At 36.5% G+C, this 72,089-nt stretch overlaps 4 protein-coding genes, 1 non-coding gene and 1 pseudogene across 7 annotated transcripts; 3 read left to right on the plus strand and 3 right to left on the minus strand.

Moving 5' to 3' along the window:
* Nucleotides 1–18,154: 18,154 nt before the first annotated feature.
* LOC116119900 (glycosyl hydrolase 5 family protein-like) lies at nucleotides 18,155–25,393 on the plus strand. The gene is made up of 6 exons (XM_031405839.1): nucleotides 18,155–18,229; nucleotides 18,731–19,010; nucleotides 22,798–23,225; nucleotides 23,641–23,888; nucleotides 24,000–24,520; nucleotides 24,632–25,393. Exons 1-6 carry the CDS (start codon nucleotides 18,155–18,157, stop codon nucleotides 25,138–25,140), a joined length of 2,061 nt encoding a protein of 686 aa, XP_031261699.1. The 3' UTR covers nucleotides 25,141–25,393.
* An 8-nt stretch (nucleotides 25,394–25,401) lies between these two features.
* Nucleotides 25,402–28,645, minus strand: LOC116119904 (proteasome subunit beta type-7-B-like). Of its 3 annotated transcripts, none has more exons than XM_031405843.1 (9): nucleotides 28,559–28,645; nucleotides 27,839–28,004; nucleotides 26,973–27,114; nucleotides 26,726–26,822; nucleotides 26,556–26,625; nucleotides 26,360–26,464; nucleotides 26,116–26,214; nucleotides 25,905–25,992; nucleotides 25,402–25,760 (listed from the first exon to the last, which is right to left on the minus strand). In XM_031405843.1, exons 2-9 carry the CDS (start codon nucleotides 27,974–27,976, stop codon nucleotides 25,684–25,686), a joined length of 816 nt encoding a protein of 271 aa, XP_031261703.1. In that variant the 5' UTR covers nucleotides 27,977–28,004; nucleotides 28,559–28,645; the 3' UTR covers nucleotides 25,402–25,683. The 3 variants fall into 3 exon arrangements, with proteins under 3 accessions (XP_031261703.1, XP_031261704.1, XP_031261705.1); XM_031405844.1 differs by having other exon boundaries at nucleotides 27,839–27,938; nucleotides 28,559–28,640; XM_031405845.1 differs by having other exon boundaries at nucleotides 27,839–27,923; nucleotides 28,559–28,633.
* A 2,348-nt stretch (nucleotides 28,646–30,993) lies between these two features.
* LOC116119901 lies at nucleotides 30,994–32,524 on the minus strand (annotated as a pseudogene).
* Nucleotides 32,525–62,194: 29,670 nt separating this feature from the next.
* Nucleotides 62,195–65,129, plus strand: LOC116119905 (protein SIEVE ELEMENT OCCLUSION C-like). The gene is made up of 7 exons (XM_031405846.1): nucleotides 62,195–62,379; nucleotides 62,497–62,604; nucleotides 62,691–63,136; nucleotides 63,295–63,404; nucleotides 63,501–63,634; nucleotides 63,879–64,367; nucleotides 64,468–65,129. Exons 1-7 carry the CDS (start codon nucleotides 62,203–62,205, stop codon nucleotides 65,071–65,073), a joined length of 2,070 nt encoding a protein of 689 aa, XP_031261706.1. The 5' UTR covers nucleotides 62,195–62,202; the 3' UTR covers nucleotides 65,074–65,129.
* A 1,871-nt stretch (nucleotides 65,130–67,000) lies between these two features.
* On the plus strand, nucleotides 67,001–70,024 carry LOC116119894 (protein SIEVE ELEMENT OCCLUSION B-like). Its single transcript, XM_031405833.1, has 7 exons — nucleotides 67,001–67,269; nucleotides 67,352–67,456; nucleotides 67,616–68,064; nucleotides 68,166–68,275; nucleotides 68,388–68,530; nucleotides 68,623–69,114; nucleotides 69,198–70,024. The coding sequence occupies exons 1-7, from the start codon at nucleotides 67,078–67,080 to the stop codon at nucleotides 69,810–69,812; spliced, it is 2,106 nt and encodes a 701-aa protein (XP_031261693.1). The 5' UTR covers nucleotides 67,001–67,077; the 3' UTR covers nucleotides 69,813–70,024.
* Nucleotides 70,025–70,536: 512 nt separating this feature from the next.
* On the minus strand, nucleotides 70,537–70,681 carry LOC116119921. Its single transcript, XR_004126470.1, has one exon. It is a non-coding gene; the product is annotated as a small nucleolar RNA snoR137 (small nucleolar RNA).
* Between the last annotated feature and the right edge of the window lie 1,408 nt (nucleotides 70,682–72,089).

The following is a 72,089-nucleotide window of genomic DNA, read 5'->3' on the forward strand; positions in this document are numbered from 1 at the left end:
ATCGTATGACTCCGATAGCCCACACTCAAGCAGAGAATAGACTATCGGCTGCAGGTATTCGGGCAGGCTCCCCAACGAGTCCAGCACCGGTGTGCCCTTCGCCTTGTCGGCAGCAATCGTCTCATCCACGGGTTCCTTGCCCGACCTCTTTCTTGAGTCCTGTTGCGACCTTAAGGGTTCTTCCTCAGATTCGGTCTCTGACTCGTCGACCTGAATCTACTTCCTCTTCTTCGACCTTTGGGCCGGAGCCTTCCGCCTCGGGCGAGCAGGTGGTGGCTGAGCGACCTATTCCGTCCTGGTTGTTTCTTGCTCAGGACGGGACTGGGAAGGCGCGGCTGTTCGCACCGGTTGTGCCGTTATAGGGCGAGCAGCTTCGACCGCCCTTTCTCTCCTCGATCGAGGGAAGATGAACGGTGCTCGCCGGGGCTGCTCGGACTCTTTCGGAGGCATGGTCGCTGTATGCAAGTACATTAGTAACTAAACAAAAATTATTCTATGACCTGAGGGGAATCAGTGTAACTTACCTTCTTCTGTAGACTCCAAAGACGCGTTGTTACTGAAAAAACCGTACTTCCACAAGTTCACGGTCGTCATGAGCTTCCTTGCGTCCCGACTTTCCTCAAGAAGGACCTCGAAAGACACGAGCCTATCCGGGTCGGTGAGCAGGTCTTGGATGGTCGTCTTGTTAACTGCAAAAGAATGCAGGTCGTTATAAAAAAGGAAACGAACAGACAATGCACCTAGCAAAGAAGAACCTACTTGGTTTCTGAAAGCGGCAGTAGTCGTCGTAGCAGAAAAAGAAAAACTTCGTCTCGTAGGCCCCCGTGTTGCTGGGATAGCTACGTATCCCTTCGGCGATGGTAGGTCACCGGGACAAGTAATAGGAGTCCTTGTCCTTACTCTTTTTAAGATAATAGGCGACACCGAGCTCCATCATCGTTAGCTCACCCAAGCCACTCTCGCGGCACGCAATGTACATCGCGATGGCGATGACATACGCGTTTGGCGTCAACTGCATTGGTGCAATCCCGAAGTGATCCAGGACCGACCTAATGAAAGGATGGAACTGAATCATCCCTCCACCCTTGAAGATCTCTTCGGAGATCGCAGCGAGGCCATCAGAAGGATGCCGCGACGACTGGGTGTTGTCGAGGAACACCTCTGCGCGGACGTCGAACTATCTTTTTATCCTCTCAAACTCATCTCGGGTGAGAACCGAGAAGACATCAAGGGATGCGTCCGCGGGAACGTCCCGCGAAGACGAAATTCCATTCCAGAGTCTGCAACACCGACAGACAGGTCATTTTAGCCATCGCACGTTGCCCCACATGGCAGCATGGGACAAATTCCTTAAACCCTAACAGTAACTCGAGCCTCCATCCACGGCTCGAATCCGACGCCAGCGTCGCGTCTCTGGTGAAACACCAGGAGACCCAACGCCATTGCCCGCCAAAAAAAAAAAAAAAAAAAAAAAGAAAGAAAGAAAAAGACCTTACCTTCTGGGTCGCGTGACCGAGGACAGATCTTGTTTCGGATATCGGAGAGACGCCAATCGGAAAAGAAGAACATCCAGTTTGTAAAGATTTTTCGCTCGAGGCAGAAGGGATTTTGGTGGCATCATCTGAAAAATTTGGGCTTTTATATGGACTACGAACCGACGGTTACCATCCCTCAGAATCGAAACGACAGCCTTCTCTCTCTCCCCGCATTAAATACGCCCCACGTCGCATTCAATGTTGTGATGAGGGTTGTCGTTTCGAGTGTGCCGTGCAATTAATGCTCTATCAAAACAACGCTGGGTCAACACACAACGCATTTAATGCGCCTGCCAGATGCTTTAACATGTGCAGAGCGCCTAACAGCGCAGAAGCAGGCTCATTGAATATCCAAGGCACGGTAAGAAACGCCTGATGAATCCAGGTCGCTAGGATGATGATTGTCAGGTCGTTTGGGCAAAGATTGTGGGGGGTCGTGTTCGCAAAAGGCCCTGTCCCGACCTTCTTCCATTCAGGTCAAAATTACCAGAACCTCCAATCGCGGCATGACTTAGTTTCCAAGGTTTGATCCCCGAACCTTAAAAACTAGAGGACTTCTGTTATGCTTGGGAAATCAAGGGCTGACGTGGGAAATCACGTGATGAAGTGTGACCTGCTCCCGTCAGAATGCTAAGCGTGCGTCAAGCCTGCCAAACGCTATGGAGCTCCCACGTGTCCATTTCTCTGCTCCAAATCGCGTGAAATCAGCTTGGGAAGTGGGCAATGTGACATAAAGCCGGATTATGTCCTGACATTCACACCAACCCAAGGATTTAATGATGATTACTTGCATTCATCTTGTTACAAAAGGAGGAAGACCCCTTCATTAAGGGAATTCAGCTATTTTCACACTCGGAACTAGCTCTCTCTCTCTCTCTCTCTCTCTTGTAAACTTTGTATTTATTTTTCCTAATCATTTGTAAGTCAGTCCGCTGTGCGACCTGACCCACAATACTAATACAAATCAGTGGACGTAGGATTTGCTACCTTAGCATCCGAACCACTTTAAAAAGCTCTCATTGCATTTATTTCACATTTCTATCCATAATCACGTGTGTCTCTTGACCAATCAATGTTACGCATGTGTCGATTAGTTGGTGTTAAAATCACACATCAACAAGACGATTTTCAATGCTTTTCAGACAAATCAAGTGAAGATTTAAGAAGGATTTGGAATTTTTTCAACCGAAAAAAGGGTGCAAAGAAGAAACCCGAGCAAAACCCTTTGTTTCTCATCTTTAGAGTGTTTTTGAGATTGCAAAATGGGCAAGAAGGTTAGTTTTTTGTTGTTTGATACCACATTGTGCTTGAATTTGTTTAGAAATACTTGTTTCAATGAAAATTTTAGGGTTTAAAGTTTTGGTGCACTGTTAGGGTTTTGGTCTGTTTGGTTGATATTTTGTCTTATTTTTTAAAATTTTGGTTTATTGGTGGTTTGTGATGAGGGTGTGGTTGTGTTTGAAGAGAATTGGAGTGTTTTGTTTGTGTTTGTTGCAAAATTTGTTGAATTGCAGCTGATTCAATTCTTGGCGTATTTTTTCCAATTGATGTAATTTTTCACATAACTACGGAACTTCAAATTAACTTCCCTAGTTGGCATAAGTTTTTATGCCAAGTCAATAGAATTATGCCAAGAACGTTTGCTAGTCGAAATTTCACGCTATTAGCATGGAAAAAATACGCTAACCCAGGAATGTCCTTTACCATTACTAGGTTGGCGTGCTTTTTACGTTACTAGCGGGAATTCTCGACCACATAGCGTGGTTGACATAATTTTTTACGCCAACTGTTTTGTTAGTCTAACTGTTATATTTCAATATTTAATCAATTTTATAATTATTTTTTATAAATGATGCAATTAGGAGATATTTTCTTTATTAATAACCAATCATTTACATTATTTGTTTGTAAAGCGAACTGTTCAGCAAAAAGATGAAAGGAGAGAAGCCAGCAGTACAACCAAGAAAGGTTGGTGAAATGTTCTCAATTTTGAATTATTTCAGAGCACAAGTGACTGTTAGAGGTTACAAAGAGGCAATGGGTGATATCCGAAAGAAATTGAATGAAGAATTGAAGAACATGTTTAGGGTCATTCTTGGATTTAAATGGCTCCAAATTCAATGGAGTTTTGACACATTCAGTGCTATTGCGTTAGATTACAATAGGGGATCCTAATAAAGAGTTCTACTTTTGTCTCAATGAGGTGGACACCAGGTTCAATCAGTACAAGTTTAAATGGGTCACGTGATTGGGATTTAATCACCACACAGACATTGCAAAATATGTTTCATCTACAATGCGGCACAGGATATGTGACACGTATTTTTCTAATAAGAGGTTAGTGTCGTACAACAACCTTATATCGGTTTTTAACAACGTTGCACAGGGCAATAACGATGGTGACGCAGTCAAAATTGCGTTATTATATTGTTTGCATATTAGTTTGTTAGGGGCAAACTTGAGAAAGGTGATTAAGACACATATTCTATAGTTAATCAACTACCTAAACTTTTTTAACAAATACCTATGAGGGATAGGTTGTGGCAACTAGAGGTGGGTAGGAATTGGACCCAACCGAGATCGGGTCTAGACCCGGTTGGGACGGGTCCCATTGGGACTGATCCATTTGGGACCAATCTTTCATGGGTATAAACAATTTCATTTACCCTTTTTTATTTTTTTATTTATTTAGGGACTTAATCAAAATTATTTAGGGGTAATTTGTAAAGTTTTTAATTAATTAGTAAATAAATAATTAAATATAAATGAATGATTAAATGTTAATGAATAATGACTTAATTCTTAATTGGTTAGAAATTTAGGGTGTTTTTAATTTAAACTTTATGGAGATAATAATAGTTTAATTTTAACATAAATATAATATTAACACAATCACACTTCACAAATAAACAATTAAATAAATTTGATTTCATTAAATTATTGATTTACATCATCAACAATATTTACATCCTCCAAATATGTGTTTCTAAAGAGGTTGAGTAGTTCAGGATCTTCAGGGTGCTGCTGATCTCTTCCGTCTGCATGAGTCCAATCTTGTAAACATGTTATGACTTCATCCATCTTATTGGTTAAAGAACATCTTCTCTCTTCAACAATGCGGCCGCTAATTGAGAATGTTGACTCGGATGCAATTGTCGAAACTAGCACAGATAAAATGTCACATGGCATTTGAGCTACTATAGTGAATTGACTTGCATTGTGGTTCCACCATTAAAGCACATTCATCTCACGTTTCTCCTTTGTGGTCATGTAGGACACGTCCATTTGTAGGTGCCGATGTAGCTCATTTGGTCCAAGTTGTCTATACGAGCTGCTACTTTCACCACAACCGTTACCGCGTTCCACAAATCTCCAGATGCTCATTCCTTGCCATCCTTGGTCTTCATCAGGGTTCTGCTGGCACTAGACGCTCCAATGTGCCTAGTCTGATACAAAGAAAAAAGGCTTTCAATTTTCTCTTAAAGTTTATCAAATAAGAATTATAGTCATATTGTAAATTATGGCATATCTCGGCAACCGTACAATTAAATACACTTAATTTAAATTTAAGATCTAATCCATATAAGAATGGAATATCTAACCAATATTTTCGGTATTTTTTTTCTAGTAGAACAACAATATCGCGCAAATCTTCATTATATCTATATGTAGCAAAAGTTGTAGACATTCGAAGTAAAGTATCTAATGCTACATTAGTAGTAGGATAAGAAATACCACTTAATATACTAGTGAAATCATAAAAAAAATTAAGAAATGAAAAAAAGTAGTTCGCAAACTGTCCAATCGGATTCATTGACGACTTCCTTTAGATAGTTCCTCCAGTTGACGAACTCTGTAATTTATCTTGTGGTTGGTATAACTTTTTCCAACATCAGGTACGTGGAGTTCCAACGGACAGGCATGTCCATACATAACTTCTTTGGTTCAATTGGCGGATCCTCTTGGCGACAATATTTACGGATTTCAATCCATCTTGAATTGTTATTGACGATGAATCCGATAGTCACGCGCACCCTTTCAATCCTCAAATGTATAGCTTTTAAACCTGTTTTAACAATCAAATTGATGATGTGGCAAGCACATCTCTGGTGAAAAAATTTGCCTTCACCATACAGATCCAATCTCTTTTCAAATAAAGAAATTGTCGAGGTGTTGTAATTGCATTATCAAGCATTAGTGTCACAACTCTCTCAATATTCTTGCAAAACTTCAACAATTGTTAAAGAAATAGTGTCGACACTATGTTTTCATATAATGCTTTAAAACTTATCAATTTTTGTTGTAAATGCCAACCATGAGCCAAATAATGTATTGTAACACTCAAAAAATCTGTTTTTGATCTAGCAGCCCATATATCTTAAGTAAGTGCAATAGATATATTCCTAAAATTTTGAAATTCTTTTTTAAGTTTATTTTTTATTTTATCATAAAGTTTTTTTATGTCCCTTCTAATTGTATATCTACTAAAAGGGGTAAATGCTGGACAAAAAAACAGTTTTAATCATGTCAACAAAATAAGGATTTTCAGATAAAGAAATGGGAGAATCCGTAGCACATATAAATTTTTCTATTTCCTCTCGTGCAATGAGTGCATTGTATTGCCATGTTAAGAGAGTTGAAGATTATAAATTAAAATTAAGTTAAGTTTGAACTCGCCTACCTGGTGTGGTTGAACTTGAACCGAACTGGCGAGACTGTTGCGTATGTTGGGGTGCTTCTTCTCCAAGTGTCGCTACATCGTCAAAGTCTCGTTCTCAGCGCCGATAATGATTGAACAAAAATTACATTCCCGCACGTCTCTTCCCCCAACCCATTTAGCTTTGGCCGTCTTGATTTGGTGAAGAATTGTGATACCCTGGACACGACCCTCTTTGACGGTCGAGCTGTGGAGTCACAACTCACTTGTGTTTGGCTGGTCCTAGTCTCGACCATTTATGGTTGTGAAATTAGAGTTGCTGCCTCTTGAAAGAGTTAAAATAGATTGAACCCTTACATTTCTTCGGTAGACGGAACGTAAAACTCATTTTGGGATGATACTCTGAATGCATAATTTCGGGAATCCATTATGAATTTATAATCAATTAATAAATAATTAAAATGAAAGAAATTGAATAATAACAAGAATAATAGATGAAATTGAAAAATGGATAAAATTGAATAATATGAATAAATGTAAATATAAATTGATTTGAAGAGAATTTGAGGATTGGAGTAGAGAGATTGAGAGAATAGATTTAAGAGTGAGTTATGAAGAAAATGGAGGTTTGGGGGGGGGGGGGGGGGGGGGGGGGGGGGGGGGGGGGCGCTAATTTTTTTTATAAAATAGCATTTTAGCCCCCATATTTATTGTATATTTAAAAATAGAGGTTTTTTGTAATTTGTCAGGAGTCAATTTAAAAAACCTGAATAAGGGTTTGCGCCCGGGTTTGGGAGGCCTAGGCCTTGGAGAAGGGCCTGAACCAGGGCCTAAGCCCTCCTCCATGGTTCTGGTTCAGTTTTAGGATCGGACCTCATAGGATTGGTCCTTACAAGGACTGGTCCTAAACTCGGGTTTTTGGGTGGGTTTTTCGGGTCCGGTCCCAAATTCCCACCTCTAGTGGCAACTAAGATGAAGAAGTGAAAGGTGCCTCCAATAAATCATATAATCTTATATTTTTTCCATTGTCATTCTTGGTAAATTTGTGTTTCCATCGTCATTACAACATGTATTTAGTTTTCTTATTATGTAGATTCACTACTGTCGTCTTTGGTTTTTGTAGCTATGGATATACGATGTTTTGGATAATCTAAGGAGTTTGGTAGAGCAGAAGGACAGATCAAAGATATGCCAGATGGTTAATTGGAAAACAAAAAACATTTCGACTTCGGAGGAGTTAAACAACATTTTGAACGAAATGGTTGTAAGCAACATAATGACTTTGGTTGTAAATGTTAAACTTTTCGTTAATATTTTAATAAATCACTAAAAACTATTAACATCATGATGTTAATGCATATGGTTCAGACTGTCTCTGAGAGGAAGGAAGATTGGTATGCAAATCTCTTTGGCTTCCTCAAGGCGCCTATTCTTGTACTCGAAGAACCATTGTTTCTAGTGTTTAATGAGGTAGAGTTGAAGGAGGAGGTTACATCAAATGAACCAGAATCTGACTGCCCTGTATCTGGAGTGGCCAATTCAGAAGTTGCAAACGACTTTCTAACTTGTGTACAACAAATGGTCGAAAACCCAAGAGCAACTATTCTGCAACTTGATTTTATACGTACAGGCTCATTTCGATTCCATATTGAGTCAACTTGATGGTAGAGTGAATGATATACAAGATGTCGTCACTGTACTTCAAAAGGAGCAAGATGATGATTATATAAGTTTCAATTACATTTTTATTCTATCCAAAAGTTATCTAACTAATATCTGAGCATGACGATACCTTTTTTGTGTTAGGATGGTGAGATCAACATAGTATAACACAACTCGTCTACATCATACATTGAGGATCACGAGTAGACATAACCACCCACCAAGATCCAAAATATACACCATCGACCATTCAAGTACATATCCAAATGTTGTCTGGGTATGCATCAATTTTAGGTATAATCAAGACTAATGTTTAATGTCGTTTTAGGTTATAGCAGTTGAAACGACCATAAAACTGATAAAGTCACTATAATCCTAGCCTTTCCATGGATATTACATGGTTGTATCATTCGGAAAGGTCTATTAACTAGAAATCCCTTCAATAACCCCATAAAGGCAAAGCCCAGACCTAAAAAAACTTTACCAATGTCGTCCAATATAAACACGACTTGTTCTTCGGATCCAAACATGCATGCAACTTTGTTCACGTGGTATAATTCGGTTGCAGATGAAGACACGAGAGATGTTTTATGTTGTGGGGGCCGTGACGAAAAGCACGTTCCGATCTACGCTTTTAACCCTCGGCCAATGGTTGATAGATGATGTAAGTAATCAACAAGTGTTTTGGTTTGTTCTTAATAAAAATTTGTTGTTTATATAATCATTGATGTGAGTTGTATTGTCACAACATATAGAATCCTATCCAGGATTAGTACAACGTCGCTAGCACATGTTCTAGAGCACTGTCCTGTAGGACTAGACTTCAGTTGACAACAGTTTCATTAGGCTGCTCCCAAGAACCAATAGGGAACGATAAGAGAAAAGGAACGAGTACATATGGTTAGATGTGTATCGACCTTTTTTTGTTGGGATGAAACATGACTAGTATTTCTTGCCATGTAGTGTAGTTGAAAAGGAAAATTTTTATTCAATAATCTATTGCATTGGTTAGTTCATTAATAATCTTTTGTACACTTACGTGGTGTTAAATGTTCATAGGTTTATATTACGGTCAACTGTGAGCCAAACTTGGGCAGGTACCGATCCCAACTGAGTTCGGGTCTGGGCCCTATTAGGACCAGTCACTTATGGGCCTGGGACCGGTCCCAAGCCCATGAGAAATTTCAAGACCGATCCAGGCCCATAAGACCGGTCCTATGGGCTTGGAAAATTTATTTTCACCCTTGAGAGATTAGTAAATTTTTAATTAATTTAAAAAAATAATAAATAAATAAATAAAATTAATGGTTAATTATAATTAATAATTATTTATAAATATGGGTGTTTTAAATTTAAACTTTAAAGAGATAATTTAATTAATTAATTTTAACATAAATGTAATATTCACACAATCACACATTCACACTTCACAAATAAACAATTAAATAAATTTGTTTTTATTAAATTATTCATCGTCAACACTATTTACACCGTTCAAATTTGTGTTCCTAAAGAGTTTGAGTAGTTCGGGATCTTTAGGGTGTTACTGCAGTCTTCTTTCTGCATGAGTCTAATCCTGTAAATACGTTATCACTTCAATCATCTCATTGGTTAAAGAACATCTTCTGTTTTCAACAATCCGACCACTCGTTGAGAATGTTGACTCAGATGCAATTATCGAAACCGGCACAGATAAAATGGCACGTGCCATTTGGGCTATAATGGGGAATCGACTTTGATGTTGTTTCCATCATTGAAGCACATCCATCTCACATTTCTCCTTCTTCGTCATGTAGGACACGTCAATTTGCAAGTAGCGATACAACTCATTTGGTCCATGTATGTATGAGCCGGAGCTACTACTTTCGCCATATTCCATATACGTCCACATGCTCAACCCTTGATAGATATCTTCATCAGGGTCCTGTGGGTCGTCTCTGCTGGACGTTCCAGTTCCACTTCCATTGTACCTACTCAGATATAGAGAAAAAAAGCTTTCCAATTTTTGCTTAAAGTTAATCAAATAATACGTATAAGCATGTCCTAAATGCTGGCATATCTCAGTAACTATACAATCAACTACGTGTAATTCAAACCTAGGATCTACAACAAGGCCTAATCCATATAAGAATGTAATATCTAACCAATATTTCTTGTATTTTTTTCCATCTTTGAAACAATTTCCATTAAGACGTCATTATATCTATATTTAGCCAAAGTTTTAGAAATCTCCTTCTTCGTCATGTAGGACATGTCAATTTGCAGGTAGCGATTCAACTTATTTGGTTCATGCATGTATGAGTTGGAGCTACTACTTCTGCCATGTTCCATATACGTCCACATGCTCAATCCTTGATAGATGTCTTCATCAGAGTCATGTTGGTCGTCTCTGCTAGACGTTCCAGTTCCACTTCCATTGTACCTACTCAGATGTAAAGAAAAAAGGCTTTTCAATTTTTGCTTAAAGTTAATCAAATAATACGTATAATCATTTCCTAAATGCTGGCCTATCTCAGCAACTACACAATCAACTATGTGTAATTCAAACCTAGGATCTACAACAAGACCTAATCCATATGAGAATGTAATATCTAACCAATATTTCTCGTATTTTTTTTTTCCATCTTTGAAACAATTTCCGTTAAGACGTCATTATATCTATATTTAGCCAAAGTTCTAGAAATCTTCTTCTTCGTCATGTAGGACATGCCAATTTGCAGGTAGCGATTCAACTCATTTAGTCAATGTATGTATGAGCTAGAGCTGCTACTTCCGCCATGTTCCATATACGTCCACATGCTCGATTCTTGATGGATGTCTTCATTAGGGTCATGTTGGCCGTCTTTGCTGGACGTTCCAATTCCACTTCCATTGTACCTGCTCAGATATAGAGAAAAAAGGCTTTCCAATTTTTGCTTAAAGTTAATCAAATAATACGTATAAGCATGTCCTAAATGCTGGCATATCTCAGTAACTATACAATCAACTACGTGTAATTCAAACCTAGGATCTACAACAAGGCCTAATCCATATAAGAATGTAATATCTAACCAATATTTCTCGTATTTTTTTTTTTCCATCTTTGAAACAATTTCCGTTAAGACGTCATTATATCTATATTTAGCCAAAATTCTAGAAATCTCCTTCTTCGTCATGTAGGACATGTCAATTTGCAGGTAGCAATTCAACTCATTTGGTCCATGTATGTATGAGCTGGAGCTGTTACTTCCGCCATGTTCCATATACGTCCACATGCTCTATCCTTGATAGGTGTCTTCATTAGAGTCCTGTTGTTCGTCTCTGCTAGACATTCCAGTTCCACTTCCATTGTACCTGCTCAGATATAAAAAATAAAAAATAAAAGGTTTTCCAATTTTGCTTAAAGTTAATCAAATAATACATGTAATCATGTCCTAAATGCTGGCCTATCTCAGTAACTACACAATCAACTACGTGGGATCTACAACAAGGCCTAATCCATATAAGAATGTAATATCTAACCAATATTTCTCGTATTTTTTTTTTCCATCTTTGAAACAATTTCTATTAAGACGTCATTATATCTATATTTAGCCAAAGTTCTAGAAATTTGAAGTAATATATCTAATGCTAAATTAGTAGTAGGTAATAAATACCACTTAATGTATTAGTGGATTCGTAAAAAACTTTAAGAAATGAATAAAAAAGTCCGCAAACCGTCCAATCATCATAACCGACAACTTCCTACGGATGGTTCTTTCGGTTGACAAAATCTGTAATTTGTCTTGCGGTTGGCAAAGTTTTTTTCAACATCAAGTAGGTGGAATTCCAATGGATAGGCATGTCCGTACATAACTTCAAAGGTTGAACCGGTGGGTTCTCTTGCTTACAATATTTGATGTACTCATGCCATTTTTTTGTTGCTACTGTCGATGATGAATCTGATAGTCGCGTGCACCCTCTCAATCTTCGAATTTATAGCTTCTAAACCTGCTTTAACAATCAAATTGATGATGTGGCAAGCACATCTCTAGGGAAAAAAAATTGTCTTCACCACACAAATCCAATCTCTTTTCAAATAAAGAGATAGCTACGGTGTTAGCAGATGCATTATTTAGCGTTAGTGCTACAACTCTATCAGTTAATACATATTCTTGCAAAACTTCAAGAATTGTAAAATAAATAGTGTCAACATTATGTGCAGTATATAATGGTCTAAAACCTATCAATTTTTGTTGTAAACCCCATCCATGATCTAAGTAATGTATTGTGATAGTTAAAAAATCTGTTTTTGATCTACAAACCCATATGTCTAAAGTAAGTGCAATAGATATGTTCCTAAAATTTTGAAATTCGTTTTTAAGTTGAACAGTTATTTGGTTATAAAATTTTAGTATGTCTCTTCTACTTGTACTTCTACTAACAGGGATATATGCTAGACAAAATGCAGTTTTAATCATGTGAATAAAATAAGGATTCTCAGATAAAGAAAGGGGAGAGTTCGTAGCAACTATGTATTTTGCTATTTCCTCTCGTGCTTGGAGTGCATTGTATTGCCATGTTGACAAAGTTGAGGATTGTGGATTAAAACTAAGTTGAGTTTGAATTTGCTTGCCGATCCGGTTGAAGATGAACCAGACAATTGTATTATTTAGGGGTGCTTCTTCTCCAAGTGTCGTCGCATCGTCGAAGTCCCCTTCTTAGAGTCGATAATAGTTCCATAGAAATTACATACCCCGCACAATTCTTCCCCCTCCCCATTTGTCTTTAACCGTTTTGATTTGGTGAAGTATCACCATACATTGGACACGACCCTCTTTGATGGTCGGGGGGCTTGGGTCGTGGAGTCGTTGCTCGCTTATGTTTGGTTGCACCTTGTCCCGGCCGAATGTGGTTTTTGTCATTGAATTGCAATTGCTACCTTTGGAAATGGTGAAAATGGATCAAACCCTTCCATTTCCTCGACAGATGGAACGTAGAACTCATTTGGCTCTTCCATTATGAATTTATGATAAAATAATAAATAATTAAAATGAAAAAAATTGAATAATAATATGAATAAGAGATGTTATGAAAAACATAAAAAATTGATTAATATAAATAAATAAATAAATTATAAATATAATTATAAATTGAATCGAAGAGAATATGAAAGAGAATTGGATTGAAGTAGAGAGATTAAGAGAATGAGAGACCAATAGTCATGTGCTATAATTCTATTTTTTTTTTTAATTCTATAAAATGTCAATTTAGCCCTTAATATTTTTATCAATTTCAAAATTTACAAGGGGTTTTTGAATATTTTCTTGGGGACTTTTTTGAAAAAAGCAAAAGGGTTTGGGCCCAGGCCTGGGACCGGTCCCAAGCCTAGACATTGGAGGAGGGCTTGATCTAGGGACTAGTCCCTCCTCCATGGGCCTGGTCTGGGTTTAGGACCAAACCCTCCTAAGATTGGTCCTACGACCGGTTTTTGGGGCCGATTTTTTGAGATCAGTCCCAAATGCCGAGGTCTACTGTGAACGTTAGGTTTGCGGTGAGGTTGATTTGGTCCAATGGTCGCTTTATACTCTACAGCTCGATGAAGGGGCACAAAAAAGACTCTATCAGCTTATAGAAGCAGATGCATTCACACGTGACATATATATTGGATATGTTATCATAGTCGTCTTATTGGATTGATTCCGAACAACTTCTTTGTGCGGGACCCCTAACTCTATTGAGGCGAGACAACATGCCACAACAGGGTTTGGGTTTGGGTGACTATGGGGTATTTACGTTGAAGTTCATCAAGTACCTTTGTCTAGGGCGACCATTTAATTTTGTTGGTAGTGATGGGAGATTCATTAAAACCAAGATGGCGATCGAGTTATTTTATGGCGATTTAGGGATTTAGTTTATTGTATCATCCTTGTATTTATGTAAACTTATTTTGATTATATACATGTCACTTTCGTTTCACATTTCCCAACTTCAAACGTTCTATATATAAACGTCATACCCATAACAAAGACATGAAACAGTTAACAACATAACATCATATCTAGAATTGGATCATGCCTAGCCTTGGTCTTTGTGTCATCAACTAGTGGAACTTCGTTAATGGTTTTAGTGTCACATGCAATGTAGTTGGTATCAACAAGGGAGGGCATCTAATATCATTTGCACCGGAGTAAAAGTACATTGTCTCTTCACATTCTGGTTCATCCACGAGAATATTGTTCATTCATCATTACACTCGAAGCAACTCTAATTCGGTACCTTTCGCTTCCACCCATTAACCCAATCCTCAATAGTTTCCAATATGTCTAAACCAAGCACATCCATAACATGCAGATCCTCAACCTCTACATTAGCATTACCCTCCTCTTCACCATCCCGAGGGGCTTCAACTTCAAAATTAGTCCTTGAGGGAAAACGGTATTATCCTAATAATTCTGGATTAGAAGGTTCATCGGTCATATTTATTGAGTCGCTACATTGGTTACTATCACTTTTGGATATATGTGCTCCCCAACCAACAACCGGAGACAATTTTCTCGCATTTACAATATGTTTGACAAAGAGAGGAGCAAAAGAGTTGACGTTGTTCTGACAAAAGGCAAGGTAACAAGCAATATCATATCATCCTCGATGTCGTAAAACATTCCATTGATTGCATCCTTGGGTTTCATAGCTATCCAAATAGTATTCCTTCTGCGATCAATACGTAGACAATCGCTCAACAACTCAATCAATCCATCATACATCATATTACGATGAAGTTTAAGCATTTTCTATTTTCCTCCAACATAACTCATTGTGTTATCATCCGTTGTCCATTTAACCACATGTGTCATTGTTAACAATCCTTCGATATAAATATATGAGATATAAGAACATTTGAATCCCCAAATTGAAAAGCCTATTAAAAAAAAAAAAATGACTTTGCGTGATTTATTTTATGAAATAATTATTTAAAAAACTTTTTTTAAGAGTCCAATTGAAATATGACCTATTTTTAATTGGCTTAGTAAATAAGACTTTTCATTCAATTTCTTTTCACTTTTACCCTCTTCACTCTTAACAGTTAGGAAAAACCACTCGAGTGCTCAGAGTCGCTAGAGTCTAGTCAACTCTAGCGTTGAGAGTTAAAAAAAAAAAAAAATCATTTTTTATATTTATAAAATTAGAATAACTCTTATATACGTTTACTATCCTGTTTTAAACAAATATATATTTTTTATTTCTTAATTTTGTTAATAAAATATTATTAGTTAATTTAAAGAAATTTTTATATTTAATTTCTAACACTAATTTGGAGAATAATTATAAAAAAAAAATTCTAGTAACTTTAGTGCTAGAGTCATTTGACTCTAGTGCTAGAATCACTTTAATGCTAGAGTAAGAGCATGAAAGTTGTAGAGGGGTAAAACTAGAACAAAAGTAGATGAAACATCATATCTACTAAATCAATTTAAAAAATTGTCGTATTTTAACCTGTCGAAAGATCTTTTAAGTAGTTTTCTCATTTTTTCACAGATTGGCGTGATTTTTCACACTATTAATATAAATATTTGACTTGGCTTATAATATCATGCCAACTAGGGAATATATGTAAACAATCCCTCAGTTAGCATGATACTTTACGCCAATTGGAAAATCACGCCAATTGAGCGCGTTTTTCTCTATACGCTAATTTCTCGAATAATGCATCCCTAAATCTACTTTATCACTACAACATAATTGGCATTACATCATTTATTCACTCATAAATCTTAAAACAAACTCAGATTAACCAAAAATCAACACAATAATAAGACGCAATCATTCTAAGTTAAGATTATAAAAAAAGATAGATTTAAGAATTTAAAGTTAAGATTAATCTTAATATCTGGATATATTGATTTTCCTTACTTGATATTGTGTTTTGGGTGTGAGATTTTGCAAATGGGACTCTTTGCAATTGATAGGGCTAGGGATAAAGTATTGAGAGGTTAGGGATGAGGGTAAAATTGTATTTAATTAAATTAGTTGGTTAATCAGTGTAGGGTCCAGTCTTATGGTTGCTTACGTAAATGCCCCCTAAAATATGGTTATTTTAATTAAAAACCCTTTTAAGTCCACATTAAAGATTTCAAGTTATTTGTGACACATCTAATATTCTTAATATCAAATCTTCTTAATTTCAAGTTTGACATTTCTAGATTCATATTTAATGTTAGAAGTATCGTATATGTTGTTCTTGGTACCGAGTTTCTTTAGTTTCAAATTTAATGTTAATAGTTTAAGGTTTTGTGTTGTAACTTTCAAATATTATGTTTATTTTTCACGTTATATTTATAGGTTTCAGTTCCATGCTGAAGGTCTGACGTGCAATGTTTTTGGCACCATGCTTCATTGTTCCAAGTTTAATATTATTGGTTCTACGTTTCACATTATATTATTCAACTAATTTGATATAAATTTCAAAGTCTATTTTCTAAATACCCTCAGAATTTATTTATTTTATTTTATTTTTTTATACCAATATTTTGATCAGTTCCAAAACTAATAATTGTCAATTTTCACACATAAACTTATAATAATAAAATAAATTGTACTACTTATCTAAATTGTATATGATTAATTTAATTATGGAAATATCATAATAAACATTTTAGCTAAATTTTTGCTGAAAAATTGTACATTAAAGAATCTTAAAAGAAATGTGTAGAATTTATTAATCAGTTCGTATTACAAATAATTATATTCTATAACTTATCAATATTGGTGCTAAGTCTTCTTCGATTTTATATATCACCAAAAATTACTTTCTCCATACTCACTTGCATCAATAATGCTATGAACATCGGGATTATACACCGAATTTTTACATCGAATTACGTGTCATTGCACTCAGACCAGTCACGTATCACGTTAACAAATATTTTACAAGTGAACGACCGTTCACTGTTATTGGACGGATGTCCATCAAAGGTGGACGCTCGTCCATGCGAAATGAACAATAGACTCTCATCCATATTATATAGAGGGGAGTACATTTACTATAGACGGATGTCCACTTATAATAGACACCCGTCCATAGTTTAAATTTAAAAAATTTGAAAACAAAAATCATGGACTCCCGTCCATATTCAATGGACGGGGGTCCATACTAATGGACGAACGAACACCTTTAATGGATACTCGTCCAAACTATAAATTAAAAACAAAATTAATGGACTCTCGTTTAAATGTTATGGACGGGCATCCCTTAATAATAGATGAGCGTTCACCATTATTGGATCTCCGTTAAAATTATGTTCAACTTAATGGACGTCCATTCAAATTTTTTGAACGGGCGTCACTTAATAATGGACGGGAGTCCACCTTGAGTTGAGTGGACTCTCGTCCAAACTTTAAATTTTATTCTCCTTGCCTGTGGTGGGAACAATTGCACGACACTTTTGCTATTTTTGCTGTTCTTCTTAATTAATTTCCCATTCTTCTGGAATTCCTCGTCTTTTACCTTCATTCGACTCATCTGTTTCTTGAGGGATCTGCAGTCATCTTCCACTGCTGCTTTCTCCCACTCTTCATCTGTGTTTGTTGTGGAGTGTGAAGCATCACGGGGATTGTTGTTAGGGGCATGAACCCCTGCGGCAGCTCTAACCTGCTCAAAAAAGAGAACTTGCACCACAACTCGGAGTGGCAGTTGTTCGTTCAGCGCCGCGTGCATAGATGCATCTATTGTCAGTTTTCTGACATCCATCAGCCCACGTATCTTCCTTCTTTCAGCCTTTGTCAAGCTTGGGTGCTCCTGATGATATATTAATAAATCAGTACTTCATTATCAGTAATTAATGCTTCACCATTAGACATGAAATTTCTACTTTTGCATCTTTCTTGCATAAATGGTTTTATGATCTGGAACTAAAGGGGTCCTTGTGATTAATGAGCTTTATTCTATTTTCATGATTCTAGAATTCAACTTTACAACGCCTTGCTTTCCAGCTGAGTTGAGTAGGAAATTTATTTTGCTGGACGCATAACGTTTGCAATTCCAGAATTCAATAAATGTCAAGCAAATTCAGAACAGGTCAGTGAACTATAAATATAAACTTCTAGATGATTTACTAACAGTGACTTTCCAAATAACATACTTACATCGGTCACATTTGAAATCGTTCCTGCATGGCTGAACTTCACTTCTAGATTAAGTCACAGAAAAAAAAGATTAGCATGATATCAACACTATAAGGTCAAGAATATGTTGCTTTCATGCAACTATGAAAGAAAACAGATTGTTTGTACATCTAAATTTGAAATACTCTGTAAGTCCACTGAGGAATGGCTATCATGCATGAGTAGAACTGCTGGTTTCTTTGACAGACCAATTATAGAACAAAGTAGGAAAATGTTATACTGCTATAGCATGGTAAACTTACGAAATGAAATTTCCAATTCAAGCATCTGTCCCTAGTCAAGACGAACTTTGAAAATAAAACAAATGGAAAAGAAATGAGATTGGATAACAAAAAATGACTAACTATAACAAGCAAACTCCTTGATGAATTGATAGTTATCAATGCCACTTAAGCTGTAATAATAACAAGCATTAAGAGCAACTTACAAGTTGCTTTTCACTGAAGAGCTTCGGAACAAGTTCAGAGATAGATCCCTACTGAAGTAACAGAAAATGAAGTCAATATCAGCACTTAGATCCATGACAAGTAATTGCAAAATACAGAAGTAAACATAGCAGATTATTCATTATACTGACCGTCTGTCCTGACAAGCATATTGCCCAGGGCTTAGCTGAGTGAAATTATTGTACGAGAGATCCCTGCATGCAAGAAAGATGCAAAAGTGGAAATTTCATGTCTAATGGTGAAGCAATTTCTGATAATGAAGTACTGATTTATTAATATATCATCAGGAGCACCCAAGCTTGACAAAGGCTGAAAGAAGGAAGATATGTGGGCTGATGGATGTCAGAAAACTGACAATAGATTCATCTATGCACGCGGCGCTGAATGAACGACTGCCACTCCGAGTTGTGGTGCAAGTTCTCTTTTTTGAGCAGGTTAGAGCTGCTGCAGGGGTTCATGCCCCTAACAACAATCCCCGTGATGCTTCACACTCCACAACAAACACAGATGAAGAGTGGGAGAAATCAACAGTGGAAGATGACCGCAGATCCCTCAAGAAACAGATGAGTCGAATGAAGGTAACAGATGACCGCCCGTCCATAATTTTTGTTTTCAAATTTTTTAAATTTAAACTATGGAGGGGTGTAATAGCCACTTTCTACTCAAATACTTATAATGAAATACATATAAAATAATATAAAGAAATTGGGCCCAAAATTTTCTTTTTATTAAATATATATATATTTATATATATTCTTTACAACATATACATTTTTACACAAAATTATAATGTGTACAAAAGTCATCAAAAACATAATAGACAGTGTAACCGCTTCTCCTCGAGCGACAACATCCATCCGATCGTGTCCTCACCTAGATCCTGCAAAACATGGGAAAACAAGGGGTGAGCACTAAAATAATGCTCAGTAAGTAATCATCCACTCATCTATCCCTGTAACTCTCTCTCTCTAATTCTTTCCTTACAACTTCATTCAATTTCTCTTTGGTACTTCTTCTCTCTCTCTCTTTCTCTTCTCTTAGAACTCTTTTCTATTAACTTTCTTTAGTAAGTCACGGCCCCATCTTACCGGAGGCACGTCGGGACTCGCTCCCACTCTACATGACCTCTAATCATTCTAGCCGATCAGATTCGGTTATGCATGGATTCGGAACCCTTGGCCACGTGAGTGTTAATTCTCTCTCGGGCACTGGGTATAGCCCTCATCCGGATGCACTCTCACGGGCTACACCACTCTCTATCACATACTCATACCGCTCTCTCAATGCGGCGTATAGGCGGAATACTCTACCCATTACTCACGGGTTCCCCATGCATAACCTACTCTATTCTCTTTCTCTTAGCTCTTTCTTTACTATGTCTCAAGCTACTTCTTAAGTGCATAAAAAAAAGCGTATAGAAGCTCATGTCACTAATGTACTTATGAAATGACAAATACAAGATTCCTCAAAATAGTCATTCTGTATAGGTCACACTAAAAAGGCCATAACTTGCGTTGTACACCTCGGATTGCTACGGTTTTGGTCTTGTTTTAAAGCTTAGAAACAGGGCCAAACTTCTATGTTTTGGTCTCAGCCCAGTTCAATCCGTAAGATGCCCAAAAATTACTTAGAAAGTCACGGTAGTGACATGGCAGATTTCCTAAGCATTCATCAAGTACTCAATGCGCCATAAAAACACTCTACTAAAAATTATACTATACTTCATTCTCTAGCCATCCAAAATGGGAGAAAAACTCCCTCATATAACATAATCCTTGTCAAGAAAAGCACTTCCAAAAAGGTTTACACAACATCTCTCAACTTCACTCAATTCCATTTCTCATCACACATCAAAAACACTCTCATATAAATATTCATCTCAACTCAATTCTCAACAACATAACATACTTATACAAGCATACATCTCTACTCAATCTTTAAATCTCTACTCAAAAACTTATCAAAACTCAAGTTGGTAGGATTTAATTACCTTGTGAAAAAGTGACTTCTTTAGCACTTTTCCTTTCCTTGTTGTCTTGTCTTCTCTCTACAACTTAAAACAACAACAAGAACAATAACAACCAAATAAGACTTCACTATAACTATTGAAAACTCACATCTAAAGCATGAATTCTTATCTTAGGATGCTTTAGATGAAATCTCTACTCAAATTTACTCAAAAGCTCTCTTAAATCCCTTAGAAATCTTGGAAGATTGGATGGAGAAATCGAGAGAAATTAGGCAAATGGAAGAGGCGGTGGAAATGAATGAATAAAGGGTTTCTCTACACTTTAACTCTTTTTAGCACATATTATAAGCATCCTTTCCCATTTTGCCCTGCCCTCCTTAGAAATTCCATCTATATCCTTTGATTCTTTACAACTACACCCCCATCCAAACACAATCTCTACTAAATTTTCTTACATTTTACTCCCCACTTTTCCTACTAATTAGGGGTAGACTGGTCATTATGCCCCAAAAGAAGAATTCTCTAGAAAACTCAAGAAACTTTTTATTAGGCTCGTCGCCGCGGCGAAGCACTTTCCGTCGCCCCGGCGAAACAGGGCAGAACCTACCCGTGGGTGCAGCTCCTCTCACCGCGGCGAAGCTTCTTCTTCGCCCCGGCAAAGATTGGATTTCCAAACTTCACCAAAATTCAACCAATTTCAAGGCAACCATTCAACCAACTCAACATACCATTCCAATTAAAGACTCACCAACCAACCCTGACAACAAACAAACTCAATTGAAACTGAAACAGTAAACTTTAACTAATACAGCAAATCTAAATATGTACCTCAAGTGGGATATTACAAGGGGCGTCCCTTATAGGTGGACATTCGATCATTGTTCATTTCGTATAGCGGGCGTTTACCTTTGATGGACACCGTCTAATAATAGTGAACAGTCGTCTATAGTGTGATGACACATAATTCGGTATAAAAATCGATTGCACAGGTTTTCCTCTTGTTTCGATCTCCAAATGTAAATCCTGGTTGAAGATATTACTCCAAATTAACTTAACCCAAGGATATTAAGCTCCGATCAAAGGATAGAAGGTTATGGGCTTATTTAATATTTTTTTAATATAAAATTTGGTACGGTTTTGTATAATAATTTTAAGATTTTGTAAGCTGATAATTAGAAATTAAGGTGATATTCTTTATCAGGTTTTAAAATATAATTTGAAAATGAAAATAAAAATAAAAAATTGAATTTTGTATTTTCGAAATTTGAGAATGGTGTTTTTTTTTTTTCTTAATACAATATAAGCAAATAAAAAAAATTGAATTTGTTATTAACTTTTTATGACAAATATGAAATATTGTAATAAAATCATTAAAAATTATAGTAATATTAAAAAAACCATCTAATGAAATAATTTTTTTTAGAATAAACTATGTTGATGAATAGGTTTGACAGAGATTTGCATATGAGAGGAAGGCATGCTAATATGAAAATAAAAAATGAAGATTTTGATATCTTGTGATGGATAGATATCCCTCTCACCCTTCAACATGATTCCAGATTTTATCCATACATATCTTACAGATGATTTTCTCATCAGATGATGGGACAATCTCAATTTGTTTTAAAAATTGATCATTAAATGGGTGGGATAAATTGATTGTTTATAAAGGAATATATATGAAAAAATATATATTTATTTTAAAATTGTACCACCCAAAATCTTACAATCGCGTAGTGTATGCATTGCCTTATAAGGTAGCTAAACAACGTAATCTCTTTCCCCAGAAGAAAGATGGTGCAATGGCTATGCTATGCCTATTTCTGAGCTTCGGTTGAGTTTGTGCCCACACCCTATTCCTTGCCGTGTTTCCAACATCAATACACTTGAGTCATTTCATCAACCCTACTCCATCTCTATTTATTAATCATGCACGTCTCAAATCACCGACGCTTCTGTTAATATTTCACCAACACTTTAATTAAACCTAACTCAACATTCTTCTCATTCACTCTAATATAATATATGATTATTAGTTTGGATTCTAGTGGATAGAGAATATATATATATATATACACCCATCATGCTGATCCCGTTCTTCTCAAATCTAATTATTTATTTCATATCGCAATTACAATAACAATTATCTACTTTGTTCACATTAATTGAGGCCAGGACACGTACCATATTCGTCGTGTTTCTCAAAACTTAAGACCAAAAGGAACATGTTGATAATGCTGAAATACTAGACTTTATTAACCTGCTCATCACTAAAAAAAAATGGAAAAATAGAGGATATTAATAAATAATTAGGTGAAAAGGATTAGCTGTCTATCTTTTCATATATATATAAATAGGTCTTACGAGTGTTGTTTGTCATTTGAGGAAAACACAAACATGGGAGGCTCTTTTCCTTCTCCCTCCTCTCTTTTCTGCCTCTTCTCATACTCTTCTCCATCCTAAATGCTAAACCAGCTAAGGGGTTTCCTCTCTCCACCAACTCGAGATGGATCGTGGACGACCAAAGCGGGCAACGAGTGAAGTTAGCATGCGTGAATTGGGCGTCACATCTCGAACCAGTTGTTGCAGAGGGACTTAGCAAGAAGCCGGTGGACGTCATCTCCAAAGGGATTTTGGCTATGGGATTCAATTGTGTTAGGTTCACTTGGCCAATCTATTTGGCCACCAATGATTCCTTGGCCTTTCTCACAGTCAGACAGTCTTTTCAGAATCTTGGTTTGACTGAAGCCATTGCCGGTATTCAGACAAACAACCCCTCTATCATTGACCTTCCCCTCATAGAAGCCTTCCAGGTGCGATGAACTACCATCTATTGCTTAATAATTTTACAGGTTTTGAGTTTGGTTGATCTTATCAAGAATAACCGGTAAGTCTTGATTGTTTTATGACTAGTCGATGTCGTATAACATACTTATATAAATATTATATTGTATGTTAGTTGAAACTTACGTAGGATGAATAGTTTATTGGGATAGGAAAAGATAAGCTATTGCCCATTTATGATGAAACCAATGGATTTATAGAGACGTGAATGATTTTTCTTAACCGCGTCTAGCGTATACAATGATGTTAATAAAAGTGCCATTAAATAACGTTTTATTTGGATCATATAAATTTGTTTTAGGAATCTAGGTGACCAACCACTATGTAAAAATAGTTGGACATTTATATTTAAATAATAAAACGCCATTATTGCCATAATTTCAGGCAGTGGTATCCAACCTTGGGGACAACAATGTGATGGTGATATTAGATAATCACATAACAAAGCCAGGTTGGTGCTGCAGTAACACTGATGGCAATGGATTCTTTGGCGACCAGTACTTTGATCCGCAACTGTGGATCAATGGTCTCACCAAAATGGCTACTCTGTTTAATGGAGTCACTAATGTTATTGGCATGAGCTTGAGGAATGAACTCCGAGGCCCCAAACAGAATGTAAATGATTGGTACAGGTACATGTACATTCATGTATTTCTGCAATTACAAGTTTTAATTTAATTACCGGCGTTGTATGAATTTTCTAACAATCAAAGTCTAATTCCCTACATGAATTCATGTGCTAGATATATGCAGAGAGGAGCTGAAGCAGTGCATTCAGCAAACCCAAATGTTCTTGTTATTCTCTCCGGCTTAAATTTTGACAAAGACTTATCATTCATTCGCAACCAACCAGTGAGTCTCACGTTTACTGGGAAGACAGTATTCGAGGTACACTGGTATAGTTTTACAGATGGGCAGGCATGGGTAAATGGTAATCCAAATCAAGTGTGCGGGCGAGTGGTGAATAATATGAAGGGTTCATCAGGGTTTTTGTTGGACAAAGGGTGGCCATTGTTGGTGAGTGAGTGGGGAGTGGATTTAAGGGGAACCAATGTGAATGATAATAGGTATTTGAACTGCATCTTGGGTGTGCTAACTGAGCTTGACTTGGATTGGGCATTGTGGACGCTAGTTGGGAGTTATTATTTGAGAGAAGGGGTTGTTGGGTTAAATGAGTATTATGGAGTATTGAATTGGAACTGGGGTGAGATCAGAAATTCAAGCTTTTTACAGAGAATATTATTTCTTCAATCTCCATCTCGAGGTAAAATAACCTAACTTAATGGGAAGACCAGGAAAAACTGAAAAAAGTCCTTGTTGGTTCAGAAATTATAGATAATGATTCATAAATCTGAACTTTTGTTTTGCAATGCAGGACCCGGTTTATCAGAAAGATCTTTGCACAAAGTGATTTTCCATCCATTAACAGGTCTCTGTGTCCTCAGAAAATCATACTTTGACCCTCTGAGGTTGGGTCCTTGTACCGACACAGAACCATGGAACTACACACCCCAGAAGATTTTATACCTGAAGGGGACATATTTCTGCATACAATCAAACGGGTTGGGGAAGCCAGCTAAACTTGGCATAAAATGCACCAACTCTAATACAAGATGGGAAATCATATCAGATTCTAAGATGCACCTGTCATCTCAGGCAAAAGATGGCACTACTGTTTGCCTGGATGTAGACTCAAGCAACACCCTGGTTACAAATACCTGTAAATGTTTGGGTACAGATAAAACATGTGATCCGGCAAGTCAGTGGTTCAAACTCGTTGACAGCACTAGAAGTTCAACTACAACTAAATCATTCTTACAGTTCAACCCGAGTTTGGATTTACCTGGAAAAGATTTCCTATGGAAATTATTTGACTCGTTCTGATGGCAGCTCTAAATGCAACTAATAGACAACCAGGACATGGGAATTTACAGTTGGAAATGGCGAAATGCAGAATGCCGCCTCTACTAGAAATCAATTAAAGAATTCTGGGTCAACCTCATTAGTTAAAGAGTAAATGCAAACCTATTGTAATTAATTATGTTGGTCATTGCATGGGACATGACTCATAGTAAAAAATAATCACCATTGTACTTATAAATAAGGGTGTTTACAGTATACATACATGAAGTAAAAACCTAAAAAGATAAGAATAATAATATGTAATTTCCAGGTCAATTCCTTTTATGTCTATACATTTACAATCATTAAAATGCATGACCACAAAATTAACAGACAGAACGGCTGTACTAGCTCAATTAATCCGTGCATACTATGAAATCATGAAAACGAACATCTTATCACAGTTTGACAATTGAAATCTGTAATGTTTCTCCCTGGCTTGCACTTAAATTAAAATGCATGATAAAACATAAACAACCCGGAAGTGTAACAAAAGCAAAATCAGTCACAGAATGCAGTTCAACCTTATTCTTCCATTGCATCTCCTACTTCAATCACCTCCACCTTTTCTTTCAATGGTGTAATCTTTGTCAAAAGAACCTCTGCAACCAGGACAGAATTATGTTATCAAATTATCAATAAGACATAAAATAGCTTATACAACTATTGAAATGTTTGCAAAGTGACTTCACAAAGCTAATGACAGAGAGCAAAATGAAACTGATGCTGTAAAAATAGTTACTAACCAGTCTTCTTAGGAAAAGAATATCCTTTTGAACTGACATAGGAGCGAGGATTGGGCAACTGATGGTTTCTCAAATACTCTTTGTGCCCCTACACAACCAAGCATCATAAAAAAACAAGTTATTAATGACTGTCAAAGAAGTAATAACGAAATAAATGTACATACAGAAAAGGTTCTCCTCTCCAACAAAATTTAGGGAATAATCAATAAACCTTTGTTATCACACAAATGTCAACATTGCTTCCACTTCCCAAATCGTTAAATATGCCAGAGCAGATAGCCTCAGACACCAAACTTATTCCTTCTTCCTTCTGCACAAAAATACCATTAACTACTTTTTTCTTGAAAAAATATTATTGAGATAACTAAAGTAACAAATCTTAAAAACTGAATACAAAAATAACAGATATTTTCTGGCAGCCAATTGCTATCCAACAGTTTAGCATAACAACTTACAGTCAGCCCTTCGCGATACTTTGACTCAAAAACAGCCATTGCAGCAAGTGAACCAGAGCCCATTGTAGCAAATGGAAGTGTGTCTGTAGATCCATGAGGATAGATCTGTACAATATGATAATTCAATAACAAAAATCAGCACGACTTACATTAAGAGAACAAGAAAGTTCAGGTTGCACAAGTACAACTAACATACAATGTGTAGATGTGGCCCAGTGACATCAACTCCCCCGAGCACCAAAGCAGCTTGTACATGACCTTGGTATCTTGACAAATGAAATAACGAGTCAGAACTTCCTGGTTTATTTTTTGCTAAAAACAAAAACAAAAGCAGTTCTCAGGGCAGTATTCCCAAAATTGGCTCACTTGAAAAGATAAGACTTCAAAAGAGTAAGAGCTGTCACAACCCTTGATTCACGAGCAGTATGATATCGATGCAGCTGCAGCTGCGAACTAACCATGTCTGGAGACAATAATAATTAAACATAAACTAATCATAAGACTGACATTGAATTTTAAAGAGGAGATAAGAATATAACAGTTTATAATGTAGAATGCAAAAGCATTAGTTTTAATCATTGTCCTGGATGTTAAAGATAAAATTTGAAAGTACCTGTTACAGCCTCTGTATCAGCAGCAGTTCCAGCTCCACAACAGTAAATATTAGGTGCCATATAATGGATCTTCTCACAATTTTTATCACAAACAATGAACCCAGCAGTTGCTCTGGTGTCTGCTCCAAGGATGACTCCATCCTATAAAGAATTTAAGCAAAAAAGCAAAGTTGAATGACAAAACCAGAGCTCTAACAAAAGTAACAAAGAACCAGATACATAAAATATGCTTGATCAAAGTCATATGTACGTATCTAAACATAGAGAGGCTTGCAAATGATCACAAAATAACTTTAAACCAACAAAAATTTAAGCATAATGATGGACTCACAAGTCACAACTAACAAAATGCAACCCAGAAATATATCGTAGCTTCCATTTCCACACATAATCTATACATGCCTTGGAATAATTAAATATGAATCTTCTGGTCCCTACCACAGACACCCCATACTAAATTATAAGCTCCACAGTTGTATTTTTCTGACAATCTGAACAATAACTTTGCATAATCAAACATGCTCTGTCACTTAATATGATAACTTAATAGGTAGCTAAACAGGGTAATTAAAAGACAGCAATATCAAATATGCATAAATTCCAAACCAGTCAGAGTCAGCATTAAGTGTGATTCCCTAAATCAGCTGGTTCCAGCTGGTAAAGGAGCGGAGGATGGCAGTATGTAGATGGCCAGTGACAAAGTATACCCATTCTATCAACACGAATCCTAAAGAAATAAAAACGAACTCCATACCTCCCACTATAACATAAGTAACATAATATTCAAAATTCAAAACAAAAAATGCAAACAAACCAAACAAGGAGCTGAAAGTATATCAACTAACGGTTCTAAGATTATAAATACCTGAAAGATTAGACCAACAATTGTTGTCCCAGTCTTGCGATAAGATGGAGGCTTAGTGCCTTTCTTCGAAAGCATATCATTCCTCCTACATAAATCAAAACTAAACCCACCTTTTGAAGGAAGTTCTGTGACTGCCATACTTATATTGGAATTCAACAAACAAAACCTAATAATTGAAGACAGAAAAATGGCTTCATAAATCCAACATATCAACAACATTTAACCAAGCAAATAGCGTTTAACTAGAAGAATTTAAAGCAATTACATAAATAAATAAATGAATGATGTAACAAGATGTCTAATCCAAAAGCAAGCCACTGATGGTCATCGAGATTTTTTTATTGATTAAGCTTAAAACTCCAATGGTGACTAACATAATCGTTCAAATTCATAAATACAAGACATACATTCTCATTAAATTAATACATATAAAAATAAAAACCCTAGAATGCAAAATTTGCAGAACAAGCAGCCTTAGTTGAATCTAAATTTCCCGTTGTTAACGAGAAATGCGACCTAATATTTTCAGTTGTTCAGTAAGAGAAGAATTCAAACATACTATCAAATGGATCAAATACAATTAATTAGTTGGCTTAAGACGAACATAATTTATTTATTTTTCTTCTTTTCTTCACTTTTTCCTTGGCTTTCTAAGTAACCAAACAGAGGGAAGAGAAAAGGATTTACATTTAAATAAAAGCTGATTGGAACGAAACTTACTGAAAATGAAGGAGAAGAGATCGCCCGAAAGATGGATGAAAAATTCAAGTAATAGAGAGAACTGAAAGGCGCTGAAGCTTTATGCAGTCTGAGACTTGGAGTATAAGAAACTGAGGGGTTTCTTATTGATTTTATTATTTCGGTTAAAATTACAATAACTTTTTTATTTATACTATTGGTAAATTTGGCTATGTATTTATGCATAATTCGGATGCTATGATTCAATTGCCCTTTTGTTATCTTATTAATAACGGAATTCCCATTACAGGTAAATCTTGCGATTTGATCCTTAATTTAATATATATATTATGCCTAAAAAATCAAGACTGACATAGGCTCACGTCGACAAAGGCCAATCAGAGTTCAGGAAAACTTTGTGTCATCTAGACACTGCCACATTGCGCAAGGACGGAAGAGGTAAGGATGTTGTCAATATGGCAGGTGAAAGTCTGGCTTGTGAGTGGCTAGGAATTGTCCACCTGCCCAAGTCCTACGCGATTTAAGGATATCTCTTGTGCAGACAACCAATGGGAAGCATGTTAGAAAGCGTATCACACCTGCTCGACTATAGAATCATAATTGCTACTTTGAATCCCTCGACTATAAATAGAGGGTTTCTCTCTCATTTACAGGATTCACTCATTCTTTAGTTTTCTAAAGCAGACTCTCTCTTTGCATTTAAGTTTTTTCTAAATTGTAACTCAGCTCACTGTACGCAACCTTACTGTAATTATCCATTAATACATATATAGTGGATGTAGAATTCGCTTTTGAGCATCCGAACCACTTTAAAAATCGCTTTTGTCTCTTCTCTTGTTACACTTTTCTATATCACGTGTAATTTCTAAATCCGTTTAACACTTCACACATACGAGTTGTTGGTTGTTACGCCTAAGGAAATGAAGGGGTGACGTGGGAAGAGTCACGTGAAGGGCGACCTGCTCCCGTCAGTGCATCACGCACATGTCAGACCTGTCAAGTGATGTGGAGCCCACACGCGTCCTTTCTCCTGCCACAAGTCGTGCGTTGTCAGCTTGGAAAAAGGGAAATGGGACATAAAGCCTGATTATACACTGACAATCACACCAAACCACGGATTTAGCAATGATTATACATTTCAGTTCAGTATAAAATAGGGAAGACCCCTTCATTAAGGATTCGACCTTTTACATAAAAAAGAACAAACAGAAATCTCTCTCTCTCTTGTAAACTTTGCTTTGACTTTTTCGTCTGTTGTAAGTCAGCTCGCGACCGCGACCTGACACCCACCATATCATACAAATCAGTGGACTAGGACTGCTATCTTAGCATCCGAAACCTTAAAACTCCCTCTACAGCTATTTACTTTCCTGATATTCTATTTTCACGTACTCAAAGTCACTTGTATTATACACGTGAAAATTCGTGTTGCAAAATCGAGCATCAACATTGGTGTCGAAATCAATCATCAACAATATATATATATATATATGGTAATTAATCATTTCTTGGCGCATCTCGAACTCAAGATTAATATGTTTTTAATCATGCACTTTCTTCCATTCGGGCACGAGTGAGTGGTTTTTATTAACTTTGTTTTTTCTGATAGTAGAAAAGAAATTATGTATCACTACAATTAATTTTTCACCAATAAAAAATACTAATTAAATCATGACTTAATGATTTGACTATTTGATGGATGTTAATATAAAATATCCTCCAAAGAAATATCTCTCGGCCGTCATGATAATGGTATAAATAAACAGTATAGAAGTAATTTGGTAAGTATTTATTACTTTTATATAGTGTAATTATCAGTTAACTATGATCACTAAGAGTAAGAGGATTTTTGTTATTTAGAAACCTTAGAATTTTTGTTATTACGTTAAAATTATAACTCTTAATAATCTTGCACCAATTCAATACGTTCTTTATCTGTCAATTCATTTAAAAAAATTAATAATTCATGCTAAATCACAATGAACCTTGGAGAGAATCAGAGGATATCTCTAATACTAGCTAGAATTTTTTTTACCAATTTCAAGCTAATTTATAATTTGGGTTATACTAGTTAAGATGCCATAACCCTGAATTAAACACTGAATTAATTAAGATAGATAATTAATGATACTAAAGATTGTATACAAATTCTTATATACAAAATTATATGAATCTTTAGATTATAATATATAATGACCTAATTATATACACAATTTAAAGCAAGCGAAAATTTGCAAGAAAATCAAAATAATTTATATAAGTATTACTCGAAGATATCCTATTTCTTGCATTCCTTTATTGGCATTAATTATATAATATATATGAGATGATATAACCGCTTTAAAATCTTAAATTTAAGCTAAATGAAAAGCTATTCCCTTGTTCACATCACATATTCAAATATAATCAAAAGCCTATGAATACCATTGCCTAGACTCTTGTTAATATATAATAATTCACCTAAGGTTGAGAGTCACCATCAACCCATTCTTCATGTAGAGTGTAGTTGATACTTTTGGAACAACATTATGACCTTCAACTACCTTAATCGATAACCTCAACATGATGAAGCAGCCACCATTTTCATCTGCATGTATCCAATTTCTTCCATACACAACCTGCGACCACCGTTAAACCTGCATATTTGAATTGATTCTCACTCACAAACTCTCCCTCTCATTAATCCACCTCTCTGGCTAAATTCCAAGCAATCTTTACCCCGATTGACTCCATTCGACCCATTGAAAATATGCTATACACACCCCAGCACCTTTTTTCACATTGTACCATCCGGGAGCAGGTCATCTTCCATGGCTTGTTTCATTTCAACTGGCACCGATGGATACACCCTCAGGATTCAGATAACGCTGCTTGAAGAAACCATTTTCTTTAATTCTTCAACCGTAAATTTTACATTGTCTTGGTGCTTTCCCTTACGTTGAGCTATAATTCTTGAATCTCAGTGAAAAGTTTTGTTTCCACTTTGGGTTTTTGTGTACTAACCAGAAGAACCATGCCAATCAACAGAAGTGGTGTCTCTCCCAGCTAGAATAAAACTTATACAGAAATCTATGAAAAACTTATCGGAGAATTGCTTTTCTTGTCTTGTTTAAAGTTTTCATTGTATCCATAAGTCTTGACAAAAGATCAGATTGATCATTTAAGCACCAAGACTGTTAAGTTTATTCCTCCTTTCAGTCACAATCTTCTGACAAAATTATGGACAATTTCAATGGCTTCCTTGAGCCGTCTCTCATATCCTAGTCCAAACAGCTTCATAGGTTTCCATACGAAAGGTGAAACAAGAACCTGAACAAAGAGAATTCCGTGGCTTCTTCAAAAGCTTTTGCGAAGGGAACTTCAGGTAAATCGAGGGACAAGCATCCGGGATCAACTCCAAGAGCGGCAGTGCAAATGTTTCCAATGTAAATCGAAGCAGCACTTCTTGGAGGTCAAATTTATCTCCTATTTCCAGCTTCTCAGTCAGTTTCACACTTCTCATGAACCAAATCCTGCATGGTCTGGAACGAGTACTCCATAAACCGGGTTGAGTGCATCTGGGATTTCGCCATCTGTCTTTGTCCTTCCATAATTCACCATCGGCATTGAATATACCATCTCCTAGCAAATCAAGAAACCTCTCTCTGTAATATTTTCCTTTGGGAAAGTTCTTGAAATTTGTTTTCACCATGTACTCAATGTTGGAGAGATCACTGTTGCGATTCCATAGGCGCCTCCCATCAATACGCCCCCCTGTAGTGAAACGTTCCCCCAGCTTTGACCAAAGCTCGCGTGGCCAGTTATAGATGTGGTCACGATGGACAATCTAGAAGGGATGATCCCGAACAATGGCCACAACATAGGCCCTTTGTTGGTGAATTTTTGGTGCATGCAACTGAAGATGAATACTCCCAACAAAGCTTCACCGATATCCAGAAACTTATGTGAGCATACACCATCTACCGCACAAACAAGCTTTCTCGTCATTGCCTTCTCTATGCTGCTTCAATTAGCTGATTGATAATGTTACTACTCGGACTTTGTTAATCAAAATCGATGGAGATTGATTTTATAATGGCTTAATATATAATATTCTTAATTTTCTCCGCATATTAGTCTTTGAATTACAGCGGTCGTTGAAGGTATTTATTATGATATTACCAGCTTCTTTTGACTCTAATTAATTAGAACCAAATTTAAAAAATTTCTGAGTGGTAAATGTTCTAAATCTGATTGTCTTAAGATCGATTTTCTTCTTAAAACTTTTTAATAAGTACATAATTAATATTGTTCATGATATCTTCAAACACTAATGATGACTGTCAAGATATGTCTATTAGAAATTAATGGAGAATTATGAATCTTTATATGTTTTTTCTTTCCAAAACCACATTCATGTCCATGAAGAAGAACAACGTATGATTAGCTGTGGTAGATATTGAACATATTCAAGAATTATGATGATGAAAAGTAATTACAAGCTTATTTTTAAATAATGATTAACCGGAGAAAATTTGTTTTATATGGAAGTCATTTACATTTTTAGGGAGAAACTTAATTACTTTAAATTTTAAACCATTTAATTTTTTTTTTTTTTTTTTTTTTGTTCGAAAGCTTCGCTGGCAAAACAGTTTGAACTAAGGATCGATTAAAGAAAATAAACAACTAAAAAGGAAACACAAATTCAGAATGAAAGATGAAGGAAGGAAGAATAGACAGAGGTTAGATTCAAAGAGAAATATGAATGTATTGATGATTTTCCCTTTTCACTTTACATGTTAATTATAAGTGTGTTTATATACACTTTAGAATGTAATCTTGTATAATCAAAGTTGCAGATATTGTGGGATGCAAATTGCAGGTTTGAATTAATCTGCTGAATTGGTCTTCTGAAGATTCTGGGGAGAGAAATTTGCACTTCCGTTGGAGGTAGTTTTGAGCTCAGTCAACATCCCCCCACAAGCTGACGGTGTGAAACAAACTGTCAACTTGGACCTTAAAAGCTTAAATCATGTAGACGAGAGACCTTTAGTAAAGATATCGGTTGGCTGATCAGCTGAAGAGATGAAGTGAACAGAGAGTTGTCCTCGTGCTAGACGTTCTCGAATGAAATGATAGTCAATCTCGATGTGCTTGGTCCGAGCATGGAAAACCAGATTCACCGTGAGGTATAATGCCAAGAGATTGTCACACCAAAGTGTAGGTGCATGAGGAGGGAGTGCATGGAGATCACACAAGAGATATTCAATCCACATGATTTCAGCTGTGGTGTCAGTGAGGCACTTGTACTCGGCCTCTGTGCTTGAGCGAGCAACTGTGCGTTGTTTTCTGGAACACCAAGAGATAAGGTTGCGATCGAGAAAAACACAGTAACCACCAACTGATCTATAGTCATCACGATCACCTGCCCAACTAGTATCAGAAAAGGCGTGCAAAGCAGTTGATAGACTTCGAGTAAGACATAGACCAAGGCGAGGAGTCTCAGCCAGGTAGCGTAGAATGCGCTTGACAAACTGCCAATGTGAAGTAGTTGGTACATGGAGAAATTGACAGGCAGTGTTAACAGAGTATGCAATGTCTGGTTGAGTTAGTATTAAGTATTGGAGTGCACCAACTATGCTCCGATAAAGAACGAGATCTGGAAGTGGCTCGCCGTGTCGAACAGAAAAAGGCTCATCCATGGTGCAGGGAGTGGAAACAGCCTGAGCTTCTATCATCTTTCCACGAACCAGAATCTCATGAGTGAATTTTGCTTGATGTAGGAGAAGTCCATCGGAGGTGGGCTAAACTTCTATGCCAAGAAAATAATGGATAGGGCCGAGATCTTTGATAGTGAACTCTCATTGAAGTGATTGTAGTAGACTGGAAAATGGTGCTGTAGGAGATCCAATGAGAATGATGTCATCTACATAGACTAAAATGATGATAGTGCATTCAGTAGTGTGAAGGACGAACAGTGAGGAGTCTGCACCAGAAATTTTGAACCCGAGACTTGTAAGATACAAACTGAGTCTTTGGTACCAGGCTCTAGGAGATTGTTTGAGCCCGTAAAGTGATAGTTAGAGACGACATACATGACGGGGGCGTGTTGTACCATGAAAACTTCCTCGTTCAGATGGCCATGTAGAAAAGCATTGGAAACATCAAGCTGGTGAATTAACCATCCTCGTGAATAAGAGAGGGCTAGGACAGTGCGAATGGTGACTGGTTTGGTCACTGGACTAAAAGTTTCGGTGTAGTCAATATTTGGATGTTGATGGAAACCCTTGGCTACCAATCGGGCTTTGAACCGTTCGAGAGAGCCGTTTGTATGCAGTTTTACTTTATACACCCATTTGCATCCTATTGGTTGAGCATGTGATGGAGGAGGTACGAGATCCCATGTCCTATTTTTTATCAAGGCTGTATATTCTGTAGCCATAGCAGCACTCCATTTGGGGTCACGAGAAGCTTGAGTGTAACATGAGGGCTTTGTGTATAGGTGAGCTAAAATTGTTAAGGCGTATGTATGTTGACGGCTGCGAGTCCGGTGAGATATAGTACCATCTTTCAGCCGGGTAACCATTGAGTGGCCAGGAGTAGAGGAACGGACGGTCGTGGATGAATGACACCTAGGTAGAGAATGATCTGATTCTGGGTGAGTTGATGATTGAAGTTGTGAAGGGTTAGTATCCATTTGGGGTGATGCTGAGGATGGTGGGGCCGAGAGAGATTCACTTGGTAAATATGGACCTGGTGGAGTTAGCGGGCATGGTTGTGTCAGTGGAGCAATAGATGAGACTATAGCATTGACCGGTAGAGGAGGGAGAGGTAGCATGATTTCATAGGTAGGGGCCGGTGCGATTGGTGTGGAGGATTTCATAGTGTTGAAAGGAAATGATGTCTTATCAAAGACAACATCTTTAGCAATGTAGAATTTTTTATTGCTGGGACAGTAGCAACGATAGCCTCGATAACCAGAAGGATACCCAAGAAAAATGCATGCTTGAGAGCGGCATGTCCTAAACGATGATGTCATAGATTAAATTTATTTGGGCTGGTGCAGGAAGCTGTAAGAATTGAAGGTGGTGACATTAGTTCTGAGGGCGAGACGCGGTATAGTCCTTGATCAAGTTTGCCGTGTAAGAGGGTCTGACTCGTATGGAGAGAAATCACAACGAAATAGTTAGGATAAAATAAGAAAACACAGTTATTGTCTTTTGTGAATTGAGAGACAGATAATAAATTTTTAGCAATTGAGGGAACAACTAAAACATTGGAAAGACGATATGGAGAACTAGGAGTGGGTTCGATTGTACCTATGTGAGTGATGGGAAGGGAAACACCATCACCCACAGTGAGTTGTTGGGGGCCCACATAGGGAGACACATTGGATAGTGCAGCAGGATGGTCAGTGACATGGTGAAAAGCACCCGAGTCCATGAACCAATTGTCAGCAGCAAGAGCGGATGACGGAAGAGGAATTGTTGTAGAAGGAGCTACAAGTTGTTGGAAAGAGGTATAATAGGCTTGCGGTGGTGAGTTGTAGTGTGTGGGTTGAGGATAGTTTGTGGGCTGTGGATTTTGGGCTTGAGTATTAAGATAATGGGTTTGAGGGTTATTATATTGTAATTGGTTTGGGGGAGGTGGCACAAATTGGGTGTTATATCTTTCTTTGCAGGTGACGGCTTTGTGACCAGGACGGCAGCACAATTGGCAATGATGGATCCCACGGCGGCGATTTCAGCTAACCGTCGGTGAGAAGGGAGTCGACAGAGAAGTAGGGAGAAGCCCATTCGGCTGGCCATAGGGAGATCCCATCTGCGAGTTCGACTTCCCTTGTTGAGGTCGTTGGTGGTGGAATGGTGGTGGAGTCGGAGAGGAGACGAACTGGCCGGGGTAAGCGGCTGGCGATGGCTGTACAGAATCAAAATGGGAGAGATCCAATTGGCCTTCATGGGATAAGAGCAACCCGTGGAGATCATCTCTGGTGAGTTGGGCAATGCGGGTATGGACCGAGATCACTGTTGCTAATTGAGAGAACTCGACGCCGAGGCCGCGAAAAAGGTGAGTTTGATATTCATTTTCAAAAATTGGTTCACCAATTGCGGACAATTGATCAGAGATGCTAGTGGCTTCTTGTAGGAACTCTATTACTGATCGATTTCCTTTTTTCATTGACTGTAATTGTAGCCGAAGTGAGGTAGCACGAGCTTTTGATTGGGCAACATAGGCCGTCGCAAGATATGTCCAAACTGATGCCGAAGTTGTGTGATTTGTGAGCTGGGTAACAATTTGTGTGGTTGATGTCGCTAGTATCCAGCCAAGGGCTATTTGGTCTCGGACAAGCCAAGAACTATATGCTGGGTTCAAAGTAAGGGGAGGGACAGAAGAATTGGTGGTGCCGTCGCTCGTTTGCTGCTGAAGGAGCTGTGGTGGTGAAGGTTCAGAGCCATCAACAATTGAGAAAAGGTGATTGGCTCGAAGAAAAAGAATGAGTCTGGTTTTCCACACGACATAGTTCGTGCCATCAAGACGTTCTCCGATGGCTGGTAATGAAACGAAATTGGGGTTGGTGGTGGTGGTGGTGGTGGCCATGGTGGTGGCAATCGGAGTTGGCATTGCTGAAGAAGGATTGGTAATGACGGGTGTTTCCATTGATTTTTAGGTGAGCTTTCGCTTACTACTCTGATACCAAGTTTGAACTAAGGATCGATTAAAGAAAATAAACAACTAAAAAGGACACAAATTCAGAATGAAAGATGAAGGAAGGAAGAAGAGACAGAGGTTAGATTCAGAGAGAAATATGAATGTATTGATGATTTTCCCTTTTCACTTTACATGTTAATTATAAGTGTGTTTATATACACTTTAGAATGTAATCTTGTATAATCAAAGTTGCAGATATTGTGGGATGCAGATTGCAGGTTTGAATTAATCTGCTGAACTGGTCTTCTGAAGATTCTAGGGAGAGAAATCTGCACTTCCGTTGGAGGTAGTTTTGAGCTCAGTCAACAAAAGCCTTCCAAATAATACCTTTGAAAACTTGAATTAAAAAATTATAAACATCAGCTTGCTTTGCTTCTTCTTACACAAGACTAATTGAGAGCTTATTTCAAATAAGGAAAAAATATTAATTAATAAAAGATATCTGTATAGAATGAATACAGGTATCCACCTAATATACCACTACAACAATTAATATTACTATTCATGTGCTACTGGCTGATATCATATGGTTAAATTTTCTGAAGCAGAAACATTATTCCATTGATCTAAAAAAGGTATAGTTGGGTGAACTAATTCCATATTAAATTTAGGCCGTAAATCTCAGGAATCATAGAATATATTGGTAATAAATGTATGAATGCTAATCCTAGGATTATATTATGGAGAAAAAAATTAGTGTCAATATTTAAAAGGAAATGGCTTTATGTGGACGTACTTTGCTATATCATCCCCATAAATCTCATCTACAAAGATGAAAAAATGGAACTGATAAACTAAAATCTGGGTTGAAAAACTCAGCTACTACTACTATGGAGACTCTACCTTATTTTTTCTTAGTGTTTCTGAGATCAATTATTTGACTTCATAGTGAGAGTGAGATTTCTAACTCCTGGTTCAACCAATTTCAGAACAGCAATTGTTTGATAAAATGCCTCTAAGAAATGCAGAGCAAAGCAAAGAGAATGAAAAACATTCTCCCACAGATATAGCAACCTACAATTACAGCTGTCGAGAATACGGCATGACACAATTTGTCTTCGTCTGTGAGCTGTTAATACTGTGTAAGCACTTGAGCTAATGCTAATTCCACTTGAGCTAATGCTAATTCATCTGTCACGCCAGTGTGATATTCCACATGGTTTAGGAAGGAAATGTGAATAATTGAATATCCTAAATTGTCAAGAGATATATTGCGTTACAAAGCTTGAAAAGAAAAACCGTGGAGTGGCTTTTTTTTTTTTTTTTTTTTTTTTGGATATTCAAGGTGTCTAGCCAACGTATGCGCACTTCAATCGTGAAGTGGTGTTATTTAAGCCCTATCTAAAAACTCTTTGTAAACCCCATTATTAATTTTCTTTTAATGAAAATATATTATAAATACAAAATTGACAAAAGGGACTACCTATATCAAAAACCAGAATTGAACAAGTTTTATTGCCGTTCTTAATACTTTTAAGAGTAAACGACATGTTCCCACCCAAAGATTAGCAAAAATCTAGGTTCTTACTCTTAGTTTCATTTATTCCAGATATATATCCTTACATTAACATTGTTAATGATTTTTGAGTTCTAACCCAGTATAGAGAATGTTATTATCAAGCTACCCTTACTAATAAATTACTTTTTAACCCAAGTAGATTTGGATTTTTCCGGTAGCTACAAGGGAGGGGAAAATCGGGAGAAAATGCTCAAATCCGGCCAAAATGGAGGCGAACGAGGATGAGGGATGGATGGATTTTCTCGGGGATGACTAGGGGAAGCTAGTGGTGGTGACGGTGATGTTAAATGGCGCTGGAATCTGGCTCGATCTGGACTTTTCCGGTAGCCGCGAGGGAGGGGAAAATCGCGGATAAAAGGCTCAAATTCGGCCAAAATGGAGGTGAGCGAGATTGGGGGATGGATGGGTTTTTTCGGGGATGACTGGAGGAAGCTAGTGGTGGTGGCAATGATGTCAAACAATGCCGGAATCCAGCTAGATCTTAATTTTTTCGACAACCGTGAGGGAGGGGAAAATCGCGGAGAAAAGACTTAGATTCTGCCAAAATGGAGGCAGACAAGGCTAGGGGATGGATGGGTTTTGTTAGGGATGAGTGGGGGAAGCTAGTGGTGGTGGCGGTGATGTCAAACGGCATCGGAATCCGGCTAGATCTAGATTTTTTTGGCAATTGCAAGGGAGGGGAGTGATGAGGGGTGCTTGTGAGAGAAATTTGAGATGTAAAGGGTAATTTTGAATTTTTTTTTAATTTAAAATTTAATGCAATTTAAATGACCATTTTACCCTTTTACCATTACATTAAATGATTTTTTGTTAATTTAAGGGTGGGAATGTGAGATAAATGAAATCAGGGGTGAGAACTTGCAATTTCGCTAATTTTTGGGTGGGAACATGACGTTTACTCTACTTTTAAACAACCCAGAATTCTAAGAGCAAATTCATTTAATTTGATTATGTAACTTTCTTTTTTTATTCAATCCGATTTAATTGCTAAATCATTCATATAGACTTTCTAGAGTTTTCAAGAAACTCTTGCAAAACTCTACACCTCTGTTTTCATCTTCGTCATTTACAGCTTGGTTTAAGAAACCCACTTGAACTTGTATTCTGATTTCATTAAATTATGGATAATAAGTTATTTTGTTCATGATAACATTCAACTGTTACTTTTGATATTGTTTGCAAAATCATAGCAGATGGTATTCTTTCTATGGTTATTATTATCCTACGATATGTAACGTATCTTACGATATGATTCGATATAGGTCGTCAACAATATATATCAAAGAGTGTATCATAAATCTTTCGATACGTTGATATGTATCCTACGATACGATATGTATCAGGTCGTATCTTTAAAAATATCGATACAAATCGATATGACTTTATTAACAAAAAAAAATTTGTGGTTCATTAAAACCCACCCAAATTTACCCATTTTGCATAGAGAAAGTGAAAAGGAAGATATGTTGCCCATTTTGCATGATAATAATAACACAAGTAGAAATATAAATATTGACATTGATCTTGAAAATGATATAAATGGTTGAGAGAAAATGATATAAATTCTTAATTTTGTGATTAATTTTGATTATGTAATACTATAATTTAAAGTCAATAATATCACAAAATTCATTAATTAATCTTGAGAATGATATTAAACTTTTACATTTTTTTTATTATTTTTTTTAAAAGCGTATCCTACGATATGATACGCTATTTGACAACTATCTTTCTACCATTTGCTATATTTGCAAATTCTTAGGGTTTCATTACCGCTTCTAAATCATACATTTATTTGAATAAAAATTTCATTCACTTATCAATAAGTAGACAACTAAAATCGATGAAAAAATATATACCAAGTAGAATTTTCTTTTTGCTGGAATAATGTTGTTTATTTACTTGTTTCTTCTTCATAGTAAGAGAGAAGATGTAACTTAAAAATATAAGAAAAGGATAATTTTGAAACAAATTGAAATCTATTTAAATATAATTTTTTAATTAATTTTGGGTGTTAGAAATAGTTTGAGTGGACTTGAATAATGTCACTCAAAATCAGGACACATTGAGTGTCCAAAGGACCAAAAGGGACAATATTTTAATAGTGGACTGGGCTGTTACAGTCAGTTTCACTTATTTTGTTGATTCAACTAAAGTATTCCTGGTGGGCTTTTATCTTTTTACTATTCTTATACTTTAAGACTTCTTCTTCTAAGCAAATGGTATTTATACATGTAAATATACTGAGTAATTAACAAGGTAATTTGATTATTGAAGTGTTATAATAGGATAATTGGAATAAATCTTTAAATCTAAGGCCCTGTTTAGATTGAGGGATTCAAAATAAATGATTTCGTTAAATCCATGGATTTGGTAAAATCCTTCGTTCGTTTGGTTTAAAAAAAAAAAAAAAAAAAAATTGAAATCCATGGATTTTAGAAAATCCACCACCCTCTAGAATTCTTCATTTTTTAGGGTTTTACAATCCCACTTAGTAGGCAAGATTTTGTCAAATCCATCAATTTTAACTTTTAATAAAATAAGGAATTTTGTTAATATTTTAATTTTTCAATATTATCCTTGTTAATAATTTAATATCTCAGTAATTATCCTTTACCCTAATTCAAAGAAATATATTTGTCATTCTCTCTTTTTGAGCTCTTCACCTTTACATCATCAGCATCTTCAGAGCATATTAGAGAAATAATCTACTTATGAGTTTTCGTTCCTTTAATTAATTATTTTCAATTTCTTATTTGCAAGCTTTTTTATTATTTCAATTTCTCATGGTGATTTTTTTTATTATCTGGTTAAGAACTTATTGGCGGTGACTTTTTGTTTTTAATGAAATATTAAAACAACAATGCCATTGCAAATAGCCCTCAGACTTGTCGTATATGTAGGTCATTTTGCAAAGCAATGGATCCCACAATATATAGATTGGGGACAAACTCTAGTTTTATCTTACAATTTGGTCTATGAGCTTTCTTGAGCTATACATGCTTGATATTTATATATTGTATAGTTAGGTGATAAGAGCTTGAAAGTATATATTTTGTTAGTGATTCAATTAGATTATTTGTGGAAAAATGTGTTTAATTTGTGAAATTTGAGTTAATTATTTCATAAATACCTTTTACAGGATCACAAGTATATTTTGAGTATTTTCAGGTTAAAGCCGATATTTGAAGGAAAAAGAATGATGTTGATGGAATTCGTGATGAGTAGGAACAAACGGTGCAAGAATCGGAGTTGAAAAGAGAAAGTTGTGACGCGTCGAAGATATAACATATAATCTGGAAATCCTTCAAGATGAGCATACTTCGATGTTTCGATCATAACTTGAGCTCTAAAAATCGAAATTTCATGATTCTTATGGTGTTCGAAAGCTTATTCAGAGAGGTACAAAGTTTGTGTTGATTATTTTGCCAAATTCTAAAGATTACAGACTCATGGGACAGAAAGAACGATCGCCGCAGCGATCGTTTCTTATCGCCACAATGATGGATCACAGACCTGTTTGGGTTATTATATTCTCCTAGTCCGAATCTGAATGGTTTAAGGCATTCAATTCTTTCATAATTAACCTCTAAAACCTAGCACTATAAATAAGGGTCTTTAATTAGTTTTTTGGGGGATTAGAGAAGGGCCTTTAATTAGTTTTTAGGGGGATTAGAGAAAGAGAAATGATGGCCACTATTTTGGAGATCAAAATTCTTGCAGTTCTCGTTTGCCAATTAGAGAAGTTTTTCTATTTTTCTTTCTTGAACTCATGTTATTGAATACAATGGTTGTTTTTGTTACTACAATTATGAACTAAATTCTTTTTCTAAGGCTAAAGATGTAGCCCAATTTATGAATATGTGTTGACTTAATTTATTGTTGTTAATTTTTATTGAGCATTAATTCTAAGTTTTATTATTGTGTGCAATGCTTTCAATTCTTTAGAATCTGAGAGTTGAATGATATCATGGGTTGGGTTGAGATCAAGAGATGAAACTTGATTAGTCTAAGGTAATAAAACCATAGATTGAGAGCACGCTAGAGATAGGTTACCGCGGTCTGTGAGGCTCTGGTAAATTCCAGAGAACTTAATGATCTCTTAGCTTCTAAATCAAACTTAGAGATATTTTGGGTTGTTACTTAAGGGTCAATTCGCTAATTGTTCGAGAGAAAGTTAGTGGAATATTAAGGAGTTTGGCCTTTAGAATAAGCTTAATTAGGTTAGCAATAATTGTTAATGCATAGGATTAAATTGGTGTGCAATCTATGCCCTAGGTTTAGTCATATTGATCTTTTTACCAGAGTATTAATACAATTCTGCTTTTGTTTACTTTTAGTTTGTTTTATTTTTCATTAATTCATTCTTAAAATTCGGTTTTATCAAATAGCAATAAAATAGACTAGTTTGATACTTGGTAGGTAGTTCTCTTGGGATTCAACACTCGTTTACTCGAGCTTTACTACTTGCGCGATTTCGTACACTTGCAAATAACCTGTCATTAGGTACCTTATAAATAAAAATAATAATAAACAAACACAAAAAACGAAATTGTTCTCATTCCTCACAAGCTGTTATATTTTGTATGTATAGATGAGTATTCAAATGTACTTTACATTGGTGAAAGAAATTCTTTTCTAATTACATAGTCAAGGTAACCAAGAATGCAAGGATATATATATATACTATTGTATTAGGAATTTGAGATGACTTGTCTACCATCTATACATACAAAATAGGAGAAGAATTGGCATTGCAATGACTACCATCTATATTGAAATGCTTTTGAACCTTTGTACTTATATAACCATTATGATTCAAAAATTTACATTGCTTGGTATGAGATTACCTAGAACCATTAACTATTGTAATAGGAGAAGAATTGGCATTGCAATGACTACCATCTATATTGAAATGCTTTTGAACCTTTTTACTTATATAACCATTATGATTCAAAAATTTACATTGCTTGGTATGAGATTACCTAGAACCATTAACTACTTGAATGATGAATCAGTTGAAGAGAAAGTTGCTGTTAGGTTGAGCAATATTAAATATGCCATAACAGAAAGTGATGTTCTAACAATAAACTTACTAAAAATGGATAGAAAGTTGAATTTTTGTTGGTTTTAGATATTGAGGGTGAAGTTGGAAATTATTTATTAAATCCATAGACTGTATTCATCTAACCAAACATGAGTGCATGGAAATTTGACTCAACAATCTATGGATTTTATATTTAAGCCAAACAATAAAATTTATCAAATACATGGATTTTGAATCCATGAATTTTAAAATCTCTCAATCCAAACAAGGCCTAAAAGTAAATGAAATAAACTAAAACAATCAATAGGTCAATAATAATGCACTACAACGCATTGAGGTAAATATTCACACGTCTCTCAGTTCTACCCTAACTAACAATTTAGGACATTTTAATTTTTCACTAGCAAAATAATTCCTCAAATTAACAAACGTTAATGAATTATGTTACCTCATACTGCATCTTCTATGCAAAGTTTAAATTACCCTTTGTTGATGCATGATTTTGACACCAACGACTCGCACGTGCAAAGTGCTAAAAAAGTCTTAGAAATTACACGTGAATGATTATGAGAGAGCTAATCAATATAATCAAATACAAAGACTAAATAATAAATGAGAGAGATGATTTTAAATTGGTTCGGATGCTTAAAGTGAATCCTATGTCCACTGTTTCTTTTATTTATGAGAGATTACAAGAGGTTGCGTATAGCGAACAGCGGGCAGAGGTACAATAACTGAGTATTCAGAGAGAATATCAAGTCAGTCTCTTTCTTGTAGGTTGTCTTTGCTCTGAAAATAAAGATTATAATTAGAATAAGGGTTTTGTATCAGCATCCCAAAAATGAGAGGGGGAGTCATCTATTTATAGTAGAGGAATTCAAGGTAATGATCACAAATCTGCAAGTGGGTAGGTGCCGTGAAAGTTCTTCCTTGTCTCCCATTGGTTGATAACTTAGGAAATATCTTCAAATTATCTGAGGCTTCGATAGGTGTACGGTCCTTAGTCACTCGTAGACACAACTTGAATTTGATAAGTTGATGACAACCATATTCTTTCTGTCCTGGGATGACGTGATAGCTCCTGGATGGCGCAAAGCCTTCCTAAACTCTGATTGGTGCTTGTTGATGTGAGCTTACGTCAGCCCTGATTTTTTAGGCATAACAGAAGCTCCCCAGTTCTTAAGGTTCAAGAATTGTATCTTGAGAACTTCATGATTATGCTGCTATTTGATTTTTCTCGAGGAATGTATGCTTGAACTAACAGTTGAGAATAGCCACATTGTTACAAACGGCATGAGGCTAATGGCTTGATTCGACCAGCAAGCTGAGTGTAGATCGTGATATAAGTCTCGAGAATTACACAAGCGACCTGTCGTGATCGTTCTCAAAGGTCTAACAACCTGAGCTAGATCTTGATCAGTACTGTGAACATGTGTTTCGAACTCTACCTGTCATTCACAACCTAAAAACACTTAGAACACTTCGCTGTCAAAAACTGAGAATCATCTTGTTCGGTGTTTGAGCCTGACATGTGGAAAACATGCCTTATTCGAACGACCTCCTCAGATGTTATCCGTTGTGTTTGACAACTGTCTTGGTCAATAAAATAAGCTTTATCTGACAGACGTGTCTTTGCGCAATAAGTGTTAGCCATGAACATTAAATGTAAGTCATGCTAAAATGACATTCCTTTTTTAAACATTAAATACGGATGAAGGCGCATTTAATGTGGAGGAGATAATCATGCCAGTGCTTGGCATTTCAATAAAGAGAACGCTGGTTGATCTTCACAAAGCATGATGGCCACTTTTCACGCAGATTGGTGACATGTGGTCACAATCAATGGTTGGAAATGCGTTCCTGCCCAAACGTCACTTATAGAAGAAACCAAGCGTCACCTTCCATCCTATAAAACCTAAGCCCATTCTAAGTTTTTCATAGAACTCAAGTTTTCGAAGAGAAAAACAACGTTTTTGCACTCAAAAAATCAGTTCATTCTTTCCCGGTTAATGCACACTCAACGCTACAATAGAGCATCCGTTCCAGCAATCAAGAGGTAAAGAAATTTCTTCCCTTTTTGTCTTTTCATTTCTGTCAAAAAGCTTAGTTTTTACAGTAATGGCGGGTATGGACGTCTACTAGGCTTTGATGGTGAACATTCTTGAGTAGTGTTTGAAAAGAAACACTTTTAAGAGTCGAAACCTAGGGCATAGATCTTTAGAAAATCACTCTTAAGAATTTTTAGGGTTTTGGCAGCTATGGAAGAGAAACCAGGATTCTTTTACTCTTCTGAGTCATCGTACGAGGTCACTTATGCAGAGTTTGAGTCACCCCTACATGCTACACCTTTATAGACTCTAAAGGCATTGACCACCGTGCACCTCGACGGGTCTCGACAAGATAATACGAATAACAGTTGCGAAGGGTGAAATTCAGAAAGCAATAGACCAATATGCAATCAACATAAACGTATTCCAACATTGGTCGCACACTGCTCAGGATCCTTCTGAGGGAATGGCCACGATCTCGAAAGCGATCTTCAGATGTGGAGTGAGGATACCCCTTCACCCTTATATCAGATCGATTCTTGACCACTTCTAGGTTGCGCCATTTTAGTTGACACCAAGCGTATATATGATAGTGGTTGCTATGTATATTGCATTTGGTGAACACAATCTCGGTGAGCCAATAACAGAGGAACTTGGCTGTGCCTATTACTCAAAGAAAAGTAAAGACAAGGATTTGTACTACTTCTCCAAGCGATCAATGATCGAGGGAGGAATATTTGGTTACCTTAGTAACGTAGGGGCTTATGAAACCACGTATTTTTTCTTCGAGTATGATGGAGTCTGTAAATTTAAGGAACCGAGTAGGTTTTCCATTCAATTTCCAGATCGCTCATCTTTTATCTATAATTCTTCCTTAATATATTAGGCTAACAAACCCTTTGCTTTTTCGCAGGAAACAAAATGACCAAATTGGTGGCGCTAGCTGATTGCAGTCGCATCGAAGCATTTGGTTGATTGCCAAACCAGAGTCGTGACGTAAGGCTGCTCGTGACTACTGCCAACCTTCGAAAATACAAGTTTTTCAGTGTCGGTGCATATTTGGACGGTTCAGCTCGTGAGTATTTCTTACACAGAAAAACTCCTAAGTCATTTTTAGCAAAAGAAAACTCTTTTTGCTGATGTGTCTATATGCTATGTAGCAACTATGCCACCGAAGGTTGCAAAGATAACAAAGAAGCCTGGGGGGTTCACATTCCCCAAGATTAATCCAACTGAACTAGCTGGAGCGACCTCCAGCCATATCCCTGTGAGGGGGATACAAATTGGTGCCGAAAGGCAACCACCCATTGAGCAACGTGAAGAAGCTCCCCGACCCGCTACCGCTTGTCCACCCAGGAAGAAGACCACAGCTACAAAGACGAAGAAGAGAAAAATAATACCCACTAAAGAGGAAATTGAATCTGAATTAGAAGGCTTGGGGATATTGCGAGATAGGCTACAACTCTATTAACTCTTCTTTGCAAGGACAACCTCAAGGGACGCTTCCAAGACCTCGACTGCCCTTGGGAGCTTAAAAAGGAAAGAGGGGAAACAAGCATGGAGCAGGTTGAAAGGGTCCCTGTAGCAACGAGGCTCAACCCATCCGTGTTGGATCTTTTAAGGCAACTACCAGACGATTTACGACCAGTGGTTTACACTCTTTTGGAATGCCAACTTGCCATAACCTTTGACAGTTACATGGCCTCTCGACCTACCGACTTGGTGGCCATGACACTTCAGATGCAAAGTCAGGTAAAATGACTTATTCTTTCGAGAACTCTTTCATACAAATCGATCCTTTAGCTTTTTAAGAAAAAAACTAACTCTTTATTCGTTTCCATGCAGTCTTTGCTCACCCTAAATGTGGCCCATAACAAGATGAAAATCAGCTCTTCCAACAAGCTCCATGAGATGAAAGAGGAGGTTGCTAAGCAAAATCTTGCTTCAGATGAAAAGGAAAAGGCTGCCCACATATAAGCGAATGTATATCTAACTGCAAAGAATTCTACTCTGTGAGCAGCAGAGTTCCAGAAAACTAAGCTCAAGAAGAAAGATAACGACAATAAACAGCTCCAACGAATAGTGGCGAGGCTCACTAAAGAGTTGGGCCAAAGAGAAAAGGAGCTGCAAGCGAGCTTAGAGCGCGAAAATGTAGCAGAAAAGACTCGAGCTGGGTTATGGGAAAACTCAGAGAAAGAGAAGAGGGTGCTGCAGACAGATCTCAAACTTGCTCACGGGCAAATCACTTTGCTGACTGAGCAGATGAAGCAACAAAACCTTGAAATAGAGAGGAAGGCTGCTCATTGGGCGTTGCAAGCTATTTATAGCTTTCTACAGAATAATGCTAACATGGACATCTTCGACCTCCCCAAGGAATACCAAGTTGCTCTTGCTTCTATGGTTGCGGTCGAAGAGCAAGAAGAACAAGAGCTTGCCCTAGAGGATGATCAGCAAGAAACAGAGGTCCTCGAAGACCAAGCGAACGATCTAGAGGTCGATGATCAGCTGAACGACCCAAAGGTTGTGGTGACTGAAGTCGGGGATCCTGGTAATCAAGACCAATGATTGTTCTCTCCTTTTCTTGAATAGAGTCTTTTGTACTGTCTTTTTTATGTAACTCCAGGTCGTTTTTTGTAAATATCTTTGAAATATATAAAAGAACTTTTGACCACTTGTGATAACACTTTTATAACTTAAGTACTTCACAAAACAAATATAACATATCTGATCATAAAACTTGTAAAACATTGTAAACAATAAGATTATGCAAAACTTGAGATCACGACAAAAGTGATCCTTTGAAAAGGATCGAGATAATCTCATTCATATTATTTACAACAATGAAAAATTTACAAGTAAAAAACTAATCAAGCTATAAATGAGTTCGTAATTACTGATAATAAGGGCAAAGATGTTCAGCATTCCAAGCTCGCAGTAGTTCAGAATCATTAAGCTTTTTGAGATGATATGTTCTAAGTCGTATCACCTTAGCGATGCGATATGGGCTTTCCCAATTAAATCCCAATACTCCTACACTTGGTTCTTTTGTACCGAGAAAGACTTCTTTTAACACTAGGTCGCCAACTTGGAATTCTCTTCTCCTGACTTTAGAGTCTAAGAATCTTTTAGCCCGCTATTGGTAGGAAGCTATCCTTAACCAAACCTTGTCGCGGTGTTATTCAACTAAGTCCAGACTAGTACGTAAAAGTGTTTCATTGTCTGTTTCATTGTAAAATTCACTCCGAAGTGAACCAGCTCTTACTTCCATTGGAACCATTGCCTTGCAACCATATGACAGTGAGAATGGTGTTTCTGAAGTAAAGGTTCTCGTAGTCGTTCTATATGCCGATAGAACTTCTGGGAGATCATCAGCCTAATTGCCCTTGATTGCGCCAAGCTTGGCCTTCAATGTGTGCTTGATAGTCTTATTGACAGCTTCAACTTGACCATTAGCTTGCGATCTTGCTACTGAGGCAAATCTCTTATGAATGCTCAAGTCTTCGCAAAACTGCTTCAATTCTTTATTATCGAATTGTTTCCCGTTGTCAGAGATGAGTGTATGAGGAATCCCGTAGCGACACACTATATTCTTGAAGATGAAGTCTTTGAGCTTCTTTGTAGTGATCGCGACCAAAGGTTCTGCTTCGACCCATTTAGTGAAATAATCCACTGCGACCACTGCATATTTGACAACCTTTACCAGTTGGCATGGGTCTGATGAGATCAATTTCCCACATAGAGAATGACCAAGGACTGGTCATCATTATTAGTTGGTGGGAAAGAGCTCGCGGGATGTTCGCGATTCTTTGGCACTTATCACACTTCTTCACAAAGTTAAAGGAATCTTCATGAAGTATGGGCCAATAATATCCCTGGCGGATAATCTTATTGGCAAGAGATCGTGCGGCAATGTCATTACCACAAATCCCTTCATGTATCTCTCTCATGATATAATCTCCTTCATTATCGGTTACACATTGGAAGAGGGGAATGCTAAATTCTCGTTTGTACAACTGATCTCTGATGAGACTGTAATAAGCAACTCTAGTTTGCAGAAGTCTTGCCTCAGTTTTGTTGTTAGGAAGAACCCCATATATGAGATACTAAATAATTAGAGTTGTCCAGGAAATAGATTCAGTTACTGCTACGACCTGATCAGGTGAGCTGATGCTAGGAACTTTGATGTACTTGATTGGAATACTATCCGAAGCATCGGAGTCCAACGATGAGGTTATCTTTGCCAAAGCATCTGTGATAGAATTACTATCTCTCGGGATTTGCTTGATCATATAATGCTTGAAGGGCTCGAGTGTGGCCTTGACTTTCTTCAACTAACTGATTATATTCTCTTCTTTGGCTTGATACACTCCTAGAATCTGGTTGACAACCAGTTAGGAGTCGCTATTGATGTCGATCATATCTGACCCATTTCTTTTGCTGGTCGTAGACCAGCAAATAACGCTTCATATTTGGCCTTATTATTCGTAGCTCTGAATTCAAACCTAAGGGCTCCATAAATGCGAGTCCCCTCAAGGCTAATGAGAAGAAAATCAGCTCCGACTCTTCTCCTATTCGAAGATCCATCAATGTAGAGACTCCAGGTTGATAAGTTTCGAACAGTTTCTTGAACAACTTCATTAAGCTGGTTGTTCGGATTCTCGATCAGGCTGATAAGAGAACTCTGAAATAAAATCAGTAATAGCCTGCCCTTTGATTACTGCTTTTGATCTGTAATGCAAGAACTGACTTAGCTCCACAACCCACTTAAATAACTTACCCAAAGCCTCCGACTTCTGAAGGACCTGCTTGAGTGGATAGTTGGTTAATCATGAATGGTGTGGGCATGGAAGTAAGGTCACAGCTTCCTAAAAGCGATTAGTAAGACATAAGCTAATCGTTCCATCTTTGGATACTGTGTTTTAGTGTCCAGTAATCGTTTGCTCGTATAATACACTAGCCACAAAATTATGCCATCTTCCCGAATGAGAGCTCTATTGACCGTATATTGAGAGACGGACAGGTAAAGAAATAAGATTTCCTTAGGATGGGACTTAGACAGAAGATGTGGTTTTCCAAGATGCTCTTTTATGCTTTGGAAGACTCATTCACACTTTGGAGTCCATTCAAATCTCTTATTGGCCCTAAGTATATCGAAGAATGGCAAACAACGATCAGTTGCTCTCGATATGAAGCGACTGAGAGCCGCTATTCTCCCATTCAAGCTCTAAACTTGCTTTTGATTGGTAGGACTTTTCATATCTAAGAGAGCTTGGATCTTCTCGGGGTTGACTTCAATTCCCCGATAGTTAACCATATACCTTAGGAATTTCCCTAAGGATACTCCGAATGAACATTTAAAAGGATTAAGTTTCATTCTGTATCTTCAGAGTATATCAAACATTTCCGTGAAGTTAGCTATGTGATCTGAAGCAACATGCGATTTGACCAGTATATCATCAACACAGACCTCCATTGATTTCTCGACTTGCTAGGAAAACATATGGTTAACTAAACCTGGTAAGTCACCCCATCATTTTTCAGACCAAAGGACATGACTTGGTAATAGTACAATCCTCGATTTGTAATAAACGAGGTATGCTCCTCATCAGATGTGTACATCAGGATTTGATTATACCCTGAATAGGCATCCATGAAGCTTAATAGCTGGTGTCCAAAAGTGACATCAACGAGCTGATTGTTTGTAGGCAAAGGGAAATTGTCCTTTAGACAAGCTTTATTGAGATCCGTGAAATCAACACATGTTCGTCACTTGTCGTTGGGTTTCTTCACCAAAACAAGATTGGTGACCCAACTTGGTAATGAGCCTCCCGAATGAACTCGATTGAGAGGAGTTTATCTACCTCAACCGTAAAAGCAGCATAACGCTCTGGGTCCATGACCCTTCTTTTCTGGGAAACTGGCATGACCTCACTATCGATGTTGAGGGCATGACATATTATATTCGGGCTGATCCTGACCATGTCATCATGAGTCCATGCAAAAACATCTATATTTTGCCTGAGGAAGCTCGTTAAATCAATAGCGAGCTGAGGGTTGAGATTGCTTCCTATTCTCAACACACGAGTCAACCTATTCTGGTCGACTGATACCACAGATAGAGTCTCAACATGCCCACTGTGGGAATACTCCTCCTGAATATAAGGATCTATGTTGTCTTCCACTGGACCTGGTGTTAGAGTAAGTGCCCTAGAGCTAATCAATTATTGTGGAATTGACTCTTTGTCATGATGTTTATTAATCCACAAAAGATATTTTCTACTATATCATGTGAATTATAGTTGTATGTATTGATATATATCTTTAGGATGGTAGAATCGTGACGAGAGTATCAAGTGTTTCAAATCTTGATAGTGAGAACCCTATGAGCACATATGATGGCCATTCTAGAAATCTCTGTAGCCCTAGTATTATTTTAACCAAGGACACAGATAATACAGTAAGGCTATCACAGTGTTGAACAACCTTGTCGAAAGGTAGTGACTGATCTCAATTGTCAAGGTTGTTTGCTGACAACCTGGTGCAACACATGGGTGCTCACTGTAGCAAGTTCATTGGATTGACCCACCAGAGGATTCCATACAGATGGTAACCCTAGTGTTTATGGAACAAATTATCTAACGAATGGTGGTGCATGTGATCCTTAGACTTGAGATCACCGGAGCGCCTTATACCCCGATTGGTGTAGTTTGACACTAGCCTAAGTAGTTCTATTTAGAGCTATCAATATGGTAGTGATTGGCTTCATCGAGGAGTGTATCAAGACTATGGTGGATCGACAAATGATTCATCACTCCTAGGTACGAGAGAAGTTATCTTACGACTCAATTCTATTAATGACAATGACAATAAATCTGTGATCACAGTGGCATTGAGTTGTTGTTCAATCTAATTATTATTCCGATCATTGGTCTAGTAACCTGAATACAAATATATCGAGGATAACTTAGGTTGACACTATTTCCATACCTCAGTCTCGATGAGATAACAGATGATGAAATGATTTGATTACACGGTACAAGTAGCTATTTTGCTGAATCTGAATCTATCTAGTGGCCATGATGCCTTGCTAGGGATCAATCTTGGTTTGTGTGTAGTGAGATGATTGATTGGTGTCAATTGCGATACTACTCACTGCCGGTATGATGAGGAGTCTACGAGTCATACACTAAGGAGACAGTTTAAGGATGGTTAACTATAGAAGGATATATCCGTCTTTTGGACGAAATGGCATATTTGTAATTTTGCTATGTAATTAAATTTACTAAGGTTGTAGCTTGTGTCCAATTTTATCATTGGAATAATTTAGCAAAATTACAAGTTTAATTATTGAAGTTAATATTAATATTTAACTAAATAATTAAAAGGGACCTATATGCGATTTCACCTAAATTTGGGTTGTTGCTAAACTTTGGGGGTGGAATTCATATTTTGCTTTATTATATAGAGAAAGCAAAAATAGGTTTTATATATAATTCTCATTTCAGCCGTGGGTGAGTGAATTTTAGAGAGAAATAATTTCTCTCTTCATTTCTTCACTCTTTCTTCCAAACCTTGAATCCTTAAAGCCAAGCATTGATTCTAGCAAAATCAACCCTGGTCTCTATTGCATTGTCTTCGTGTGGACGACGTGAGTTCGATCCTACTCTTGGATCGGTAGAGAAATCGCATTCAGAGACATTTGAAGGAGCCTCCAAATGTGCGTATGATTTCTAATCCTTGTCTGGATTATTGTTATATTTGTTCTTTTCAATTTAAACATGTAAAATATATACATATCAAACCCTGATCTTCGGTTATTCATAATAATCGATGGGAAATATTTTTGTTTTCCACAGCGTTTACTTATCGATTTACTTACATCTGGCTGTGGTTTGATCCTGCTGATCGTCATAGCCTACTCGGGAACGCCCACCGGCCTCCCTTTCCCTTTGCATGCCATCTGCACTACTCTTACATAGCAGTTGCGAGATCCACGCTAAGACCCATTGACTTCCCTACACCCAATCGGAGTGGGAAATTTCATCTTCATCTTCAGATGATAGATAGAGGTGACAGCTTTGAAGTTCTGGAGTAGAGGTTGTCCTAATATGCCATTAAAAGCGAACGGACAATCTACTACAAGAACTTTTGTCATCTTGGTCACTTCATGGGTCTCACCCAAAGTAACGGGAAGTGCAATTGTTCCCTTGGGAATCAGATGATCCCTAGTAAATCCATAGAGAAGGTTAGAGGCAAGTTTCAGATCTACTTCTTCCAATTGCATTTCCTCGAATGCTCATTGAAATAAGATGTTCACGGCACTCCCATTATCCACCAACATTCTGTGGACCTCGCGCCGACCTATTCCAGTTGCGATGACGAGTGCATCCTCATGAGGGTGATGCAATCGTACAACGTCTTTCTCTAAGAAGGTAATCTCCTCCTCTATGAGCACCTTAGAAGGTTGCGACATCGTGTTTAATACACTCACGGGATCATGACGAGCTTCTCGAGCGTACTTCTCCTAAGCATCTCGAGAATTCCCCGTGAAGTGTGGTCCTCCAAATATAATCCCCACGAAATGGAGACCCTTGTGACCATGACGCTTCTTCCCATCGTCTTTCTAATCCTTTTTCTGAGTGGGAGTTGGACCATTAACATATTCCTTGAAGTGCCCATTTTTAATAAGGTCTTCAATAGCCTGCTTAAGAGCTCAGCATTCATCGGTATGATGCCCATTATCTTGATGATAACGGCAATACTTCTTGTTGTTTCTTATAGAAGGGGGATTTTTCATGGGCTCAGGCTCTCCGAGCATATTAGCTTTTTCTGATTTATCCAGAATAGCTGATACCGATGCATTCAATGGAGTATACTGATTCTTGTCGCAATCGTGACGAGGGGCTTGGGCTTAATATTTCTTGGGCTCAAACCGCTATTTCTTTCCCTTTGTCTGATCGTCATTAGCCTATGTGCGATCAGGCCTTCTACTACTCTCTCCCCGGTTTTCCTTCCTCTGATTGGGAGCACTGGTCGAAGGATTAGGGTCAGGGCGATTCAAAGCAGCCAAAGAAGTTTCAAATCTAAGATACTTCTTAGAGAGATTGTAGAAAAGAATGAGGGAAATATCATCCTCGGGTTGCAGTTTCTTCCATAAGTCAGTTTACGGGTGAACTCACAATAATAAGAGTTCAAACTGAATCTTCAAGTGTATTAGCCACTTTATTTAGCTCCCTTGGAACCTGTCAATGTAGGATTGGAAGAATTCATTCCTCTCTTGCCGTATGTTGCTGAGATAGCTCAACGACATTAAGAACTTCCTATTACCCCGGAAGTGTCTCAAAAATAACAAACTCATCTGTTGCCACGAGTTGATGGACCATGGTGGAAGCAATTTAAACTAGCGCTTAGCATGGGCAGTTAGAGTCATTATTAAGCAGCGACATTTCGCCAAGTTGGAAACTTGGTGAAGCTCTATGAGGTCGTTAAACTCATAGAGATGATCTTGCGGATCAGAATTCCCATCGAATGCTTGCATATCAAGCATTCTAAATCTTGATGGGAGATGAGCAATCAAAGTTGTTAGAAAAAAGGGAGATGCCTCAGCGACTTGCCCTCGCTCATTTTGCTGAGCTCTAAGCTGATCTGGAGCTCGCTGTAACTCCTCAATCTAAAGAAGCAAAGCCACATGGGGATCACTTTCTGTAATGTGGGTTTGCTCCCCACGATTGCGATTAAGGAAAGACCGCAGATCGAACTCTTCCACACCTCGACTAGAGCCTTTGGCATACCTTGGCACATACTAGCTGGAGTCATGTGAAGGCATTGAATGGCTTGGGGAATTATCCCGAGCTCGGTGGTGGTCAGAACCGACCGGCATATGGTAGGTATTTCCCTCGGTGTGATGGTCAAAACCATCACGATGTCGTGCACTCTTGTGGAGGTGCCCATACGATGTCGCATGATATGGCTCATGATGTAACATACTGCCGAGTCACAAAGCTACAAGTATTCTACCTATTTCACGACTGGTATTCACTGGCCCTTTTGAGCCTTTTGGCCCATTGTCAGCCACCTACTTTCCCTTGTTCTTACGCGTTGTAGTGCGTATGGTATGAGCTTTCACTTATTTACACGCTTTAGCGTGACTTACAAGCGTTTTTGGAGGTGGCACCGCCTTGTCAGAATTGGGCTGTATGACCTGATCCAAACGATCTAACCTTTGGCTAACCGTTTGGAGAGTATTATTGAACCTCTTCAGGTAATTCATCATAGCTGGATCGAGTTGAGAGGTCGAAGGGATATCCGCCACAGTACCTTGGGGAACTGGGGGTACTTCAGGAGAAGTAACACTTTGTACCTGGGGGATTTCCTCGTTGTTGGTGCTAGTTCACTCGGTTTCATGACCACGAGCAATTTGTTCACAAGTAGAGCTGATTGATCAGAGATTCTGAACGAAGAGCGGATATAAAATCAGGCCCTCCTTCTAGCGTCAAACTATTGATGAATGATTTTGATACCAATGACTCGCACATGCAAAGTGCTAAGAAAGTCTTAGAAATTACACATGAATGATTATGAGAGAGCTAATCAATATAATCAAATACAAAGACTGAATAATAAATGAGAGAGATGATTTTTAAAGTGGTTCGATGCTTAAAGCAAATCCTACGTCCACTGTTTCTTTTATGTATGAGAGATTACAAGAGGTTGCGTATAGCAAACAGTGAGCAGAGGTACAATAACTGAGTATTCAAAGAGAATATCAAGTCAGTCTTTTTCTCGTAAGTTATCTTTGCTCTGAAAATAAAGATTACAATCAAAATGAGGATTTTGTATCAGCATCCCAAAAATGAGAGGGGGAGTCCTCTATTTATAGTAGAGGAATTCAAGGTAATGATCACAAATCTGCAAGTGGGTAGGTGTCAGCAAGTCCTTCCTTGTCTCCCATTAGCTGATAACTTAAAAAATATCCTCAAATTATCTAGGGCTTAGACAGGTGTGCGGTCCTTAGTCACTCGTAGACACAACCTGAATTTGATAAGTTGATGATAATCATATTTTTTCTGTCCTAGGATGACGTGGTAGCTCTTGGATGGCGCAAAGTCTTCCTGAACTCTGATTGATGCTTGCTGATATGAGCTTACACCAGTCCTGATTTTTTAGGCATAACACCCTTGATAAATTAAAAAAAAAAAAATCTAAAAATTAAATTAAATTAAATTTTAACTTCCATTAAATAAGCAGGGGTCATATTAGGTTACGCTATGTCTTGTACGCTGAACTAAAAAAACCGACGCCCTTTAATTTATGGGAAAGTCATCTAACGGCTGAATATTTTTCAACTAAAAATCTAATAGAAACTTGCGACCAATTAAACAAGTTTAAAAGAAAGAAGGATTTGAATATCAATCATATAGATACAGACTTCGGGTACGAAAAAACTTAAGAGTAGAATTCAATTAGTGAAGTTGTTGAACTAGCATCACAAAAATTGTAAAATTTATTTATATAAATATTTTATTTAATTAAATTAAGTTAATAATTGTTATAGTTTATTATAAAACTATTTTATGAATTAAAATATGTCAATTTGGTTATCATGTTTGTAACAGTGTAATTGAATTTACCATATATACATAAGTACTGATAAGTGATAACATTTAAAAAGCGTAATAATTTAAAAAATAAACTTTATAAAATGCAATAAATTTGTTTTAAACTAATAATTACTAACAGGCCATAACTGGCTAACTTGAAAATTATAACATCCCAAGGTGGACAAAGTCAATTTATTTTCAAAAGATATACAGCAAAACCTCTATATAAAAATAACATCTATATAGTCATAAAAATTTATATTCTCAATTTGGGATTGTTATAAATAAGAATAAACTTCACATTATAATAAGTTATAATTTTTCTAATTCATGTCTTAAGAAAGTTGTCTCCACATTGTAATAATTATCTATATATTGTAAAAAAAAATTATGTTGTGTTATATTAAAGGTTTAATATGAAATAAAATATTTATATAAAATTGTTTGGGACAATAATTTATACTTTAGAGTTATTATCACATTTTTTAATTTTTAGATACATAATAGCTTGCTAACATGAACACTTTCTTGTTGAAACTAAAATATTTATAGCTTTTCAAGCATATTGTATTTTCATATTATCATTCTCAAGATTTTTTACTTTCTCTCTTTGTTTAATTACAGCAATGACTATTAAAACAATTAATTAAAATCCTAATACATACTACAAAAACATGAATTATAAACTAATTAAATTAAAAAAATAATTTTTGTAACTACACCTCTATTAAATTATAACCTCCTCATAATAATAAAATTAATTTGTCCCACCATTATAACTATAAAACAAGGTTTTACTGTATATTTAACTTCAATCAATGGCATCCAAATAACAAATAACATAATATATTTATATTCTATATCATTGCATCATATGAGACTGTTAAAATTTAATTAACGTATTGGTAAAACATGTATAATTTTTATTAATAAATGTTTACTTATAATTTCAAATGAAATTTATTTTTTTATTTGAATATAAAATTAATAATTACTAATAAATCAAATAGTACTATTATCAAATGTATATATATCGAGTCCATGACTCTATGTTGAGAGCTGATAATTATTAGTTTTTAAAGCTATGAGAATTGGTGTCAAAAATTCTTTTGTGAGTATATTTAGAAAATAGACTTGAAACTTGAAATAATTTAATTGAAAACGATAGATAAAATATGAAACAAATAATATTGTATTTGAAACCAATAAGATCGAGTACCAATAACAATAAATTTGAAACATTTAACTTGAGATTTAAACGTATAAATAAAACAAGAAAATCATAATATAAAAACTGCAACTAGTAACACTAAACTTGAAATAAAAATAATGTGGTACCAAAACTTTAGATTTGAAACTATAAAAAATACTTGAAACAAAAAACAATTTAGTTGAAACTTATAACATAAAACTTGAAATTATTAACATTCAATTTAAGATTACAGGGACTTCATACTAACGATGTTATGTTTGAAAGTGGTAATGTTATAACTTGAAACTTTTAACGTTAATTTGAAAACTATAAATAATATATACTTGAAAACTAAAATATCATACATGAAATCAGCAATATAAGACATGAAACTTATAATATATAACTTGAAATCTGAAGGACCTGACACTAATTTCGTGCCTGGTAGTTGCAAATAAATGGTTGATCATATTTTTAGTGGGCACGAAATCATCAACTTTTATGGTTGTCTGGTTTATATAAATTAAGAAATGATATATTCAATAACATTTTTCTTAACTCAGACATATTTGATTATTTCGAAAATTTATAAGTGAACATGTTCGCTTTTTTGTTAGTGTTTGTAAAAATTAAAAACAATTTTATAGCTTTTAATATGATCAAATTCAACTTAAATTTTATAGTGTTCTACTGGCAAACATGAATCGAGGTTAAGGGGTTTTGAAGGGTGGATCATGGTGAGTCAGGAGGTGGTGTTTGATTAAGTTTTAGTTGTCAGAATTTGGCCAAGAAACGGCAAAACCCTAGTTTCTGATTGTCGACGATTGGTGGGTGGAATGACTTGGGAACTTTGGGGGTTTTGTAGCAGAGTAGCCAATGAGTCTAAGGGTGGTGATGGTTTGAGTTGTCAACGCTCAAAATGGCCAGATTCTGGCAAAGGATAGCCGATCGACGCGGTTTCCATGGTCGGTGATCGATGAGTGATGAGAGGGGATAAAAGGTATGGTTTTGAAGAAGAGAGGGCGGGGTTTCAGTGTTGGAGATGGGGTTGATTTTGGGTGAGAAAAAAGGAGAAAGAAGGTCGACATCAATGCATGAAAATGTGCGCCAAAAATAAAAAATTTTGATTTTTTTTATGTTGACGTCATTGGTTTGACTCGCTGATCAAATAGGGACTCGACTACTTTTCCAGGTTTAGCCACGGGTTGGTTTTTAAAACATTTAAAGTCTATTTAAAACCTATAGATTTTTTATGCCCAAGAAAATAAAGGGCTGACGTGGGAAAGTCACGTGAAGGGTGACCTGCTCCCGTCAGAGCAACGCGCACACGTCAGACCTGCCAAGTGATATGGAGCTCACACGCGTCCGTTTCCCTGCAATAAGTCGTGCGTTGTCAGCTTGGGAAAAGGAAAATGCGACGTAAAGCCGGATTACATCCTGACAATCACACCAAACCATGGATTTAGTGATGATTATATGCTTCAGTTTAGTATAAAATAGGGAAGACCCCTTCATCAAGGGGATTCGGCCGCTTCTTATAAGAAAGAACTCTCTCTCTCTCCTGTAATCATATTTTTAACTTTATCTTATGTAAGTCAGCTCGCAGCCGCGACCTGACACACACTAACATCAATACAAATCAGTGGACGTAGGACTTGCTACCTTAGCATCCGAACCACTTAAAAAACTCCCTTCATATCTATTTCGCTTTATACATTTCACTTTCAGGTGTATTGAAGAGCCAATCAGCGTTACACATGTGAAAATTCGTTGGTGCTTAAACTGAGCATCAACAAGATTATAATTGAAACTTATAACATAAAACTTGAAATTATATACGTCAAACTTGAAGTTGAAATGACTTGATATTTGGAACATTAGATTATTAACAAATTATTTTATATTTGAAGTGTTTAAGGTGAATTTGATACTTGTAAAATACAACACACACACACACACACACACACACATATATATATATATATATATGAAGTTGGTTTACTTTTTTGTTTTGGAATTTTCTCTCTTGTCTATTAATCCTGCCTTAAATCATAATTCATGGTTAATCATCTAAATTTAACTAATAATTGTAGGAATTAAGAAAAATAAAATAAAGTTATATATTCTCCATCAAAAGATAAAGATAAAGGGAAAGAAAAGAAAAAAGAAGAGGATGTTACCCAATGTCTTAAATAAGCAGGAAAAGACGTTCCATTCTTAGAGTCTATTTTGCTGAACTTATGAAAATTAGTTTATAAGCATTCAAAATTTAAGTAGTTACGTGTTTAGTTAAAATATTTAAAGTGATTGATAAGTAGTTGACGCGTTTGGTAAAATCTGGCTTATAAATACATTTTGTTATTAAAATGATTAAAAATGATATTACATTATTTTATCAAATAATAAATTATATTAATTCAATTTTTTACTATAATATTATCAAAATATAATTCGATCATATTACAATATAATTTAATTTTAGAATTAAATACACAAATACTTTATAGACAAATATTTTATTAAAAAATTATATGAACAATTTTTAGATTCTTTATACAAAATAAACTACTAAACAAATATAAAGAATTAAATAAAAATAATATGGTAAAATATTTGATCAAAATAATTTATATAAGCCACAAAACAAAAAAAAAAAAACAAAAAAAACAAAAAAAGAGAAGAAGGTTTTTCACTTAATTTTTTTTGGCTTATAAGCTTAGCTTTTAAGACAAAAAAAAAAAAATTATAAATAAATAAATCAACTTAGATTTTAAATCTTATAACCTGGTTCCTCACAAACACACCTATAAAAGTCCAAACCCCAAGCGCCGCTCAAGCAATTAAGAGCACGCAGTTCCAGATTCAAGCCAGTTTGTAAGGTGAGCGCACCCAGTTGCAGATGCTTTACAGGTTGCTCAATTTTATGTGCCTTCTCTGTGAATATGCAACCTTTTCTTTTCCTCCCGCTCGAATAATGTTAAACACTTTTATCTTTTTCTATAGATTCTGGAGTCTGTCTTTCAATTTACTTCAAAGATCAAACTATAGTGGGTATACTTAATTGAAGAAATTCTAAATTTGGGATGGACCATATCATATATTAGAATGTTTTTTTAATAATTATGTGGCTAATCTTGAGCAGATATGATCATTTTGATGTCTTCTTTTAGATGTTTCACTGCCCACACGTTTTCATGAAAACTCTTAATGAATATTTTGGGGTCAAAAGAAAATATATTTTACTAATTACTACATTCACTTCTCCAGAAAAAGTGCAAAACACAAGGCTTTGAATTGACTGATTCTAGCCTACAGTTGAAAAAGCTGGAAAATCCTCTTCTTTTGAAGGTCTTGTCATAAAAATTAGTTACAAAATAAGTTCTTTCAGATTAATAAAATCGTAAAAGCACACAGTTAAGTGTCAGACAAAAAGAATCAGATGCGGGCAAATAGTAACGTTGTTGCCGGGCCAAGCAAAGTCTCATAAATAACGTAGTATGTTAACTAGATGAGTTCATAGAAAACCTCAGACCATGCATTACTTTGCCTTAGTCTCACTATCTCATTCACTATGAACTCAGTCATAAGCCATCAATGGCGGCCACGTTCAGCATCGTCTCTAGAAGGAGACGTTCTCATAAAGAAACTCCTTCTTACCCATGACCTTGATGGTCGCCGTCTTGAATCCGAGCAATTGCTTCGAGTCACCGAGAATATCATGTGCTTTGCTACTACATCAGAAGTGCTAGTAACTCCCTGCTTATTCTGACCAATTGATGAATATAAAAGATGTTTTTAAAGGTTCCTTTTGTATTAGTCTGCAATTTCGTCATTAACAGCATTAAATTTTTAAATGAATTTTCAGGTTTCTGATATTCATAGCGATGCCTTTGCAATGGATAATGAAAGCATTATTGAAATTGTTGGGTCACAAGAACCGCTGGGATACACCATTTACAAAATATCTCGCGAGGTTTCTAATCTTTCTTCCTCTTTATTGCTAACAATTATCAAGCATTTACATAAATGATCAATTTAGTACATTTTTGGTAATACCAGATACTCTGCAAGTGTTGTGGGGAAGGAGATGTTCATACAAGGACCATGGTCATGTTTGATTTGCTAGGGAATTATAGATGGGATGCAAAAGTGGTTTTAGTACTTGCAGCATTTGCAACAAGCTATGGTGAATTCTGGCTCACAATGCAGCTATACCCGGAAAATCCTTTGGCGGTATCGGTTGCAATGCTCAAACAATGGCCAAGCAGCATCAGCAAGTTGAAGCCTCGATTTAAAGCATTAAGTTTGTTGGTTAAGACGATGATTGATGTGACCAGGTGTATAATTAAGTTTGAAGGCCTGCCGGTTGCTCATGTAATACCAGATTTTCAGATTATTTCCGCTACAAAGTCTCAGATTTTCTTTGCTGCTTACTGGATCACTAGAAGCACATTGGTCTGTTCTTCTAGTATCAAAGACTTGATTGCCATGAAGCCTGAGCAAGTGCATGTTCTTTCCCTTCAATTATCCCTACTAATATTCTGATCTTCTTAATTTTGTTTAGGATATTCTATCAAGATATTTAGCCTTCAAAGAATTATTTAGTGTTTGATGATCTAATTCATTTGTTTGATGCTCATATCATGTATTGATTATTCTTCAGGTATTCAAATTCAACAATTGCAGCTTGGGAGCTCTCAAGTTTGGTATATAGGTTGAGCGGGATCTACAGTCACCTCAGACGGCAAGTGGATGAATGTCATCGAGATATAGGTTCTTGTTTATGTACTTTTGAGTAATTCAATAGGAGTTCACTTTTACATGAAATTTGAATTGTGCATATTTTTTTTCTTTTCATAAAATTTGCAGAGATGAAGATGTATCAGAAGCTTATAGATACTTTCAAGGACAAGGAGTCCCACACAGACAACCAAGAGGTGCTTGGACTGTTATTTGCTTTAAAGAATGACTTACCACTCAAGAATTGCCCAACACAAGCAAAGGTACTTATTCTTTTTTTTCCTTTTTCTTTTGTTCAGCCATAATTTTAGAGATTTTAATCACAGCACACCTTCAAATAGTATCCAACTATATAGAATAAAAACTTTAGAATTCAGTAAATGTTAAGTTGTTGCTCTGTTTCCTTTATTTTAATTGAAAGATCACATGACTTAAACTACCAAAAGAACCATTGTATAAGCCTCTTCAGATTTTAAACTATTTGGCTTCATTTATTTTAATTGACAGCTAGGTGTATCTGAACTGAAAGACAAAGTAGTCATTCTTTTGGTATCAAAACCAGAGCTCCTTCCATTGGAGGAACTATTTTTGTTGGTTCACCAAACATATGATCATCCACACAGCAAGAATTTAGAGGGAAGTTATGAAATTGTATGGGTTCCCATCTCATTTTCGGATACATGGACTAATGCTGAAAAGGAAAGTTTTGATCTTTTATCGAACTATTTGCCATGGTTTTCGGTTTGGCAGCCGCAATCACTTGATTCAGCAGTGGTAAAGTTCATAAAACAAGAGTGGAAGTTCAAGGATGAACCCATCATGGTAGTGTTGGATTCAAAAGGGATGGTAACACACTCAAATGCACTTGATATGGTATTGATATGGGGCGCCAGGGGTTATCCATTTTCAGTTTCAAAAGAAATTCAACTCTGGGAAAAGGAGAATTGGACTCTGCAACTTATGATTGATGAAATTGATCCACAATTGGCTAAATGGGTAAGACACATGACTTCACAGTTAAGAAGCATCATCACTCATTACAAATACTTCAAATTCAATTACTTTTTACTTCTAATTACTAATTCCTTTATGTCAGGTTGAAGAAGGCAGGAATATTTGCCTTTATGGAAGTGACAACTTACATTGGATTAGAAAATTCAGTGCTAAAATAAATGAAATTAAGGGTAATGGCTTGCAACTCGATGTGGTGTATGTTGGTAAGAAGAACCCAAGTGAACAAGTGAGAAACATTTTAACTGTCATCAATGAAGAAATGCATACTAATTTCGTTCTCTCTTTCACAAAAATACAATTCTTTTGGTTCCGGTTGGAGAGTGTGAGAAGATCAAAACTCCGACTAGGAAAGATGGCTGATGACGATCATATTCTAAGAGAGGTGTCAGCATTACTGACTACAGACAACGGAGACAATGGTTGGGCTGTAATAGGTAAAGGTTTATCATCAGAAATTATATGGGTTCAAGGAAGTAAGCTGATGGAGTACTTGAACCGGTTTCCAGACTGGGGAGAAAATGTGGCAACATTGGGACTCATTGATGCAATTATATATGTTGTTGAACCGCCAGATCTTACTGCTCATTGTAGTCACTCTAAGCTCATTCCTTATGCTGATGGTGATGGGTCAATTGTTGTATGCCAAAATTGTAAGCGCCTCTTTAAAAAGTTTGTAGTGTATGAATGATTTGTAATTTGAGTGTTCTGCTCTGAGTTGAAGGTAATACTAAAAATAAAAATAACTGTTCCCTGGCAAATAAAATATATGTACTTGCAGTTTGTGATTATTTTAACAAAATGAAATCTTGGTATCTTATTTACTGAAATAGAATTAATAATTATAAATATCTCCTATAAATTACATTCGAAAAAAAAAAAAATCATCTTATAAACAAGTAGTTTGTAGACTGAAAAACCTTTGTTACACAGATATCAAGGACGAGTCATTTCTAAATCAGTATTATGGACGCCAATCGTCAGTGAACTATTAAGAAGTGTGGCATAGATTAAAAGCATAAATGAAAAGCCATTGTTGCAATCATTTAACATTCAAACGACAAGTTGTAAATAATCTGAGATAGATTTACATTGATTATAATCCATAAAACCCAAATCAGTATCAGATGGTTTTACAAGTTTTTGAGAAAAGGGATGATGCAACAAGCTTCGTTAAGTTGCAGCCTTTTGATTTCCCAACTTTTTGTAGAGCCCAACGCCATAAAATCCCGAATTTTTCAGCTCCATGGAGTTCTGAAACCTTGAAGGTCATCATCATTATTACTGTATTTTAACAAGGGTAAGAAAGACAGAGGGATATCATCTTGATGTCTTTCTCACATATTGGAAACATAGTTTTTAGGCAAGTACTTGATGCTCAAATGTTAAGAGAAGTAGTCAAGGTCTCTGATTTGATCAAGCTTTTACTTTGTTGGGCAAGAGACAAATGGACAATGAAGCTAATGCTTCAATTCTTCACTTTAAGCAAAGAAGAGAATTCCATTTGCAGGCTTTAATAAGGTAACTTATGGGGTCCCATGGTTAGGCCATGAATAACGTTTCCAAAATTTCCTATGCAGTTAAGCTGCTGGTAGACCCCAACAGATCTTCCTTCACAGTCTTTAAGATTTTTCCACAACCTTTTGGACACTATTCTTCATATTGCCTGGTTCGGATTATTAGAAACCTCTGGTGCAAGGAAGGAAGCAGTACAAAGCTTAAAAAGTAACATGAAGAATGAACAAAACATTTTGCATCTCATCAATTATTATTCTGCTAGCTTTTCTTTTTTTTTTTTTTTTTTTTTTTTTTTTTGCTTTAATGATGCATGGTTGCTTATGTCACAAAATTGGAATGTCAGATTTAGCACTTGTCCTTCTAAAATCAGGTTTTGCTACCATTCTCTGTATTACACAAACTGTGTTATTATCATAGTTATAGACATGAAAGCAAGAGAAGGATACCTATAAATCTCACAGGTTCAAAGCAGTATATTTAATTGCTTTTTAGCGTATTTTAATGAGGTGTTAATTCCACCCTCTTAACTCTACTTGGAATCCTGAAGCAGCATTCCAGGGGCAATCTTTTGGAAGAAGAAAACGAAAAAAGAAAAGGTGAGAAAAAGCAAAAAGAGCCATATACATTTTAACAAGGAAATTGGCAATAACGAAGGACGTGTTATCTGCATGGATTCAAGTTAATTGACATTCAAGAGAAGTAAGAAATTGCCTCCAGCTAAAGGGAAAGTATATATGTAATATATAATATATAATATATTTATTTATACCACAATTTAATATAAAAAAAACCTGAAAATATTAATTATAAAAACAAGCGTCTATTCATTATTGTAATATATTTTTATTTAACACCATATATAATAATGTAACATGTGTTGTGTATGGATTAAAGTTAGGTAACGTTTCTGGTGTAGGATTCTCAGGACTAACCTTTCATACAGTAAAGGTAGAAGATATAGTTAACTGGACCATTGCTTAATCTCATCCGGAATTTTAATCCTTTGGTCGTACTTTATGTTTAAAACCAAATTGGAAGTAAGGTAGCACATCCAATGAGCCTTTATTCCATTTACTGAACTATATATACGACTTAGAGAGGTAAACCAAATGCAGACCAAAGCCTTTCTCTCATCCCTTCCTCTATTATCCATCATCTAAAACATCTTAGCAATTCAATGGAGATTGTACCGCACAGAATGCAACTCAGGGAACGCCATATGTTCTCAACCTCAGATGACAATGCAATGATGAAGCAAGTCCAGGCCACTCATGCTCCTGATGGCCGTGAATTTGCTGTCAAACCTCTTCTTTACATCATTGAGGACATCTTCCGACGTGCCACCCCCAGTGTCCCTGGCTTTGATATGGTATAAATCTTGTCTCTAGCATTTGATTTGCTATTAATATTCCACATTCACGGCGTCGCTGATCAATTTTATGACTATGCAGGGAACACAAGCACAACTGGATGTGTTGGATGATAAGGCTTTCCAAGCTGACTTTTTCGACATGCTCGATCTGTTGTCAATGACCATCAATAAAATTTCCTGCGAGGTTTCCAAACATCACCTATTCTTCATTGTGTTGAAAATTTATCTATTTCAAGTTTTTAGTCTTTACCCACTTTCACATCGATGGAGATGGCACTACTACTACCATTTCAGAAATTAGCTTGGAAACCAACAGAAACTAATTTATTCATTGATTATATAGATATCCTGCAAATGTTCTGTTGGTGGAGATGCACACGCAACAACGTTGGGAATATTCAACATTCTTACAAGCTATGCGTGGGATGCTAAAGTGGTGCTAGCCTTGGCTGCATTTGCTTTGAACTACGGGGAATTCTGGGTGGTGGCACAACTTTACCCGACCAACTCACTTGCCAAATCGGTTGCACTCCTCAAGCAACTGCCAGAGATACTAGAACGCGTTGACTCCTTGAAACCAAAGTTTGAGGCACTTAGCAACCTCATCAAGGCCATGCTAGATGTTACCAAATGCATTGTTGAATTCAAAGAGCTTCCATCTCAGTACATTAGCCCTGACACACCAGCAATGTTAACTGCCACAGCCCACATTCCTACTGCCGTTTACTGGACCATCCGCAGCATTGTCGCTTGTGCTTCACAAATTATGGGCCTCGTTGGCATGGGTTTCGAGTATGTTTCTGCTGATCATTATCATTCCACGTTTGCTCTCAGTATAATCATAAAATTAAAGCAGCCCAATTTTTACTGCCGATTCTCTTGGCTGTTATCAGGTTCATAACATCAACAACTGAGGCATGGGAACTATCAAGCTTAGCCCACAAAGTCGGCAGCATACACACCCATCTTAAGAAGCAGCTCAATCTCTGTTATCAACTCATTGGTGAGTCTTTCCACTTCAAATATTATGGAAAGGAAGTAAACAATTTCCATTTATTTATTTTGATTATATATGTGAAGAGGTTACTAATAATTTTAGAGTGAATGAAATGCAGACGAGAAAAGGCATATTGAAGCATATCAAACACTTGTGCGACTGATGGAATCACCGCACATGGACAACATGAAGGTTCTGAGGGCACTGATTTATACCAAGGACGATCAACTGCCGCTCCTCGAGGGTGCAACCAAGAGAAGGGTTTGCTAATTTCTTTTTATTTTAAGTAAACGAATTATATATCAAGATTGAGGAGAATCGAAATAATATGTACTTCATTATGACGTAAACAGGCTAACATCGAAGTGTTGAGGAGGAAAAATGTTCTTCTACTGATTTCAGACCTGGATGTGTCCACTGAGGAGATATTCATGTTAGAGCAAATGTATCAAGAGTCACGTCAGCATCCATCAAGGACAGAAAGTCAGTACGAGGTTGTGTGGATCCCAGTTGTGGATAGGTCAACTCCATTGACCGAGCAAAAGCAAGAAAAATTTGAGACTCTCCAGAATCAAATGCCATGGTACTCTGTGTATAACCACACAATGATTGACCCGGCTGTGATCAAATACATCAAGGAAGTGTGGCAGTTCAACAAGAAGCCTATTCTTGTTGTGCTGGATCCACAAGGCAAAGTGGTCAACAACAATGCCCTCCACATGCTATGGATTTGGGGAAGCCTTGCATTCCCTTTTACTAGCGCTAGGGAGGAAGCTCTTTGGAAGGAAGAATCTTGGAGACTTGAGTTGTTAGCAGACTCTGTGGATGCAGCCATCGCAGTTTGGGTATCTATACTTTCTACATCTTTTATAAATTTACACTTAATTTATTGGGCTGAATAATTATATGTTTTGGGGGCCAATTTCAGATAGCAGAGGAAAAGTGCATATGCTTGTATGGTGGAGAAGACATAGAATGGATCAGGAAATTCACAGCAATGGCACAGGCAGTTGCACAAGCTGCAAATATTCAACTAGAGATGCTATACGTGGGGAAGAGCAACCCCAAAGAGAAAGTTAGGAGAAACATCAGTACCATTACTGTGGAGAAGCTTAGTAACACATTGCAAGACTTGGCACTGGTGTGGTTCTTCTGGGTGCGGTTAGAGAGTATGTGGCACTCTAAAATGCAACATGGGAAGAGTGTGGAAAACGATCCTATAATGCAGGAGATAGTGACAATGCTTAGTTTTGACGGGAGTGAACAAGGATGGGCTGTGTTTAGTGAGGGGAATGTCATGGCCAAGGCCAAGGGTGAAACCGTTGTGCAAAGTTTTATAGATTACGAATCATGGAAGTCATATGTGCGGGAAAGGGGTTTTGTGCCTGCACTGAATGATCATCTGAGAGAAGTTCATACCCCACATCATTGCAACCGTCTGGTACTTCCAGGTACAACGGGGACAATCCCGGAGAAGGTGGTTTGTGCTGAATGCGGCCGTCCCATGGAAAAGTTCATCATGTACCGCTGCTGCAACGATTAAGCAATACACAATCTGCAGATGGAGCATATCGTATTTAATATATTATCAAGGATTGGTTCTAGGATTGAATAAGCAATGCTACTACTGGCTGCTGCTTTTGTGTCTTCTTGCTCCTACGTGTGTTTGTTGTAATGACCCAATATATGAGTTATTAATTGCTTTTCAACTACTACTGCTTTCATTCCTTAATAAAATATAATGTTTTTCAATCTTATTTATGGTCTCTCTGGATGCCTTTGAACTTCATTCAGAAAGAAGACTTTTGGTATTGTTTCAATTTTCTTCTTTGAAAGCCTGCAAATCTATGCCTCCTCTCCGTTTTTCACCAAAACATAATTCTTGATCCTAATTCTTATATTCATTTAAGTTAAATTCCAATTTTGTTTGAATATATAGATGTCCAATTCAAGCTTCATCTGGAATTTGGTTATCATCTATTTCAGGTTTATGCTGCTGTAATAATAATCTAAGATTAATTTTCAATTTTCTTCATTAATTTTGGATATTTATACTATAAGTCGAAAGACATTTTTCTAGAAAAGCTCATCAAAAATATAATTTTCTCATTAAAACTCGAATCTATCAACCATAAAATCATTTAAAAAAAATAACAACTCAAATCAACCAAACTTGAAATCATTGATTTTGGATATTTAAACTCAAATCAATTAAAAAAAAGCACATTACAAAAGATAAAATGAGATTACAGCTAAAAAAGAGGCAGAAATATACCAGGAGACAGGTAGCTACTGCGCAAGAAAAGAATACACAGCGCTGTTAGAAACTGGCAAAGATTTATTAATTTATGCTTCGGAAACATGAACATTCCCCATTAAGTTATCAGAGAGAGTTCACCAGTAAGAAGCAACCCAACCACAAATGACTCATTGTATTAATTAAATTTAAAAAAAAATGGCAAATCCACCCACCAAACAAACTACTACGATTATGAGTAGTCTGTATAAAACAATACAGTAGGGCAGAAATTGAAGTTTATTTACGCTTTCGTTGACACGTCCCTCAAGAATGGTAAATCAAACGAAGAACGCAACGCCTATCAAAAGCGACTACTCAGAAAATTAAACTATAGAATTGTAAATCAAAGGAAGAACGCAACGTCTATCAAAAGACTATTCATAAATTAAAAAGTGCTGTAAAATACAAGCTTCTGAGATAGAGATCTGAATGTTGAGATTATATAGAGGCATAAGGGGCGTTAGGGTTTTTCTTATCTTTGATCGGTGAAAGTGACAAGAGGCTGCGTGGACTAGGGTTTTATGGAGACTAAGCAGTTGATAGAATTACGCAAATGCCATACAAAATCCATTGTTGGGCTTCGGCCTAGTGGAAAGTAAGCCCATCCCCTTTGGACTGATTAACGACTTTTGTCAAGTGTTATGTAAACCCATCAAAGTCTGAGTAAGATATAATTTACTGGGGATTGACACTTTTCACTTTTTTCCTCGTATAAAAATCAAACTTCTCTCACATTCTTCATTGATTTAAAAAAAAAAAAAACACTTGGAGCCATTTACGAAAAGTAGATTTTTAACATTGATTTGAGTGTAATTATTGACTTGGATCCAGGGTCTGGTTGATTTATTGTCGAGGAGACGTTCAATTTATTGTCAATATTTAGTTGTTATGTGTGTTTACGGCGAGATCTGACACTACCAATTTTGTTGCCCATTTGAGTTTATTATGAGTGCATTTTTAAATGGTTTTGTTCAAAAAGAGGTTTATGTCAAACAATCACCTAAATTTAAAAATCCTGAATTTTTTGAACACGTTTTCAAACTTTTAGAGATTATTTATGGTTTTAAACAAGCTCCTAAAGTTTGGTATAATAGATTGAGTAATTTTCTTGTTCAAAATGGTTTTATAAAATGAGCTCCTAAAGTTTGGTATAATAGATTGAGTAGTTTTCTTGTTCAAAATGGTTTTATAAAATGAAAGGTAGATACTATCTCATTTACTAAAAGGCATGAGCAAGACAGTTTGATAGTTCAAATTTATGTTGATGACATCATCTTTGATGTTACTAATGAAATTCTTTGCAATCAATTTTCTATGATGATGCAGGGAGAATTCAAGATGAGCATGATGTGAGAATTGAATTACTTTCTCGAATTACAAATCAAGCAACAAAAGGATGAGATTTTGCTAAATCAATCAAAGTACATAAATGATCTTTTCAAGCGCTTGAAGATAAATGAGGCAAAAGACCAACATACTCCCATGAGCACTGTTGATGTTTGATTTTGACATTAACGACCT

This window comes from Pistacia vera, unplaced genomic scaffold (genome assembly GCF_008641045.1).
Source record: "Pistacia vera cultivar Batoury unplaced genomic scaffold, PisVer_v2 Contig910, whole genome shotgun sequence".
In the NCBI taxonomy this organism is placed as follows: domain Eukaryota; kingdom Viridiplantae; phylum Streptophyta; class Magnoliopsida; order Sapindales; family Anacardiaceae; genus Pistacia; species Pistacia vera.

Excerpts from the sequence above, each read along its gene's own strand:
- LOC116119900 (XM_031405839.1), top strand. The coding sequence starts at position 18,155 with ATGAGTAGAACTGCTGGTTTCTTTGACAGACCAATTATAGAACAAAGT. Across the intron at positions 19,011-22,797 it reads ATCCCTCAAGAAACAGATGA|GAAAACACAAACATGGGAGG; the intron begins GTCGAATGAAGG and ends TTGTCATTTGAG. Across the intron at positions 23,226-23,640 it reads CCCTCATAGAAGCCTTCCAG|GCAGTGGTATCCAACCTTGG; the intron begins GTGCGATGAACT and ends CCATAATTTCAG.
- LOC116119904 (XM_031405843.1), bottom strand. The coding sequence starts at position 27,976 with ATGGCAGTCACAGAACTTCCTTCAAAAGGTGGGTTTAGTTTTGATTTA. Across the intron at positions 26,465-26,555 it reads CTGGGCCACATCTACACATT|ATCTATCCTCATGGATCTAC; the intron begins GTATGTTAGTTG and ends CATATTGTACAG. Across the intron at positions 25,761-25,904 it reads TTCTTTTCCTAAGAAGACTG|AGGTTCTTTTGACAAAGATT; the intron begins GTTAGTAACTAT and ends TCCTGGTTGCAG.
- LOC116119905 (XM_031405846.1), top strand. The coding sequence starts at position 62,203 with ATGAACTCAGTCATAAGCCATCAATGGCGGCCACGTTCAGCATCGTCT. Across the intron at positions 62,380-62,496 it reads CTACTACATCAGAAGTGCTA|GTTTCTGATATTCATAGCGA; the intron begins GTAACTCCCTGC and ends ATGAATTTTCAG. Across the intron at positions 63,137-63,294 it reads GCCATGAAGCCTGAGCAAGT|GTATTCAAATTCAACAATTG; the intron begins GCATGTTCTTTC and ends ATTATTCTTCAG.
- LOC116119894 (XM_031405833.1), top strand. The coding sequence starts at position 67,078 with ATGGAGATTGTACCGCACAGAATGCAACTCAGGGAACGCCATATGTTC. Across the intron at positions 67,270-67,351 it reads GTGTCCCTGGCTTTGATATG|GGAACACAAGCACAACTGGA; the intron begins GTATAAATCTTG and ends ATGACTATGCAG. Across the intron at positions 67,457-67,615 it reads TCAATAAAATTTCCTGCGAG|ATATCCTGCAAATGTTCTGT; the intron begins GTTTCCAAACAT and ends TTGATTATATAG.